Here is a 71941-nt window from a genome sequence, read left to right as displayed (position 1 = left end):
TCTTCTGTCTCTCCATATCAAACCAAAACACAACCACACACTTGATTGTCTCTGACACATCGTTTTATTTTTTTCCCTTCTCAACCCCCTTTTTCTGAGTAAGTCATATGCATATCGAAGCACACATACATGCACACATATACACACAAACACATACAGAGAGTGATTTGTTCAAGTCTTAGCCCCAGTTAGATCTATTCATGGAACTCTAATTGTCTATATCACATCTTTATTGCCCAGTCCACTTAAGAGTGTCCTCTGGGTATTTCCAAAGTCCCAATCCATTCCCATATCCCAGTTCTTATTCTTCCTCATCAACCAGAACCCCTTTCTTCAATAACTTTGCCTAGAGACGTTTAGAAGGGAATTAAAGCGATCTTTGAAAGCTGCCTCTCCATTTCTTTCTTCCTATCTGTTCCCGTTGGACAGAAGCTCACCTTGTCCAAAAGGGCATCGCAGAGGGTTAGGAGCACAGGAACTGTCAGTTTGGGGGTGGGGGAGAGAAAAGGAGGGGATCCGTCCAGGAGCTGCAGAGATTGCCGAGTCCCGCCCGAGACTCCGGCAGGCGAGTCACGAATCGGGGAAGGGAACTCCGGGCCCAAGCGTGACGCATCTGCCAGGCAGTCACGAAGCACCGCTGATTGGGGAGGGAAGCGGGCGGGGGGAGGCGCGCAAGGCGCAGACAGGCGGTAGAGAAAGAAGGGCGGGCTGGTGGTGCTAAGAGAAAGTGTCTTAGGTACGATCGCTACAATGGACAGCTCCACGGTAGAAGGCTACTTCAGCACTCAGGACAGCTACTTAGGTAACAAACGCTGGACCAACTCAAGGGATCAAACCAATTAGTCTCCTTTAACTGGAGGAAATTCCAGCGGGTGGGGGGGGGGGTTAGTGTGAATGCATCAAAAGCAATTTAAAAGAATAATTAAATGGTTCGCATGACAGAATAATGTATATATCAATTGACAACTAGTGGATATATGACCATCCCATCCCAGTTTTCTAAAATATTTCCTGTAAATCAGGTAGTATCATCGGAGGGAGGGAGGGAGGGAGGGAGGCTGCTTTTTGGATAAATAGATGATAGATAGATGATAGGTAGGTAGGTAGGCAGGCAGGCAGGAAGGAAGGCAGGCAGGCAGGCAGGCAGGCAGGCAGGCAGGGATAGACACTCTCTCCTGAATTTATTTTAAATCCTGTTTTCAATTGTCTGAATTAACACAACACAATACATTCTAAACAAAGAAAAACAAAACCCAGTCAGTGTGTCCAAAATGCCCAAGCAAGTAAACAACATAACCTGGTTAAGATTATGCAATGGGACCACCAGCTGCCCATCCCAATTTTAGCCTAAACTAGCTGGCTTTGAAAACCCAGCCTGTTGTCAGTGATTACAACTGAAAACATCTTTTTATTTCTAAAAACAAGACATATTCTTCAGGTTAGCAAGGGCACAATCCCATATATACTTTGATGTTGTTCAGTTGTTTCTTGGGAAATAAACTACACAGTACCCATGCTTACATATTGGATAATATGCTAACTTTAATTGAGCAAGTCTGTACATGCTTATTCAAAAATAAGTTGCAGAGTTCAACTGAAATTTGTCTCAAGTAATAAGAAATAAGGTTTAAGAAGGTAAAAGTAAGTTATTTAGATATTGTTTTTTTTTTAAAGAAAATATGACAGTTGTTTTGGCATATCTGCTTGGCATTTCCCACTTGATTGCAGAATTTATGAGAGGACACAAGGAATTCATTCATGGGCAATGGTATTTTTATCAATAACTAAGAGCAATCAAAACTCAGTGCTATTAATAAGAAATTTGAAAAACTGTATTCCAAAATAGAAGTACTTGACAGTGCTGCTTTTGTTCTTAAAACAATCATTGTAATAATAATAATGCATCAATGTTTCACAAACATTTCATATCTTGATTTTAATTCCATGTGTATTTTCAGTAAAAAGAAATATGAAGAAACATCCCCAATAAGTAATTGGAATGAGAAATTCTATCTAGACATATTAACACTATTCCAGAAGACAAGGCAAGAAACAAAAGGCTAAAACACAGGAAAGCAGGTTTTGGTTGATAACTGATCCTAAAGGTCAGAACTGCTCAAAAACAGGTTGCCTCTGGAGGTGATGGATTCTCCATTGCTGGGAAATGTTTAATGAATGGTTGCCAGGCTTCACCTTTATTCAGCACTAAGCCATTTAAGAAAGCTTGTAAAAAAAAATCCAAGGACTTCAGAATAATCATTTTCATTGAGGAAAGTGTTAAGCCACAACCAAGAAGTTTATCATATTTGGCTTTTGTTCTTTATTTGTCCTCTTATTTCCAGCAGGTGGGCTCCTCTCCATCTGTATGTTTGTTATCATCAAATTTGCTTTCATGTTGCTTCTCACTGATAGTGGGATAACTCATTCTCACACTGACCATATGCTGGGAAAGCTATAAAAGTGGAGGTTAGACTAAATAATCTCCAGGATCCCTTCCAATGCTTCCATTTTATAATTCTATGAATAAAAGAGGGAAAGGTCTCTGATTTTGTAGGTCTTCTATTGTTAAGAAAGCACATTTGTGACAATTAGATGGCACAAAGAGAGTCATAAAGCTGCCTTATATTGAGTGATGCTATTAATTCATCAAGTCCCAAGATGCTCAGACTGGTGCATGAAGATGCCAGTGTGCTATGGTGCTTGCCAGGCCTCCTGCTCCACTGTATTTCTTTTTTATATTTTTAAAATTCCGGTAGTTAAAAAAAAATGAATTTCACCACTGGTGCAAATGTGTCTATGTACGGTAAATTTTATTTTAAAAGTAATTGAGATTGACAATCGGTATTTGGAGGTAAAGTAGTCCCTCCAATCCCCGTCCAAATTAATTGCTGGGTGTTGTTGTTGTTTTACTATCAGATGCACTATTTTATGGCAATCCTGTAGCAGCCATTTACTTTGACTGCCCAAAGTATGCTCTTAAAATATCAAATGGGTCCATTGGTCCAGGAAGTGTGGAAATTCTTAAACTGGGCCAGGACTGCCTGATTCAGTGGTTCTCCAAGATTTTACATCCAAGTCTTTTTCTGACCTGTCAGGTGATGCCAGACAACTGGCATCTTTTAAAGGATGTGCTCTACCAGCAAAATAAAATTTCCACGGAACATACAGAGATGCTACCTTCACCAAATTATTAACTACATCTGGCATCTGGCATGCAATGTTTTAATTGGAAACAGCAAGATAAAAGTCTGTTTCCCCATTTCCCTCTCTTTGGAAGTAAACTATCATTCTAGCAACAGTTGGGACTTAAGTCATTGGTAAAAGGTAAAGATTTCCCTGTCCAGTTGTGTCTGATTTAGGTTGTGGTGTGTCAGGATTCCAAGTAACACCCCCAATGAAAGAAGACTCTGCGGCTTGAATTTCCTCAAAGTTCCACTTTATTAGAGGTGTCATATTGGCATGTCTGGAAAATCTGAAAGCTTCTGGGTTTTCCCCACTGAAAAGAATTTCAAAGTCCCTTCCCCTACACCCACATGTCCATCACATGGTCCAAACAATACACCATCCCAACTTCAGATGCCTCCCAGCCAAGTCACTCCAGGTGCAGGTTGAAATGTCCTTGACTCCCAGGGAAAAGAATGTTGTTATGGCTAGTTGTTATGGCCACTCCCAGTTTCCCACAGCTGCAAGTGTGGCAGCCCTGAAGATCCTAAGTAAAAGATGGCTGACACGGTGCTTATCTCCGTTTCTTGGCTGAGGGAGCCAGCATTGTTGAAGACATTTTCCAGGGCCACAGGGTCAGCATGGTTATATAACAAAGGCACACAACATGTGGTTACCTTCCCACCAAAGTGGTACCTATTAATCTACTTACATTTGCATGCTTTCAAACATCTAGATGAGCAGGAACTCAAGCATAGTGCAGTGCTCAGATCTTAAAGAGGCTGACAAACTCAGCCTCTTTATCTGCAGAGTTACCTCTAAGCAGTGGTAGATAGTTAAAGCCACATCCTCTTTTTGTCACTATCTTTTGCAACAGTACTTTTGTTATCCCCTTTTCCTACCTTTCTCCATGCCTAAAAATCTACCAGGGAAGGGGCAAATGCTCTTACAAGAGTACTAAACTGATTGTTTGCAAAAACAAAAAACCTTGTGAAATTAAATGTTGTATGCCGCCCTGAGCCCTTGGGAGAAGGGCAGCATATAAATCTAATAAACTAAACCAAACCAAACCAAATGAATGGCTGCATGAGCTTCTTTGGTTACCTATTCTTTTACAAATAGTTTTTAGTAAATTTGCATCCTGTTCTTTGTCGAAAGAAATCAGGATATCTATATGGGTCTTCTCATATTTTCTTCTCACAGCTCTGAAAAATAGGGTAAGTTAAAGAGCAAGAAATTCATTCAAAATCGCTTAATAAGCAAATAGGCTGAACATTTATTTCCATATTTTAACTGAACTTCTTGTCTACTACAGCATATGTAAATGTCATGGACTGCTTACTGAAAAGTTTCAGGCAATGTTTATGAGTATGCTAAAACTGTGTGACTACTTTCTATATTATTTCTTCATTTTCTATTTTCTAATCTTTCTTACCACCAGAGAATTCATGTGACCTTTTTCTACTAAATTTACATGTTTCTATGAAACAATTTAACTATTAATCCGACTAAAAAAATTGGATAGATTATTTTGTGTTATGTTTATTAAACAAGAGAGAACCAGTCTGGTGTAATGATTAAGGTAGCAAACTAGAAACTCAAGAGATTGTGGTTTCTAGTCCTGCCTGAAGCATGACAATCCTGGGCCAGTCACTCTCTCTTAGCCCTAAGAAGGAGGCAATGGCAAGTCTGAGCTCTTGCCAAGGAAACTTCAGGGACTTGTCCAGGTAGTCGACAGGAGTCAATCCTGACTTTAAGGATGCATGCACAGAAACATACATACAATTATTAAATGTAGCTTTTTATTAAGAGTAAAATACAGTAATTCCAAAATCATTCAATGAGGCATGATTCACATCCTGGCCAGTGTCTCTTTTCACTTTTACAACCAGGAAGAAGACATTGAAGTATAGCCTGTCAGACAACAGGTTTAAAAAGAGCTTCTATTCATGGACTGACTCAAGGTCACTCACTTGATTTCATGCCTAAGACAAAACCAAAACTCATGGTCTCATTTCTAATCTGGTGTTTTAATCATTCACCACACTATACATTGTTTAACTATGAGATATTAAATGTATCACAATTGGCTGGGTTCGCCAAAAACACTAAAATATTAATACAAACCATAATGTCTTAACCATGATGTTAAGACTAATCTACCCTTTTTTATTATGACCAAAGGCTACATTCTCTCAACTTTCTTAATTAGGGTTAACATTTGTTTATTGAATTCGGACAGTTAAATGACTCACTGAGCCAGAAAAAGAAAATAAATATTAAAATTAAACCAATTTACTAATCTGTGAAAACAGAAGTCTAGGTTTTCAGGAAGAATTATCCTGTATATACTTAGGTTAACTTGTGGATCACACACAAGAAACTATTTCAGGACTGAAATTTTCAGAAGCAGGCATAATGTCACCATGCGGATAAATCATACAATTCTGTTTCAGGTATCCTGCAGAAGTACACATCAACTGCATAAATCAGAAATAATGTTGTGGAAACAACCATTTCCCTAAGTTCTTCCCACAGGCCAAAAGTTTAATCAGAATAAGAGCCCATGACTGAGATCCTAATAAAATGTCTAGGATGATTGTCTAGAGAAAGGGGATCAAAACAAAATGCAATCATTTAAGATCCCAGTCTGAGATGGAAACTGCAAGAATATCTCCACCCTTTCCTCTTGGCTTGCTTGCACATGTTCTCTCCCCCCCCCTCCCTCTCATTCTCTCTCTCCCACCCCCTCTGCAGTGGGTTATTAGAATGTGAGTCGGGTGCTGCTGCTGAGAGCCGGTTGCTATAAATAGCTCAGCTGCTCCACACGATCCCTTTTGCACCAGGCTGCAGAGAACTATATATAGCACTTGGCAACTCAAGGAGCTTCCCATCACCCTCCCCAGCATGGCCAGAGATCACTGCTCCTCTTGCTTCACTAGGATGATGCATCTGCTCCCCTCCAACAGAAACCAAGAGTCTCCCAGGAATAACAAGAGAGACATTCATTGTGTGGTAGCTACCATGAAATGACCCTTTGCCAGCCGCTTTACCTGGACTGCACTTTATGTGCAGTGACTAATGAATGAAGAGTTCATTCAGTCCCACATTGCCTGATGCTTAATCCAATCATGAATTGCCCCTTCAGACTCAGGATTATCAACACAGATGGGCAGCAATTTTCCAGGAATTTTCCTAATCCTACTTTGCAGGCCAAATTATAGATCAGCTCCCTTCCCTTTGTTCATATGAGCTTGTCCTGGAGGATACAATTTCTGTTTCATTTTACTGCACATGCCTGTAATCTTTGGCAACAGCAGGATGTACAAGGAAGAACCTCAAGCAACAAAATGGGCATTAGGAAGGAACCAAAAGGGCTCAAGATGTGATCAAGTCATAGCTGTTTTATCAAGGCAGAATGATCAGAACTTATCAGGGGTGTGCTAGGAATGAATGCAGTAGTAAGAGCTGTATGTTGATATATAACAAATCATACACTTAATCTCTAGTTCTCACCACTTGAATAACTTTCTTTCATAAATACCTCCCTTAAATAACCACTTTGATCCTTGCTGAATTCACACAACATATTTCCCACATCAGGTTGAAGAATTTGCAGTTGCAGTTCATAGCATGCAAAGCTTGGGCAGTTTTAACGTTGCTACCTTAATCTATCTCCTTTGATTCATTTATGATTCCATGAATTGTGTAAAACCCAGAAAAATGCTTAATCCAATAACCAACTCAAATGTGTGGTATGAATCCAGATAGACAGAAATGATTAACATTAAACATTGGGCTTGTTTTAAGATTTTACTGAAGATTTTAAATAGGAGTTCAATAATTATTATCAAATTTCTGGTATAGGTGAGGAAGAACAGATTTTAAAACAATTTTAGCAATTAACTCTAAGGTCCATTTTAGGATAAGAAAAGAACATGGGGTGGGGCTAATCATCCATCTCAGCCTAGTCTAGACTAGTTCTTATTTTAGCCCAGAACAAATAATTAACAATGTCAGCATTCTCTATTATGAACTCATAAACCATTTCTTGAATTATTTCAAGCTTCACTTATATGACCTACTATAAATATCTCCTCCCATCTTAGATAGTCAGAAGAGAAGCACAATTTTGTTAAATGTGGGAGTCCTGGGAGTAATTAAGTGCTTGTTTAACCTTCTGCCATTTTATAAAATGAACTTTTATACTTTCTCTGACTTTTCTAATCTCCTGTTAAGAATATCCTCTAAACAAATCTTCAGCCTTACAATTCCCCAAACATGTTGGGGGCTTTCAGCTGGAAATACAGCTGCAACAAATCCAAGAGAGTTCGAGGTTTGGGGAAACTGTTTTAAAGTTATTCTCTCAGTAGAAAATGCTCAATGTTGTAGCACATTTTACAACAATAAAGAAAGCACAAAACAGCTGAAGTCCATTTCTTTGCAAATCCAAAGTCAGTGAGATTTTGCTTCTGGCATACGCAGGAAGGCTATCTGTAATGTAACCCTTTTTTCAACCTGGAAGATTCAATGACCAGGCTGCTGGAGAAAAAGTCTGGATTAAGCTTAATAGCACTTCACAATATGGACAAACTTTCACCTGCATACAATCACCGTTACTGAAGAGCTCTCCACCGATCTTGAATCAGTATAAAATTATGATTATGTGACAAGTTATTTTTTACTCCTAGTGACCACATAGATAGACAGATTGTCTCCATGGCAATCTATCCTTGATCTGGTCCTTCGAGTCTTCCAGTGGTGCACCCATCGTCTGTGTAACTGAGGCCATTCACCTGCTCCTAGTCATCTTCTTCTCTTTTCTTCCACCTTTCCCAGCAGTACAGCCTTTTCCAGAGTCATGAATCTTCGCATAATGTGTCCAAAATAGAATCATTTGAGCCTGATCATTTGTGCCTCAAGTGAGAAATCTGGGTTGAATTGTTCGATGGACAATTGATTTGCTTTTTGGCTGTCTACAGTATTCTCCAATACTCAAGTCCAAAGGTATCGAGGCTCTTTGTGTCCAATTTCTTCAAAGTTAAACTATCACTTATCAGGGAACACCTGTGGCTTGCACAATTGTGATTTTTGTATATGTAGACAGATCACATCATTTGAATATCTTTTTCAAGGGCTTCATGGCTGCTCTATACCCAGCTTGATATTTGCTATCCCCACTGCTGATTTGTACTTTACATTCATGCCTCCGCTAACTCACTGTTGAATAATGGTGCTTGATTATGCACTTAAAACACAGTTGGGCAATTTTTGAGAGTAAGGGCAGTTAGTACTTATTGGCCACTCTCAGCTGGTGCAGACACTTCCATTTCAGTCCCACGCACTCTTGCCACCACTGCTTTATATTTTTGATATAGGAAAATGGGCACAGTTGCTGGCACCACTGCCCCAGAAAACCCTCTGCACTGTACAACAGCCAATTCACAGCTGGGGAAGCAGTATAACATCGCTGGAGAATTAACTATTTTCAAACCATGGTTGGCTATGAATGTAGATCCCACAGAGATCTCAAAGAGGACATACCCTTTTCCAACCTTCCTCACAATATGAGAGATATTTTCATTCAGAGAAAGATTCCTCCAGATTCTTGGTGAGTTTCCATGAGTCTCCAAAAATCTACTCTTGGCTGTTAGAGAAACTTCCATAGCATCAGATCCACAACCATACAAGTTATGTCAGTCAATCCAGGAGGAAGCAGAAAAAGAAGCTGTAAAAACAAGTGGTTGGAAAGAATTAGAATGAAAAAAATTAAAGACTCTCTATGCACACATTGGGCCTTTCGCTTTTGAGAAAATGGTGGGGCAACCAAAGAAGAGTAGAAATGATGGAAATCTCCCCTTACAGGAATAAAGAAACTACTTAGGATGCAAATCATTAATGGGGTAGAAGAGGAAGAAAAAGAATTGTGGAGGGGGGGAGAAGGAAAAGGAATTAAAATAACAAAAAATAAATGTGTCTGTAGATACAAACTCTGTAAAAATTAAATGCATTTCTCTATGCAAACCATTGAAAAGTGCAATGTTTAATTAGAAATATTTATGTCACCTTCCTTCCTTCCTTCCTGTTTCCTAACTAAAATCTCAAAGCAATAGAGCTGAAGCCTTAAGTCTTCCATCCAGACATTGAATAAATGCATACTTGCTTAGTGCATGATGCTCCAGGTGATTTCAAAGCTTATCTAGAAATCTCTATTTTTTTAATTTTTGTGTCTTCAAAATCAATTTTTGACTCTTGTCAAATGCCTGGACTAGTCCCTGCAGTTTTCATGCCAAGGTTTTTCCTGAAGTGATTTGCAATTTAGGGCTGAGAAAAAATGATTGGCTCAAGATCAGCCAGCTAATTTCATGCTTAAAGTAGGACTGGAATTCATGGTCTCTCAATTTCTAGCCTGGTACCTTAAGCACTGGGTTTAAATGTCTATGACCACTTCGTGTAGGCTGCCAAAGCATCTGGTTGCAAAACTGATGCAATAAGTTGGGCCATATGAGATTGCATGTTCTCTTTTGCATGTTTTTCAGCTTCCAAAAACTTTCCACAATGAAAATTAAAATCAGCACATGGCATATCTGTTCAACCACCACCACATTTTTAATAATGTTAATAATTTGTATTTTCATTGGTGTGGCAACTGTGATTTGCAACATTTATGTGTAAATAATAAGCACATCTGTTGGATCCTGAGGCAATGATTGTAGTGCAATCCTATCAACTTATGGTAATAAATTCTTCAAGCCATTGATCTGACATATAATTCCTATGTGAAGATAACATTTGTTGGTTTGATAAGATTTCTATCCTACCATTTTTCCCATAGCTTAAGGCACTCCACATTGTTCTCCACTTTTATCTATTTGACAATAAGTCCATAAGGTAGACATGGCTAAAATAGAGTGACAAGCTCATGTTCCCCCACACCCAAGTGTGTTTCCTTGTCTGACAGGGGGTGAACTCAGTCCACGTCAAAATTACTGTGCCATACAAGCTCATTATAACTAGGGATGTGCAAAATTTGGTAATCTTGAGAACAGAATATTTGGGGAACCATGCTGAACCTCCTCTTGGAGGACACTGCTCCACCAAACCGCCCCCAGAATGGTATAATCCAGAAAAAGAATCAGCATGTTCTGGAGGAAAATAAAACATTCCAGAATTCTTCAGAACAGTTCACTCCCAGAACAACATGTACTGCACATTCTTAACTGTACATCTTTTACTGGGTGCTTGACCATCTCTTCATTAAAAGATTTCTGAAATGGAGACAACTGGCTCTAATATCATATTGATATGTTTCATTTTAGGATGAAAAGAAGAGCTCTGCAATCTCACACAAAAAGTATACCTAATCTAGTGTCTTGTTTCCAGAGAGGACGAGCTGAAGCTTCCAGAAAGATTAAAAGTGAAGATAACCACATCCTTGTTTTCCTCCATCAAATAATATTGCCTGAGAAATTGTCACACAACATAGAATCAGTCTTCTAAGATAGTATCTCTTGCACTTACCCAATCAACATTTGGAAATAAGTTCAACTATTAATTCCTTAGCTGATTGTCTTTAACAGACACAGATGTTATGAGCATCAGTTGGTTGGATTTGGTCACAATTCGCTAACTGGAAAATGGTTGAAAGTCACTTTTCATTCTAAGTAATCGGAATTCAGAACCTAAAAGCAACATGCTTTGCTTCAGTATTTTTTATTTGTCCTCTGAAGCTCAGTCAGCATGTGATAATGAATTTTTGCACATGGTCACTTTTCTTAAAAAGGGGGGGGAGGGATTAAAAAATGGAACAGTTTTGCCACTTGGTGGAAAAAAGGCAAACTGCATTCCCAACAATTGAGCACAATATTCACATTGAAGAGTGCTGTGAGTGTATATACATGTGCATGCATGTTTATACATTCCAATGGAAGAGAAGTATACATTCAAGATAGAGATAATGGAGTCCTTAGTCTTTTGAGTAAGTGGTGTTCTTACAAAATGACTTGGTGGACATCACCGATCCCAAGACACTTCGCAAGCCCATAAATTGTTAAGTATGTTCTTTAACACCTAATTGCATTTCCAGAATATTTCTATCCCCTTTATTTTTGAGACAGATGAACATACTACAATAAAAAGTCCAGACAAAGTAATCCAAAATACATTTATTCTTAAAGATTACACAAAACCTGTCACTACTTTGAAGTGTGTCATTTCCTATTTTTTTAATATAATTTAAAAAAATAAAAACTAGAGCCTTTGTTGGAGAGTTTTTATCTAAAAAGTAATATTGTAAGAGCAATACACTGGAGAAGCTGGGTAAAGACTAATAACTTCATTCTTTGAATGGTGGGCCTTCATTAGAACAACATCAGTTATGAACAGAAACGAGTGTTGATACTGAAAAGCTTTGGGAAACCAAGATCTATAGAGCTGTCAAAATATAAATATAAAAATTAGAAAAGGATACATTTTCACTGGTGTTTTTTTTCATTTTCTTTTCTTGCTAAGCAAAAATACCCTTCATATTAGTCTCCTGAAGTTACAAATATAGAAAAAATGTGTGAAATACCTTGAATGCTCTAAGAATACACAAATAAGCAAGGAAAAAACTATCTACTGAACTATTTAATGAATTTGTTTAAAAAAATGTATCCTTGAAAGTAAAAACAAAAAGGAGCAGATCAGGTTGAGCAGATCAGGTTCCAGCTTCTTCTTCGAATGGCATCGTTACGTGACAACCCCAATTCCTGTAGTCTTTGGACCCTGAAAAAAAAGTTTTTAAAAGTGCAGACAGCTTCTTATATTTTAAAATCTTACAAACTCTGAGCCCTGTAGACTTTAAAAACTGTTTTTCTTTTACAAATACAGTTATTTTCCATTTATGTTTACCAGTTTATCTAAAAATCTCCTAACATCTCCAGTGCATTTTATGGTATCCAATTGAGAATACCAGTTGTAAGAAGAAATCAATGATCGAACAGCGAGAATCAAACAGAGCAATCCCATCTCCCCCAATTGCAACCAGCAGGAATCGAAATGCTGCATTCAAAGACAATTTTGAAGCAATGTAAAGGGAAACCTAGTAGCAGATATGCACCTATTCCTTGCATGATGAAGCAAGGCAAAATGGAGTTTCAAGTAACAGTGAAGACAAGCAAGCAAAGGAGTTAGTGGGGGGGAGCACTGAATGTCTTGCTTTCCTTAACTCCATTTCCCCAAAGCTTGTTCCTCCAATTTCTTTTCTATGTTCTTAATTTCATTACTAGAAAACAACAGTCCTGAATAAATAAACAATAAAATATGGGCTAGGTGGCCCTGATGAAGTAGCCTTATAATTTTTTTCCCCTTTACATGCTTTTTGCATGTTAATCTCAATTACTCTAAAGGAGGTTGTCACAAAGTTTTTCTATTTTCCCCAGGTTGCTGCTTGGAAGATTCATTCAACTGTTTCAATCTGATCTTAGCCACATTATCCTTTCTTGATACAGCCTACAGTACCATTCAGTTCAGCATTTTCACTTTCTCCAAGCCAAAAATAAGTTTATAGATTTGTGCTGAGCCAATTAGCATTGCAAATCTAAAATCATTCATTTGGAATTTAACCACACAATCCTTTGAAACAAACAAGAAGGGGTTAGCATTGAATCATATTTTTCTAAATTAAACTATCAAACCAACCTTGTAGCCTCATCTAAAGGTGGAGACACCTTGCAGCAAAATGGGTGACAAATAAATAAATAAATAAATACTTCTCGGACATCATCCAATTGAATATTACTCTGAATGCTTTACATCTTTTCTCATGCGCTGTGTGATTATAGAGAGAAATACAGCGGCCATTACAACATTTTATTTGAAGCTAAGTGTGTACCTCATCCAGTTTTAAAAATGTATGTTGTATTTGCACAGTCAGTATGGTGCAGCAGTGTCCTCCGGCAGTATGTTGCAGCTACCGAAAAAGTCGATGCAGCCTTAGGCTGCATCAACAGAGGAACAGTATCAAGATCATGTGAAGTGTTAGTACTCCTTTATATTGCACTGGTAAGACCATACTTGGAATACTGTGTCCGGTTCTGGTCACCTTGATAAAAAAAGATGCTGAAACTCTAGAAAGAGTGCAGAGAAGAGCAATTAAGGGAGTAGAGCTGCTTACGTACCTGCCTCCCAACTGCGTTGCAGCAGCCCTCCCCTCGCTCCTCGAGTCAGTAGCCGAGCTAGCAGTTGAGTTCCCTAGACTTATAGTTCTGGGGGACTTTAACTTGCCTTCGCTCGGTGAACACTCTGATGGAGCGCAGGAGTTCATGGCTTCCATGACAGCCATGGGCTTGACTCAAGTAATTCGAGGCCCAACTCACTCAGCGGGTCACACGCTCGACCTCGTATTCCTCTCGGAGCAGTGGAGTTACGATCTTGGTCTGAGGGGTAATGAGATCATACCCCTGTCGTGGTCAGACCACTACCTACTGAGGCTAGACTTCCGGAGGCCAAACCCCCACCGTAGGGAGGAGGAACCGACCAGCTGGTTCCGCCCCAAGCGACTGATGGATCCTGTTAGGTTCCAGACGGAGCTTGGGATTATTCCTGATACCCTCGCCCACAGTTTGGCGGAGACTCTCGTCGCTGCCTGGCACTCGGCAGCTTCGGAGTCTCTAGACCGGATTGCACCGCTACGGCCCCTCCGGGTCAGCGGCCCCCGGAGGCCTCCTTGGTTCACTGAGGAGCTCCGGGAGGTAAAGCGCCGGAGGAGACGCCTAGAGCACTCGTGGAGGTCCAATAGGTCCGAGTCGAAACGGGCACTTTTAACAGCATGCACCAAGGAGTATATTCGGACCTTAAGAACAGCAAAAAAAACATACATTGCCTCCTTGGTAGCGTCCGCCGAGTCCCGCCCAGCCGCCCTGTTTAGGATAACCCGCTCCCTCCTAAATAGGAGGGAGACGGGGGACTCCCTACAGGGTAAGGCTGAGGAGTATGTCCAGTTCTTGGCGGACAAAGTTGCCCGGTTTCGAGCAGACCTGGACTCCACCCCAGTAGATCCAGCCGAGACACAAGGAGAAGACTTGGCAAACCATCTCTGGGTTGAGTTTCAGGAAGTTGCCTCTGGGGATGTGGACAAGGCTATGCGAGCTGTGAGTGCCTCCACCTGCATACTGGACCCGCGTCCCTCCTGGCTGGTTGCCAATAGCAGTGAGGTGACACGAGGCTGGATCCAGGTGGTTGTTACCGCTTCTCTTCGGGAGGGGTACTTTCCCACCGCGCTCAAGACAGCGGTGGTAAGACCCCTCCTGAAGAAACCGTCTCTGGATCCAGCTGTTCTTAATAACTATCGTCCAGTCTCCAACCTCCCCTTTGTAGGGAAGGTTGTTGAGAAGGTGGTGGCTCTCCAGCTTCAGCGTACCTTGGAGGAAGCTAACTATCTTGACCCCTTCCAGTCTGGCTTCAGACCCGGTTACAGCACAGAAATCGCTTTGGTCGCATTGACCGATGATCTCTGGAGAGCTAGGGATGGAGGCCATGCTTCCATCCTAGTTCTCCTGGACCTCTCAGCGGCTTTCGATACCATCGACCATGGTATCCTTCTGCGACGACTGTGGGAGATAGGGGTGGGCGGCACTGTTTTGCAGTGGTTCTCCTCCTATCTCTCGGACAGGTCGCAGTCGGTGTTGGTGGGGGGGCAGAGATCGTCCCTGAGGCCCCTAACTTATGGGGTGCCGCAGGGGTCGGTCCTATCTCCCCTACTATTTAACATTTACATGAAACCGCTGGGCGAGATCATCCGAAGGCACGGGATAAAATACCACCAATATGCGGACGATACACAGTTGTATCTGTCCGCCCCGTGCCAACTCAATGAAGCGGTGGACGTGATGAACCGGGGTCTAGAAGCCGTTAAAGACTGGATGAGAGCAAACAAGCTGATACTCAACCCAGACAAGACCGAGTGGCTGTTGTGTTTCCCTCCCAAAAATTTGACCAACATACCATCACTCAGGCTGGGGGGACAAAACTTACATCCCTCAGAAAGGGCCCGCAACTTGGGAGTCCTCCTGGACCCACAGCTAACTTTTGACCACCATCTCTCAGCTGTGACCAGGGGGGCATTTGCCCAGGTTCGCCTGGTGCGCTAGTTGGGGCCCTACCTGAATCGGGAGGCCCTCACAACAGTCACTCGAGCCCTTGTGATCTCCAGGCTGGAATACTGTAATGTGCTCTACATGGGGCTGCCCTTGAAGAGCATCCGGAGACTTCAGCTAGTCCAGAATGCGGCCGCGCGAGTGATCGTGGGCGCACCACGGTTCGCCCACATAACACCGATCCTCCGTGAGCTGCACTGGCTACCTGTCGATCTCCGGGTGCACTTCAAGGTCCTACTTACCACCTATAAAGCGCTCCATGGTAGTGGATCTGGCTATTTGAGAGACCGCCTTCTGCCAATTACCTCCCTGCGTCCCATCAGATCGCATAGAGTTGGCCTCCTCCGTATTCCATCCGCCAGTCAGTGCCGACTGGCGACTACTCGGAGGAGAGCCTTCTCTGTTGCGGCTCCGACACTATGGAACAATCTCCCCGTGGAGATTCGTACCCTCACCACCATCCAGGCCTTCCGCACAGCCCTCAAGAACTGGCTAGCCCGTCAGGCCTGGGGATAAGTTTATTTTTGCCCCTCCCGAATGCTGAGTGAATGTTGAGTTTTACTGTTTAAATTACTTTTGTGCACATTTCTTTTTGTATTGTCCTACACTCCCTTTCCTTTTTGATTGTAAGCCGCCCTGAGTCCCCTCAGGGAAAAGGGCGGCCTATAAATGTCTAATAAATCAAAAAAAAAATCAAATCAAGAGACTAAACTGATAAACGGTTGCAGGAACTAGGAATGTCTAGTACAATTGTGGGCAATTAACTTTTCCAAGGGGGCACATGAAAAACTGAAACTGTTGTGGAGGTCTGCCAATGCCCTGCTATCTGCCAATGCCACCTGCCCTCCTGCTGACACCGCCCCAATACCCCATCCTCACACCAATCTGGTCTATGGGGCATAAAAATGCCCAAGTCTAATCTAGTCCAATGAAGAGAAGGATTAGGGGTGATATGATAGCAGTTTCCAGTACATGAAAAGTTGTCACAGAAAAGAGAGGGTCTACCTATTCTCCAAAGCACCTGAGGGCAGGACAAAAAATAATGGGTGGAAGATTATCGAAGAGAGATCCAGCTAGAGTTAAGGAGAAATTTCCTGTCATTGCAAACAATTAATCAGTAGAACAACCTGCCTCCAGTAGTAGTGAGTGCTCCTTCACTGGAGGTTTTAAGAAAGAGATTGGATAGCCATTTGTCCAGAATGGTATAACATCTTGAGAAGGGGGGTGGACGAGAAGACCTCAATTCTGTATCTGTTCTGTATTCAGTCCTATCTTCTCAAATGAAGAGATTGTCATTGCCTTTTCAGTAGGAAACCACAATATGTCCATTTGTCCACTAGATGTCAGAGTTATCCCATTTTTTCAGCTTTAATGTACAGGTAGTCCTTGAGTTACGACCACAATTGGGCCCAAAATTTATGTTGCTAAGTGAAATATTTGTTAAGTGAGTTTTGCTCCATTTCCTTGCCACAGTTGTTAATAACACAGTTGTGAAGAAAATCTGGCTTCCACATTCACTTTGCTTCTCAGAAAGTAGTAAAAGAGGATCACATGATCCCAGGACACTGCAACCCTCATAAATATGAGTCAGCCCCCAAAGCATCTGAATTTTGATCATGTGACCATGGGGATGTGTGAAAAACGGTCATAAATCTCTTTTTTCAGTGCTGTTGTAAATTCAGTCACTAAATGAACTGTTGTAAGTTCAGGACTTCCTGCAATGTATAATTTTGAGTCCTTGTGATCTCACAATTCTTGTGAACAAGAATTACATTGTTAATTTAAAAAAGACACCCACACAATTTCTAATTAAACTTCTTTGTTTTCTCCTTTCTTCAGATTTCCAGAGATGCTGCTGAGAAGACATAGGTAAAAGAGTCATTGCTGGGTTGAGCAGCACTGATATAGTGATTCCATCCGGCTTATAACAATCTGAAAGTTGGGACAAGGAAAAATATCAAATGATTTTTTTTAGACATTTTCCAGTCACTAATCCTCGCTGCAGCGGTTTTTAGGATATGATAGGAAAAGGGTAGGGAGACTAAGTCAGAAACCACATTTTTATACCAGCTACTATGGGAGCCTTTCAGAGGTGGTATTCAGCAGGTTCTGACCAGTTCTGGAGAACCACTGGTGGAAATTTTGAGTACTTCGGAGAACCGGTAAATACCACCTCTGACTGCCCCCTGCCCCCATCTATTCTCTGCCTCCCAAGCCCCAGCTGATCTGGAGGAAATGGGGATTTTGCAGTAACCTTCCCCTGGAATGGGGAGGGAATGGAGATTTTACAGTATCCTTCCCCTGCCATGCCCACCAAGTCATATCCACAGAACCAGTAGTAAAAAAAAATCGAATCCCACCACTGGAGCCCTTCTACTTAAAAATAACAATTTGATTCCCCGAGAAATTTCATATTGCTACTAGATAAAGAAAACCCTTTTTACAACTTTCTATTTATACAATCCTAAAAATGAAAAGGAAAAAAAAATTGTTTAATCCAGAGTACCTTCACACAAGCTCTTGGCTCTGGTTTGAGCCAAGAGGCCAATGTAGTACTTTGGTTCCAATTTTGAGAGATGAATCATTTCCACCTCCCTATTTCAGTTTATTTGAAACCAGGAGGGTTTGAATCTGGTCCATATTTCCATTTGTGGAAAATCTCAAATCCTCTTGCCTTCTGGCTCCTAGACTCCCATCTCCTGTGCCATTTCCCCATCACCACCAATATGGTGTTACTACAATTTCTGAAGCTTTTATTTCCAAAGGTAACCCTTGCTTAAGGACAGCCCGGTTAGTGATTAAACAATCACGATGACAGCACTGATGAATGAGACTTACAACTGGACCTTGCACTATGACTATTGCCGCGAGTTATCCAGATTCAGATACTTCGCAACTGATGGGCATTTACATCTGTTGAAGTGTCACATGGTCATTTCTGCCATCGGTATGCTTCACAACAGACTTCTGACAAGCAGTCAATAGCGAAGCCAGCAGTAAAATTGCAAGTCACAGTCACGTAATGTCTTGCTTATAGCCTGTGGATCAGAGGCGGTATTCAGCCGGTTCTTCAAGCAAACTGGTAGTGGCTGCTGCGGGAGGCTCCACCCACCCATCCCAACATAATGCGCAAGCAGTGGACATGCACACAAGGCGGTGCACATGTGCAGACGAGCGCGCTCACATTTGCAAACCAGTAGGGAAGGTAAATGAATCCCACCTCTGCTGTGGATGATTGGCTTAGTGACCACAGAAGAAATGGTTGTAAGTTCAATGCAGTCGCATGATGTTTCATTTAACAACCACATTGCTTAATGATGGATTTTCTAGTCCTCAAAACAATTAAGTGAAGACAGCAGTAGAATGGTATAGCAAGGTAGTTTGCCTTTCCATCTCATAGCAGCATCTGAGCTAATCAGGGGTTTTGTTTCAATGTGCAGTGCAGACAAATGGACTTTTGTTAGCCTGAGGGCCATGTCACCAATTGCACATTTTTTGCAATACTTCTATTGATCCGCTTGAGTTGATTAGTATATTGTGCAAACGTAGCAAAACCTTTGCCTAATCTGTTCCTTCTAGCCAAGCCCCTCAGATGTAATTATTTTGAAACTGTCTTCTACAACAGCAATCCAGCTCTGCTGACACATCTTTAAAAATGCAGAAGTGCTTTGCTGTTGCTTCCTTTAACATTCCTGTGATTTCAGGACTGTCCTTCCAAATATAACCGGCTTTGATCTGATTAGCTTTGAACACAAACACTGTCAGTCGAGTAGCAACACCTTCTTCTTCTTCTACTTGTGCCGTATCCGTCACTGGACATTGGCAATCATGTCGGCAACCCTATTTTTGTCAACAGCCACCACAAAAAAGTGTTGCCAAGCTTTGTCCAAACCAGTCCCTTAGGTTTTGAAGTCATGGTGTTCTTCTTCTGCCTGGACCTCGTTTGCCTTGAATTTTTCCCTGGAGGATTAAGTGAAGGATGTATTTTCCTGATGTTATATCATATGTCCAAAATACTCTAACTTTCTCTTTTTAATAATGGCTTTGATGATTTCCCTTTGCTTTCTCAGGCGGCTTATCACCTCCTCATTTGTGATTTTGTCAACCCATTTTATACTAAATCCACATTTCAACCTACTGTTTAAAAATCCTATTACTGTACTAGGCACAAGGCCCCGCCCTTTAACGACTCTTGTCTCCCGTTGGTCCCAACGTTTCTATGTACTCCTTCTAGAGAAACAAGCGCTCCACTGTCCCCCCTTATTCCAATTCAGTGAATCCATTGGATGCAACTCAAACACCCGCCTTGCCAGGGCCGATCTTGTTTTCAAGAAAGTACCTTATTGGCCGAGCAAAGGGAAAAAAAAAAAGGCTCCTTGGATACACCCGCCCCCAAGCGAGTTTTGATTGGCGAGGCTGAGCTGTCACAGAAGGAAAGTGCTGGCCCCCTTGCTAGCAACGATGGGCTGTTGACGCTGATCCGGCGTCGCGCGGCGGGCAGGTTCGTTGCCCCGAATGGGGAGGGAGGAGAGCGGCGCGTGAGGGTCGCCTGGCTTCCCTCCCTCTCTCCCTCCCTCGGAGTGCGCGTGCGCGTCCCCTATCCACCGGTACGCCGCGATCCTTTTCACGAGGGCGCCCGCCGGGAGGAGCTGCCGCAGCTGCATCGACCCAACTCCGCCCAGATTGGGCAAGCAGAGCCCTACGTCGCAATTCGTTGGGGTTTCCTTTCCATTCGGTTACGGGGAAGAAGCAGGGCGGCGAGGAGGAGGAGGAGAAGGACTATTGCGGGTGGGAGAGGATTAGCAACAGCTGCCCGCCTTGGGTTAGGGAGAGCCTTATTGCTTGCTTGACTTGTGTTGCAGGTACTGCAGGTAGAGTAGAGAGAGCGACTGTCTCCAATTCTGTGCATGTGGAGGACAAACCCAGTTCATCCCCTGCTAGCATGGGCAGGAGTGACGAGATATCCGAGAACAGCAGTTTGGGAATAAGACTCTAGGATGTTGCATGTTGTGGGGGGGGGGCGCAGAGGAAGAGGAAGGGTAGCATTTGAGAAGAAGTCAGCATTAGATGGCAGAGGAGATATGGGACTGTGCCTATTGGTCTCAGCAGGTAACTGGCAATTGCCAATCTAAGTATTCTTAGATAAAAAGAAAAACCAGAAAGTCCAGTTGCCTCATGAGAGAGAGTGAGAGGGGAGGGGCACCTTTGGGATATTCTTTAATAAGTAACTAAGCTTTCTATGGGGAAATGAGTTACTGATATGGCTAATTTGGGGAGTTGGTTTTCTCTTTGTAAAAAATGGAGATGGAGTGAGGTGTTGCTATTTGAGTGTATGATCCAATATGATGGGTTTGTAGCTGGTTGGGGGATGCAGGATACTTTGAAAAGTTAGAGGTTAGAATATGATGTTGGGGTTGTGGGTGGCTTAACTGGCATTGTCATCATGCTGTCTGAGGGTGATGGGAACTATAATCCAATACATCTGGGGAAATTCAGGTTTGGATAGAATAGGTTAGGAGGGAAGGATTAACAATGACAGTAGCTGTGCCAAAGAAATGGAGCAGGAAAGAGGAAAGGTAGGGTAAACATATCATTTTAGAGGGAGGGGAGGATTGCAGTTCCATGAAAAAGGAAAGCTTGCATCAGTTGACAGAGAGATTGGATTGGGTCATATTACTTTTAAGGAGGCAAACAAACTGTGTTTGTGTCAGGAAAAATGGCTTTCCAGATATCTCTGCATGAAGTAGGAATGCAGTAAGGATATCTCAGTGTTTTGTTCAAGACATTGCACAGTAAGGAAAGAAACGGGGAAAATATATTTCATTATTTTACAGATTCCCCAATCCTTCACACCATGCAAGTGGCTGAGGATGCCTGCACCCATTTGGAGGATGAACTGCTCTGTGAGTTACATGTAAAATTATTTTCAACACTTTCAGAGTATCCACAGCCCATTTTTTAGCAGAAAAATCCACAGTATTTACTAGAATAGTCATTTATTCACCAGTGTCTCACTGATTGAATAATAAGCTGTTTCCCACAAATCACCAAATTACCCATTTCTAGCCTATTGTATGGAGGGAGGGAATGAAAACAAGAACAATTAAGTTTTGAAAACATTCTCTATATTATGATACTCTGAGTTTAGGTGAGTGGTTGGTTTGCACACTTGCTAATTCTGCTTTTGCTTCATCTCTAGGTAATGATGGGGAGGGGGAATACTTGGGCTGTGTAGACTTTGAAAATGATGTGGGGAAAAAACTACAAAATCCCTGTGAGCATAGCACTACTCTGCTGTTATTAAAGCAGCATTACATTTTAGAAAGTTTGAAAACAAAATGCAGCTTTATTAACAGCATATTAACAAATAAACTGACTCTTTAAAGCAGTTATTTTTTTCAGACTTGTTAGAATCCTGAAAAAAGATGAGTTTTAATGACTAGAAGAGAAATACTATGCTTGCCCTTGTCTGAGATCTGAGTCATTTCTTTTGGATCATTTTAAAAGCAGGCACATTATGAACAAAAAGTTCACAATCTTATTGATATACATATCCTGACACAAAAATACAGATGGTTGTTTGTCCTATATAAGAGAAAGAGGGTAACAAGTCACAATGCTCCCCCAGCTCAGTACATAGGATGTACAAAAGATATAGGAGCTGTAATCCGTCTTTTTCTATCCTTTAAATATGCCAGGAATTCTGAGAATTATAGTTTTAACAAATAAAGAAGTCTTACAGGTGAAGAATGCCAGCAGAGAATGAGGGAATGGACATAATAAGTTTAGAACATACTTCAAGCACCATCTTATATGGTTATAGACAGGAAGCTATCCCTAAACAGGCTCAAGCTGGTACTCTTCTTTCCAAGATTTTCTAAGTTTAGCTTAGGCCATTTCATTTTCCAAGGAAAAATCTCTCAAATCAAGTGATCTGACAGGCATCATGACAGGATCTTCTCGAAATCATGTGAAGATTGCATTTGTTTATTTGTTGTTTCCTAAATCAGGCATAGTCTTTCCTGCCTGTTCAGCATGGCTCTGTTGCTTAGATGAAAAGTTTAAAGTTGGTGAGGGACCTATCAGCAGTTGAGGGGTACTCATTTCAAAATTTTTAAAGGGTGAGCCAAAAGTTGTGATGAACAAAACAGCGATGAAGTTAAGTCTCTCCCATGCTAAATCTAGAAGAAGACTGAAACATTTTGTTGCTTATTTATTTTGTATAAGAAAATGAGAAATCATAACTCAGCATTCAATAGGCCACAGATTACTGACCCATGATTTAAAGGAGACACGCCTAGAAAAGAGGGTGTAAAGTAAGTATTGTAAGTATATACTGTAATAGTCTTATGGCATATTCATTTATCACCGATTTCCCCAGATTATGCTGTACGTTGTATGTTCTTTGCTATTTTTGAGCATGCCCCAGCATACAGAACTCCCTCAAGACCCAATTTTTTAAACTTATCTTTCTTCCCTTACAGTCTGTGAAGACTGTCGTCTTTATTTCCGCGACTCCTGCCCACAACATGGACCCCCCACCTTTGTGGCTGACACACCTGTTCCAGAAAGAGCTCCATCACGGGCACTGCTGTCCCTGCCTGAGGGACTTCTGGTCAAGGAGCGTTCCCAAGGAAGCTTTGGAGTGTGGAATGCACTCCCAGCCCTACCTCGTGGCTGCATCTTTGGGCCCTATGAGGGGGAAGTGGTCCGAGAACATCGTGACTGCACCCGTTATTCTTGGGCGGTAAGGAACACCCAGATACACAACACTCCAACCAGGCCATCACAATACACAACCCTTGGTGTCTATGTTAGCTAATAACAGACTTCAGCTGATTTTTTTTTCTTGATTTTGGAATTGTTGACTATGAGAAGATTTGCCCATTTTTTCTTGTGTGTGTTTGTTTCAGTACAGTTAATCCTCAACTTATGACCACGTGCTGAGATATTACAAAAGACACATACACACCCCACAAAGTGTACTTACTACCTAGTTCCAGTGGCTGCCCCTGTGATCACATGAACACATTTTAGGCACATTTATGACTATTTGCAGCCTCCTGTAATCACACGACCATCATTTATAATGTTTTTTCCAAAACCTAGCATTTACTTCTGGTTTTCAGCAAAAGCACAATAGGTTTGCTTAGTGACTGTGGCATTTATTAACAATTGTAGATTCACCTAATGACCAGAGAGTGTGACTTAACAACTGCCAGAAAAAATATTGAGTTAGTCACATGATGACATGCTTTAAGCTGTCATGACTTAGGACTGTAATGGGCAGGCTCTAACATGGTTATAAATCAAGGACTCCCTGTGTAAAAAATTGGGAGATGAGTGGACTGACACTTCTTGACAAGGACTATAGTATTGTGCAACTTCTATTCCTTGTTCATAGAATAGTTCCAGATATCACTGATGTCAATTTAATCTATGCTTACATCACCGCTTTTTGCTTTTAGATTTACCTCAGGAAAACCTTGTGATAATATTTCACCACCATAGTCATCTGGTAGAACTTTGTAAATCCTTTTATTTGAAAAAAAGTGTTCTTGGATAAAATGTAATTTCTATAAATGCCTGGGAGCAAAAAATAGTAGTATTGGAAGTGGAAAATAATATTGCCATTCTGGCTATATGTGCGTGGTATCTGTCGCCAATTTGAATCCACCTCCTTTTCCCAATTTAACCCCTAGCCTTATTTCCTTCAGCAGGTGGCTTCAGTCATCCTCTAACTTCAGTTTCCCACAACCTTAATTGAGATATTGGGATGAAAAACAAGAGGTTTGAATCTATCTAACTTGCTGCCACCAAAAGTTAGCTACTGGTTTATAACAGGAAATAGGAATTAAGGGGTTAGCATATATTTCCAGAGCCCCCTCTCAAACCCAGATTTGGCCATGGAAGTAAAATGAATGGGATAATGTACAAGCTGAAGATAATGTGTGTGTTCTTAACGGCATGCATTAAAGTTGAGATGTCTTCAAGGAGATCACTTTACAAACTGCCCTAAATCATAGTTGATTAGTTCTTAATTGCAATCTAGTACATTATCCACCACAAAAGAGATCCAGTGTGGCATCAAAGCTATTTCATTAGTCTTAAATCAGAGAAATCCAGATTCAAATTTCTGTACATAGGAAAGTTTGATCCTGAGCCAGGCCTTATCACTTTAATAAGTTTTCATAGATTTTAAGTGGTGGATGAAGTTGAATCTGCCATAATGAACCCTTTGGTCAAAGTATGGGATAAAAATATAAGAGTTTATCTTTTCGCCAGGGGTGGGTTCCTGCCAGTTCTAACCTCTTCTATAGAAGAGGTTCCACAAGTCTACAGTGCTGTTTAGAACCGGTTCCAGCTCCCTCCCCCCGCCTGCCCACACATCATCAAGATGAAGAGCGAGAGGAAGAATTTTGGGAGTTGAAGTCCACAAGTCTTAAAGCTGTCAGGTTTGAACACCCCTGGAGTTTTTTTTATAAAGATTTAAGGGTGCAAGGGTCTTGTAACTTGACAGCTTTAAGACTTGCACACTTCAATGCCAGAGTTCCTGAGCCAACATGACTGGAGGAGGAATTCTGGGAGCTGAAGTCCACAAGTCTTAAAGCTGCCAAGTTTGAACACCCCTGGTTTTTTTTCTAAAGGATTAGGGGTGCAAGGGTCTTGTAACTTGACAGCTTTAAGACTTGCGTGCTTCAAATGCCAGAGTTTCTGAGCCGACATTTTGGTTGTTAAGCAAGAGCGTTGCTAAGTGAGTTTCACCCCATTTTACAAGTTGCCATGCCCACCCAGTCACATGACTGCCAAGCCACACCCACCCGGTCACATGGCCAGCAAGCTACTCCCACCTGGGCACATGGCCGGCAAGCCACTCCCACAAAGAAGGCCACACCTACAGAAGAGGTTCTGAAAAATTTTGAAACCTACCACCCCTTTTCACCAAAGTAATGTTAGATCCAGAGATGCTGCATTTTAATTACCATCCACAAGCAGACAGCCAATTTCCTTGGAGATAACCAAGTTGAGGAAAGATCTCCCACTGGCATTTCATATTGGTTCTGTTATTCTGAACTGAGATTCCTTCTCCACTCCCAAGATTCAGTTCCCACAACCCTCCCAAGTATCTTTGGTTCTTAAGTCTAATTTTCAAACTGTCTGCAAGGGATTGTTTCAGACTTTCAGCAAAAATTAATTATTTGTCTCTCAGCAGAAAAGGGTAAAGAGTAGAAATGGGTGTTCCGAAGACAGATATACAAAAAGATGTCAGGGAGAAAAATGCTATGTTTTAGCTCAGGGTGTTTCAATTGCTGCCTTTGGTCATGTCCCTTGCTTGCCCAGAAACTCTATCAAATAATTCCTGCAGACAGAGGGGAAAAATCCATTGCTGTGTTACATGAAAAATGTTGCTGCATTTTTCAGCTTGCTTTCTTTTCAGCAGTGATCAATCAGTCTGTGCAAGGAATAGGCAGACCTAATCGTTTCTTCTTTTGTGGAAGGGAGGGAGGGAGGAGGAAGAATTTTCTTCAAGTTATTTGGTGAAGAATGGAAACAAAAGATTCTTTCTCTTTCCAGGTTAGATTTTGTGTGAAACCCATTGTGTTTACTGAGTAGGTCTGCATCATCACCAATAAAATCCCGTGATTCTGAAACATTTTGGGGTAAAAAGGGTGAACTATCCATCCTCCCTGGGCATCAAAACTATGCAACTTTCTTTAGGTCAAGAACCTCATCACTGTTGATGGTGTGGTTAGAATCAAAATTGCAAAAGAGACAGGCCACATAGAACTATTTTAGATGAGATGAGAGATTTTAAAAAATGAACTTTTATTTTTTTTATTTTTTTTTCCATTTATATTCCACCTCTTTTATTTTTACTAATAATTAAAGATGGTGAACATATCTGACACATCTTCCCGATATTTCCCCCATAATATCAACCCTGTGAAGCAAGTTGGACTGAGAGAGAGGGGGGAGAATGGGGGGAGGGGAGACTGACCCAAGGTTACCTGCTGGCTTTCATAGCTAAAGTGGGATTTGAACTCACAGACTCTTGCTTTCTAGTGCCTTAACCATAATTGGTTAAAACTACAATAGTTATATGTTACTAGTTTTAAGTTAGTTCATGCATTTTAAAATATACCCACATCCTTTTATAATGATCCCTCTCCCTTCACATAGCCCAAGTGCCTGATTTAAAATAATATGTGAATAAAGCCTCTGCTATGGTATTATTCTCATACAGTATTTATATCAACACATAGTCATAGACACAGGTTATGACAGGATGGACCTAAGACAGCTTGGAGGCTTAGTGGCGATGAGCAGCAGTTTCTAAGAGAGGATAAAGGCCACATTTGACTTCTTGATGAGATGTACGAAGTCCTTATGCTGTACACCCACCAGAACTATGCAGCCCACATGCCATTCCAGCTCCTTTTTGGTCTGCTCATAGCGCATCCTGAACAGAATAAAACATTTGGGCCTCAAGAGATAAAATGGATCTCTTAAGCCCCAAAGCCCTCTGAAAATGGCTCTGTACCTTGATGTGGGCAGCTCAAAGTATCCATTTTTCCTGAACACGTCAATGGCATCCACTCCAATGACATCACCAGGCTACCATCTTGTAGAGGCCACCAAAAAAAAGGTGCTCAGCCTGGCCTCCCAAGGTTTTCCGATCCTTTCCTTAGCTTAAATTCCCAACAACCACAGAAAAATAGGATGCTTCTGGGGAAGAGCAGGAATTTAATAGAGGAATCCTGCCAGTCAAAGCACTTTGTACATATATTTCTTATATCTTTTTCTTTTGCTATTTCTTTTTTTTCCCCCTCACCCTTTATGTAGTGAAAGAGACAAGTAGTTGTTCGGTGTCTTCTGCTTGGTCGCGCTGAGGATCCCATGAGAATACACACAACTTAGGCTGGAAAAGCGTAAAAGAAGTTTGGGGATTTGAATCTGGGATTGCCAGTCCAAAGCTCACAGCTTTTCCCCTACACCACATTGCCACATTTAAGTTTTGTGTTTTCAGGCAAGACCCTCCTTTTCTCTCCCCACACCCCACTTTTAACTTAAAAAGTGTAGAATTCAAGAGAAAGAGGAGAGTTCCCAGAATGTTTTTATAAGACGAAGAAGGAAACAAAATGCAGGAAAACAAATGATTTACCATTTAAACCAAATACTAGGAAACCTTGTCATGCTGTCTTGCAGTTGCCTTTTGAAGAGGAAGCTTGAAAATGTATATCTGCAGGATCTTAAGAGCTGCATTGCCATTAGCAAGTCCACACCCTTTCCCCGAAAATACTGCAAGCCTTCATGACAGTTCAGAAGTGGGGTAGGTGGAGTGGATGCTGACAAGTGCCAGCGAGCTCATATATCCCAGATAGAAAACAATGGACTCTGATCACTCATGGTTTACGGCATTCCTTTCAAAGAATACAGCTGTGAAGAAGGATTCGGGGATTGTGAGTAACAAATACAAAATCAATTTCCCCAATAAACTGAGTGAGTAGACAAAAGCTCATAATGAAGTGAAGGGAGGGCTGAAACTCTGCTGGGTTTCAGCAATTGGTAGAGGATAATTTACAAAGGGTTTGGTGTTGCAATTGATTATCAATCACAAGAACAAAATGGTTCCTTCCTCCCTTTCTCCAGTTCACTGCTGAGACATTCTCATCTGTGCTGGATGTTCATTTGTATCTGAATATGCTGTGAGGACTTGAAGTGGTACAGTTTTCTGAACAATACTTGCAAGCTGCCATTTCACATCTACCTTTGCCTCCCTTGGCCACTACTCTGTGCATAGCTTGCTGATGAACCTTGGTGTTACAGTAAATAACATTAATATATACCGATAATTCTCCTAGCAGTCTGATTTCCCTATTTCTGCCTTAAGATAGATGGAGTTTTTCAGATCCACTCCAGATGGCACTCTTTGCCTCATTAGCCAATGTTTTTACTTTGGCTATAGGTTATCTACAACCAGCTTAAAATCTCAATCAAATTCTAAAATAAAGGTAGAACTTGTGGGGTTGATTGGATCTTTCTATTCCTTCCATTCTCTCTGCAGGTTCGGAACAATGGGTCCTATTTTTTCATTGATGCTTCTGATGATTCCAAATCCAACTGGATGAGGTGAGCATCTTATGAGAGAATCCCAGTAGAAACCTGAAGGGGAAATCACCACTATCTCAAATGTTATGACATTTGCAGAAACCGAGATCCATGAAACCTCTGGAACCACTAGATAGCAGCCCAGGGAGAAAACAAATAATTGCCAAATTGTCTTAAGATATTGCATATGATCTCACTTGAATCTTGTGAGATGTTGGTGATTTATGAGAGGACATAGAGGGAAGAATAGGGATAAATGGGATTTTAGTTTTTTAAGAAAGAGAGAGAAATGTGAATGCTTAACTCTCATTTTGTTATACCAAATTTTATGGCATAGTTATGGCATAAAAGCACATATTTGCCTCACCCTTGTGGCTTCAATCCAAACACTTATCACATTTGTTCCTTGGAGACTCCAAATGAGCCTAACACTTTTTTTTTAAGAAGAAAAAGCTGCTTCCTTAGTCATAGGAGAGTCCTTAAATCCACTAGGCCTGTAGTTCCCTTGAGACATACTCTGCAATTACTGCTAGTATAAAAACTAAGAATATGTTTCCTCCCCCAACTCTGGTGACTCATCATCCCTGTTCTCCATGCAGATATGTGGCATGTGCCTCCACTGAGGATGAGCAGAACCTAACTGTATTCCAATACCGAGGTTACATCTACTATCGAGTCTGCCAAATTATACCTGCTGACACAGAGCTTCTGATCTGGATTGGAGAGGAATATGCTCGCACTCTAGGACTGCGTTTGGGTAAGTGAAAGAGTAGAGGGGAAGAGGGCTAATGGCAACTCCCTCCCTGCTTCCCTCAGTCTTAGCAGCCATATAAGTTTTTCTAAAAGAATCCACCACCTGGGTTAAACCACTGTGGCTAAGGCACCAGACTAGAAATCGTGAGGGAAGCCATGACAGGCCCAAAGACACCCAGCTGGCTTTCATGCCTAAGATAGGAAGTAACTCATCTCTTGGTGACTCTGAGTGTTAGTCCTACCTTAGGCATGAAAACCAGCAGGGTGTCTTTGGGCCTGTCACGGTTTCCCTCAGCTCATGACAGCAGGCTTGGGCGACAGACCTGTTGGTCAATTCCTGTCACAACCAATGAATTAACACAGTAGGAAAAAAAGCAGACCTTGCACTAATGAGAAAAGGAAGAAAGTGTATAATGGCCAAAGTGACCCCAGTGGTGGTAGTTAGCACTTGGGACTGTGATTCCTAAGGGGGCAGAGTGGTTCCAGCAGATCTCAGGAACAACATCAGAGCTCTCTGTCCAGAAAAATCCAGTGCTAGCAGCAACTAAGATATTACACAGAACCCTCAAACTCCCAGGCCTCTAGAAGGGGATCTGAAATTAAGAAAGACACATACCACACATAAAGTTGAGAAGGGAGATTTCTGTCTGCCTATGTATTTATATCTAGCTATCATCTAGCTATCATACTAACCAGATCGTTGGACTCATACACTACTACTACATGTCAAGTAGTACCATATGGTGTATGTCAGTTCACCATTATTAGTGATATCTTCTATCAGAGATTGGTAACCATCAGAGCTATTTGTTCTTAGGTTTCTTTTACACCCTTGGACCGTGATAAGCCTCCCAGGGATGAGAGACCCTAGGCTATATTGTTTTCAACCATTTTCCTAGGAAAATAATATTGCAATGGTTTTCTATTGCTTTCTGCAGTAAATTGTCTCAGCTATAGGAGGAAAAAAGAAACTTCTCACAGTGTATTGTGTTTTTCAGAGTATAAGGCACACCTTTTTCCCCTCAAAAAGAGGGTGAAAATCTGGGTGCGTTTTATACTCCGAATGTAGCCCCACCCATTCGCTCTGTGCATCACATTTTTGGACGGTTCCAGGCGGCGGGGATCCTCACTCCCATTCGGTTTTTGATAACAAGCAGCACAGATCTTTTTATCCATTTAAAACAAACCCTATCACCCTACGCGCATTTAACTGGAGTCGGTGGGATGGGGTTGAGGATGATTTTCATGGGGGCAGAAGAGGGACTTGGCACTGAAGGCTCCACTTCCAAGACACCCCCATCCTTCTACCTATAGCCTTAGGTGTTGAAAGCCTGGCTTTCTCACAGCAAGGCCCAATAGAGGTGCAGCACTTGCTGGGAAGCCCGGCAACGTGTTTACGAGATGACAGAGTAAACTATCATCCACGCCGTCTGGAACCACCCGAAAACATGAGGCACAGAGGTTGCCATGGTCTGTGGTAATCCCTGCAGCCTGGAACAGATGATTGGGGGTATTCCACCCCAATCAACTCCTCCTGCTGAATCAGGCGGCAGTAACGTGCTGAAACTGACCAGGCCATTTCTGTTTGCTGCAAGGACACTAGCCAGATGAATACTGATGGATGCTGGTAGGCAGAGGCAGATTTTTTTTTTCCTGTTTTCCTCCCCCAAAATTAAGGTGCGTCTTACACTCCGAAAAATACGGTAATATTTCTTCCCCTCTATTTCTCTATTAGTAATTGTGTTCAAATATATCCATTGCCCTCACAATTCAGCCAAGGGTAAATTTAATATAGAAACGGACAAACTCCGGTTAACTTGCAAGGTTTTGAAAGAGATCAGGTGGGTCTCTGAAGAAGGTTTTGCCCCTTCCTTGCTGTTTATTATGGAAGAGAGAGAAAATAAGAAGTAATGACCTTGCTCACATAACATGAATGATCCGATTATTTATTCTCCAAGTTTGTTTTTTTGTTTGTTTATTGGATTTATATGCCTCCCTTCTCCCAAAGGACTTAGAGTGGCGTACAACATAAAACGCATATTACAAAAGTTAAAAAGGAAAATTAAATAAAGTATCCAAAAACAAACCCAATTAATATTAATAAAATTTTAAAAATTAGATAAAAATTAACAATTAAATTAATCATTTATTTTATTCTGTTCAGGCCAGGCTGGCTTGCTGGAAAAGCGAACTTTTTAGGGCGCGTCGGAAGGACCGGAGGTTGGGGATTATGCAAAGTTCTGGGGGCAGCTCATTCCAGAGGGAAGGTGCTCCCTCAGAGAAGGCTCTCCCACTGGGAGTCACTAGCCGACACTGTCTGGCCGACGGCACCCTGAGGAGGCCAACTCTGTGGGATCGCACTGGATGGTGGGAGGCTACTGGTAGCAATAGGTGGTTTCACAGGTACCCTGGGCCTAAGACATGGGGCGCTTTAAAAGTCATAATTAGTACCTTGAATCGCACCCGGAAAATAATAAGCAACCAGTGTAGGCTGCCTAAAAGGGGTGTAACATGGGAGCACCTAGGTACCTCCATGATAACCCGCGTGGCCGCATTCTGGACCAGATGAAGCCTCCAGGTGCTCTTCAAGGGCAATCTCATGTAGAGAGCGTTGCAGTAGTCCAGGTGAGAAAGGACGAGGGCATGAGTGACTGCACAGAGCATCCCGATCCAGGAAGGGGCGCAACTGACGTACCAGGCAAACCTGGTAAAAGCCCCCCTGGTCACGGCCGTCAGGTGTTCTTCTAAACTAAGCCTCAAATCCAGGAGGATGCCCAGATTGCTGGTCCTCTCTGAGGGGGCTAAAATTTCTCCCCCTATCATCAAAGATGGAACAAGATGCACAAATCAGGATGACAGAAACCACAGCACTCAGTCTTGGAGGGATTGAGCTTGCGCCTGTTCCTCCCCATCCAGATCCGCATAACCTCCAGGCATCGGGACATCATGTCGAGGGCATCGTTTGGGTGGTTTGGGGTAGAGATGAAAAGTTGGGTATAATCAGCATTATGATGATACCATACCCCAAAACCATGGATGATCTCGCACAGCAGTTTCATATATATGTTGAACAGGAGGGGTGAGAGAACCGACCCCTGGGGCACCCCACAAGTGACATGCCTCGGGGTCGATACCTGTCCTCCAGTCAACACAAACTGCAACCGATCCGACAGGTAGGAGGAGAACCACCGTAAAACGGTGCCCCCCACTCCCATCCACCCCCGAGTCGTCGCAGTAGGATACCATGGTCAATGGTATCGAAAGCCGCCAAGAGGTCTAATAGGACCAGGACAGAGGAGCAGCCCCTGTCCCGGGCCCGCCAGAGATCATCAACCAATGCGACCAATGCCATCTCCATGCTGTACCCAGGCCTGAAACCCAACTGAAACGGATCCAGGTAGGCAGCTTCATCCAGGTACTGGGGAAGCTGACATGCTACCATACTCTTGACAACCTTCGCTACAAAGCGAAGGTTGGAGACTGGACGATAGTTGGCTAAAGAAGGTGGGTCCAGGGAAGGCTTCTTAAGGAGGCCTCACTACCGCCTCCTTCAAGGCAGTGGGAAAGAGCCCCTCTCTCAATGAAGCATTGGTAATCACCTGGAGCCAGTCTCGTGTCACCTCCTGGGAAGTCGAAACTAACCAAGAGGGACACGGGTCCAGCACACAAATGGCAGCACTGAGTCTCCACATAATCCTGTCCATGCCCTCCGTGGTCACAGGGTCAAACTCATCCCAGATAGTCTCCACAAGATTCATCCCCATCAACTCGCTCGAATCTACCCAATCAGAGTCCAAGCCTGTCCAGATCTGAGCGATTTTATCCTGCAGATACTGAACATATTCTTCAGCCCTACCCAGGAGGGGTCATTTCCAGTTCCTTGGTTAAGTAAGGAGCGGGTTACCCTAAACAGGGCGGCTGTGCAGTTATCTGCGGACGCGATAAGAGCAGAAAAATGTTGCCGCTTTGCCGCTTTTATCGCCACTAAGTAGGATTTAATATGAATTCTTACTAGTGTTCAATCGGATATGGACCGGCTGGCCCTCCAACCACTCTCTAGGCATCTTTTCCGGCGTTTCATCTCCCGGAGCGCCTCAGTAAACCAGGGAGCTACCCGGGATCGACACCGAGTCAGAGGCCACAAAGGCACAATGCAATCCAAGGCCCCAGTGGCTACCCTATCCCAGGCTTCCACCAGGGCTTCGGTCGAGCTGTGAGCAAGGGATTCAGGAAAAGTCCCAAGCTCCATCAGAAACGTTTTAAGGTCCATCACGCACCTGGGGCGGAACCATCTATTCGGTTCCGCCTCCCTGCAGCGAGGGTTAACAGTATGGAAGTCAAGCCTGATGAGGAAATGATCAGACCATGACAAGGGTTGGATAGAAATATCCCCTAAATCTAGATCATTCATCCACTGCCCAGAGATAAAAATTACGTCAAGGATGTATCCCCCGTTATGGGTGGGGTCTTAAATTAACTGAGTTAGGTCCATAGCTGTCATGGAAGCCATGAACTCCCGAGCTGACTCGGATGTCTCACCAATGGAAAGCAGATTGAAATCTCCCAGGATTATAAGCTTGGGGAAATCAACCGCCAATCCGGCTAACACATCCAGCAGCTCCGATGAAATGTAGCAGGGAGACAGGTACGTAACAAAAAGGCCCACCTGAACTCCAAGGCCCCATTTCACAAAAAGGGACTCACACCCACCTATCTGAGGCACAGTGACCTCCTGAGGTCCAAGACTTTTCCTAATAACCACCACCACCCGTCCTTACCCTAGGCTCTGGGCTGGTGAAACGCCCAGAAACCTGGTGGGTATAATTCACTACGGGGAACACCCCCCTCATGGCCCAACCAGGTCTCTGTAATGCACGCCTGGTCCGCTCTACCCTCTTGAATGAGGTCGTAAATGAGGGGAGCCTTATGTACCACGGACCTGGCGTTAAGCAACACCAGCTGGAGACCAGGGTCCTGTAATTCTGAGCACTCGGGGGTGCGAGAAGGACGATGAGGTTCGGAATGCATGCAAACCCGTGTCTCCTGAACATAATTTGGCCCTTGGCCCCCACCATATCTGCCTCTCCTACAAACAGTAGAGATGGTGAACCCCGCAAAGGAATGGCTTAATGTCTCCCCCAGAATCCCAACCCTTCCCAGCACTCCCGATCTCCACCCATTAGTTAGCTGTGGCCTGTGCCCTGGCAGACTCCCCCCCTCCCTCTGTCTGAGCCATCCGAATCAAACCCCCCCTTAAAATTTGATTTTAAAACCCTGTAAGAAACCCCTAAGAAGTCTCGTCTTCGCATGCTAAGTTAAGTGATTCACTTTTGTGTGCTCAGTACTCACAATCCTTAATTATTCAAATAGTGATTTAGCAGCCTCTTTTTAGTCTTCTCAGCTGCCAAAAAGGAGCTAAGCGTTGTCACTTTTCTCTCCCTGTAAATTTTTTTTCTCTATCTGGGGGTAAAAAAAAAAAAAACAGTATAGTTAGATTGGGCCATTGCAATAAAGTTAAAGGTTCGATGATCGCCAACTTTTTTTCACTTTTTGAAGCATTTTTTCCTGCCTATTCGCCCAACCAGCAGGAACAAATGCTTTAAAAAGTGGGGAAAAGATGTTCCAACAGTTGCTTGGCTCACAGCTGATCTGCGCGATCATCAGAACCTTTTTTTTGGTCTACTTTTTAAAGAATTTTTTTTCCTGCCAGTTTGGGAGAATAGGTAGGAAAAAATGCTTCAAAAAGTGGAAAAAAAGTTGGCCACGCCTACCCAGTCACTACCCAAGCCACGCCCACAGAACCGGTGGCAAAAAGTTAGATTTCATGACTGCTCCCAACCATTTCTGTCCCTTTTTCATTCGTAGTATTCTGGTCATGGATAAATGGCAGGGTAAATGGCAAAAAGATATTGACCTGTCTAGCTTCATCTCAATCATGGACATCAGAATTTTAAGGGGAAGGGTGCTCTCCTATATTTCAGATGTTAGGAGAGTTACTTCCCATAACACACATGAAATTAGTTGACCAGGAAGGTTGGGCTAGGTCCAAACAATGCCAACTCTCTATCAATTAATACAGGTTTTTTTTAAAAAAAATATGCACCCTGTAATCCAAATAGTGCTATTGAGTCTGTGACCCCCAATATCTTGAAAAAATGCAACCCTCCCTTAGAAGAAGCTTGCACACCCCAGGTTTAACAAGCCTACTAGATGACGTACTTATCCATGGTTTGTTTCTCAATCTTAGTATCATTAATATACATGGACTTCATCTTCCAGAATTCCCCCAGCCAGCATGCTGAGGTTAAGAAACATTGTTTTGCTCAATTAATTAAAGTGTCTACATTTCAGGATACATTGGGGATGAGTAGATTGATTTTGGCTAATAGCACCCCCAAACAAAAATGTAATCAATTTCAAAACAAAATCCAGGCTAATGGAAGCTTTGCTGCTTCACATCTTCCCTTTTAAATTGATAGACTTAGTATCCTAATTCTAATATAGCAGCAGTCCCCAACCTTTTTGTCCCCAGGGAGAGGTTTCATGGAAGTCAACTTTCCCACGAACCGGAATGGGGGCGATGGTTTCTGTATTGCTTTCTTGCCTGCTGCTCATCTCCACCTGGGCAGTCCCCTGCCTAACCGCACTGCTCCATTGCCTGGGAGTTTGCGACCCTCGCTATAAAGCAATATGAAGAACTTTTTTTCTTATGGGGGTCACATTCTATTGGGCTAAGAATCTGCTGTGTTTATAGACACTGGACATTACACAATATAACACAGTGTTGCTAGACATACACACCCCAAAACCCCTCCTTTTTCATTTTCTTTAGTTGATGTTACAGAATCCCATAAGAAAGCAGAGCTCTGCATGATTTGGCGATCATGAGTTATCAGCCATTTTTACATTGGTATTTATTTACTTTAACTTGGTCAGTCTATCTGGGCTTTCTAATGGTGTTGTAGGCCTAGGGTAGTTGTAGTCGCCTTCCCTGCGGTACTTCACCTAGTTGTGGCTAAGGTCAGACCCAATCACTGGTGATGTCATTCATTCTACTCCCCTCCCCCTCTCTTTTTCCCTCTCTTCACAACTAGATTCATATCCGGCCTAAAACCAAGAACAAGAAGTGGTCATTCTTTCAAGTAGAGTTCTTTATTATTTCACACCTGTAGGCAAAATCTTGCCAGACTGAGTTCTCTGTATGTATCATATTCTCCAGGGGTGTCAAACTCAAGGTTCATGGGCCAGATTCAGTCCTTGGGGCCTTAGATCTGGCCCATGGAGCTGCCCTGGAAACAGTGAAGGACTGACCTGCAGTGCCTCTGCCAGCGAAACATGCCTCCCCTGAACTCTGTTTTCACTGGCAGAGGGCAGCAGGAGACGGTTGCAGATGAAAACGGGGCCGCGTGGGGGGGGGGCGTGCACAACCCTTCCATTCGCCATTTTCACCGGCAGAGGACTACAGAAGCCGTGGTGGCCAAAAACGGAACTCGGAAGCCTGTTTTTGTTGGCAGAGTGCTCAGACCATCACAGGCATGCCCAACATGAGTAAAACCAAGCTGGCCATGCCCACTCTGGCCACACCCAGCCCAGCCCCCAAGATCAAACTGCCCTCAATGAAATCAAGTTTGACATCCCTGATATACTCAGTGAACTATTAGGAAGGGGTTGCCTTCACCCTCTTTCTCTCACACACAATCTTCATACTGAGTTGCCTCTTATCCCTCTGAAATGCACTCCCTGCTTCTGGTATCCACCTTCCTTACTATGTTCCATCACACCTCTAGCCAGGTATCTGCCTTGCTTGCTCACCGAAGAGTTTTGCAATTGAAAAACTGCACATGTCTCCAGGTGTACAAAAGCAAAGAGGGAAATTTAGCCTTTGAAAGTTGTTGTGGGAGGAAGGACATATATGTTTATCAAAATTGGTACTACTTTTTAATGCTAAGGAAAAGAAACCGCCCTTCAACTATAAAGGGCAAGTGTCTTGTCCCTGTGACGCAACTTCTCCCATTCCCCCACAGGTGAGCATTTCAAATATGAATTTGGCGAGAAAGAATTATTGATGAAACTCTTCCAAGAGCTGCATGTCAAGACTCAGTCACCAACTCCAGGTCCCCATGCTCCTTCTTCTCGAACCCAGTATCTGTGTGGAGATGCCACTGCCTCATCTTTCCTGCCCCTCCACAAGCCAGGCCTTCCCGTAGGAGGAAGCACATTTCCCCTGCTGGAAGGGACACAAAATCTGGTGGGTTTGGGCCGGGCTCAAAGCCGCTACTGGACTTTTTTTGGCTTCCAGGGGGATGCCCTTGGGCGCATCCTCGACAAGAGCAAGATCATCTGCAAGCTTTGTGGAGTCCGGCTGAGCTACAGCGGAAACACCACCAACTTACGCCAACATCTCATCTACAAGCATCGTTGTGAGTACAACCAGCTCGTTGGGACGCAGGTGGCCACCCTCGACAAAGGAATGGCTGGTGCAGGCGAGTTTGGAACTCCTCGACCTCCAGTCCCTGGCCGGACGACACGGGCAGTGGCTGACTTTATTGTGTTGGACCTGATGCCAGTGGAGGTGGTAGAAGGTGAGGGGTTTGGGCAGATGCTAGCAGTTCTGGATCCCAACTACAAACCTCCTGAAGCTGCTGCCCTGGCCCATTCAGTGCTGAAGGACATGTATACCCAGGTGAAAGGGAAAATCTGGGAACTGGTCCGTGCCCTGCCTCAGTGTTCCCTTAGTCTGGATGTATGGCACCACAGCAGCACTCTGACCTACCTCACACTCACTGTGCATTATGTGGATGACTGCTTTGAACCCCGGGCCAGGGTCCTCTCGAGCCGCCCTATTCCTGAGAATCCCAGCACTGAATGCCTGGTGGAGACTCTGACTGAGGCCACCAAAGAATGGGGAGTACACGAGAGCACTTTGTACACTGTGGGAGGCCTGGGCTCTGCCGTCCAGCAAGCAGCTGCAGCCCTGGGGTGGACAGCCCTGCCTTGCATTGGGCAGGCCTTGCGGGCAGCGATGGAAGCAGTGCTGGGCCAGCCGGTGGCCCAGAGTGCCCTGGAGCGCCTCCGTCGCTTGGCTTCCTGGGCACTGACCGGAGCAGGCCGTAATGAAAAACTATGGTTCCGGGAGCCCCTCCTGCAAGCCCACCTCAGTCGTTTCCTGAGAGATGGGAGCAGATGGCACAGTGTCTACACAATTCTACAGGACTTGCTAGAGTATAGCAAGCCTCTGTCAGGGATTGGTCCCGATGGGGAGGCAGTTCTACACCCACAGGACTGGACTGCCCTTCAGGACATAGTCCAAGTTCTCAAGTCCATGGCAATTGCTACCTCAACATTTACCAAAGATCCCTTTTCCAGTCTCGCTCTAGTCAAACCCGTGTTAACTAGCCTCCTCTACAAGCACTTGGTAGCCAGTGAGTGGGACTCTGTTCTGGCTCTCGAAGCCAAAGCAGCAGCTCGGAAGGAATTGAACCACCATTTCTCCAGCCCTGAAGTTAACCAGGCCCTCAATCTAGCCTGCGCTCTGGATCCCCGCTTTCATGGCCTGGACTTCTTGAGCCATTCTGATCGGGTGGAAACTTTGCACTTGCTCAAGGCTGAAGTGTCCCACTTGGCCGAGGCCCCTGCCTTCTTAACCTCCAGCCTTCCTGATGTGGCTTCCTCATCTCCCCCTTCCAAGCTGCCAAAGCAAGATGCAGGCATTGAATTCCTGCTGGGAGATCTTTGCAGCATGCGTGGGGGCCCAGGCATCAGCTCTGCCCATCAGCAAGCCGAGCAGGAGACAGCTAGTTTCCAAACCAGCAAAGCCTCTGCCCTCGCTCAGGAACCCCTGCAGTGGTGGAAGATCCACCACACCCAGTACCCATTACTGGCCCGGGCAGCCCGCAAGTTCCTAGGAGTGCCTGCCACCTCAGTGCCTACTGGCTGGCTCTTCAGCAGCACTGGGGATGCCATCCACACTAAGCGCCAAGCCCTGACACCAGAGCATGTTGATATGCTTGTATTCCTCCATGGCAACCGTGCGATGCTCTATTAGAGTACACAAAGAAAGCAGGCTTGGGTGAGCATCTGTCTGCAGGATCTTTGAGCATTCCATCACAAAAGACTGAAATGGGAGAAAAGTTCCCATGTGTCCTGTATCTACTTCCCTCTGCTTGGCTGGCCAAAAGGTCCAGAGGGCACCTACAGTCTGTGTGTTTTGGAGAAAGGGAAATAGAACAAACCATTTGGGTGTTTTGTGGGGGAGGGGGAGGGAAAGTCCATGAGCCAAACTAGGGCAGACCTCCTCGAATTGCATCATCTGGGGATCAAAATACAGTTTTCCCTCTACTCCCACCAGCTGTTTGGGAGCTATGAAAATATTAGTTCAATGAAGTTGTAGAGCACCAGCTAAGAAGGCTGATCTGGAATAAAAGAAACAGCTGTGGCTTTTAGTAGGCTTTGTTTGGAAGGGGGAGGGGGAAGGCCGAATTAGATCATGTTGAATCTTCCAGAGAAGTAGGAGGGCTGATGTGCTGGAATATTCCATAAATGTGAGGGAAACGAATGTTTCTGAGAGTGTATAGCTGTGTATTCTACACAGTAGGCCTTGCCTCTCAGAGAAGAGATACCACAGGGGGCGGGAACAAGCCACGTATGGGTCAGAAGGAGAGATCATTTGAGGACAGAAATAATGTATTAAGAGTAAGTAGGGACATAAAAAGGGGAATAGGAGTGGACTAGTCCGTGCCTACCATAGAGAGACAGATTCATAACAGGGAAAAAGATAAGGGTTGGGGAGAAATAAATTGGTGTAGGGAGCTGAAAATAATGACAGCAGTGGTTCAGGGAAACAGGAGGGGGGATGGAATATTTCAAGAAGTTTGGGTTGTAATTCAGACACACACAAGCAGGCATGTGATTGGTGTCAAGGGGTTTTTGCTTTTCAAGGAGCCCTGGAGTACCTAAACAAAAGGTACATTAACCAAGCCTTTTCTCATACTAACTTATGGAATGATGATGGACAACATAATTGATGGATGACTTCCCGGTACTGAGATATATTGCTTGCACTATGGATTCTGTGAATGTATGTAGCATTCCTTTCTCTCCTCACCCATCCCCCAAAATGAAGATACAGAGCCAAAAGAAGAAAGGATGCTAGAAAAGTACTATGATTCCTCTGGCCTTCCTTCCATTTGAGGGACAATCGCCATTTAAACCAAAGAAAGTATTAACCATTTCTCTATTTTATTTATTTATACCCCTCCTTTATTATTTTTACAAATAATTCAAAGTGGCAAATAGATCCAATTTTCTGTTTTCCCCAGCACAATAAGAACCCTGTTAGATAAGTTGGGCTGTGAAAGTGACTGTCCCATTCTCCCAAGATCACCTAGCTGGCTTTCATGGTTAAGACAGAACTAGAACTCACAGTCTCCCATTTTCTAGCTTTGTGCCTTAACCACTAGACTTTTCATTGCCTCTTGATCATGCCCTTCCCCATGTAATGCCTTCCTTATTCTTCCTATGTCATACCCTCTCCTGTTAGCACACATTAAAAAGTTCAGGGTTATCACCAGGGGTGAAATTTAGCAGGTTCTGACAGATTCTGGAGAACTGGTAGCGGAAATTTTGAATAATACAGAGAACCGGCAAATGCCACCTCTGGATGGCCCCAGAGTGGGTTGGGAATGAAGATTTTGCAATATCCTTCCCCTGCCCCGCCCACCAAGCCACATCCACAGAACCGGTGGAAAAGAAATTTGAATTTCCCCACTGGTTATCACATGAAAGAGGAACAGCTGAAGACAGATTTATACAGGCAGAATCCTCCTCTTCACTTTAAAACAAGTTTTATTTGGGGGGGGATTTATAATTCAAAGAACAACAATAAAAGACATTTTATCTTAAAAAAGATTGTGCATCTTGTACTAAGATGGGTGAGGGGGAAGACTGAAGAATTTTTTCTCCAGATTGTAATAGGGGTGGTGATTCTTTAGGTCATCAACACCCAAGCATGCAGTAGAGCTAAAAACTCGAGAAAACTTCCCCCTCTAGCCTTGTTTGAATAAGACATTACCCTCTGACTTTATAATCCAGTTCTGTTGTCTTTGGTTGCTAGTCTCATCCAGCATTTCTTCAAATTGGCTAGGAATAATAGAAGTTATGGAGCTGCCCCGTAGCAGTTCCAAAAATAGCCTGTCTGCAGATCACATCTGGTAAATTGTTCATGGCTGTCCCTTTATGAATCAAGAGTGTTTAGTAGCCATTGTTTTAGTGCCAAAAAGGAAGTCAGGCTGCCCTATAGAGGCCATTGCCACAAGAGAGTTAATGCTTAAGCCAGGACAAATACTATTACTAAAACTGCAGGGGTTGGCACCCAGGGCTTTTTACAAGTTGCTGAATAGCATCTCTTAGCGTGTCCCATTATTGCCATGCTCCTGGAGGTTGTAGTTTGGTAGCATCTGGTGGGTGATATGAGGCCCACCAACTGTTGGACATCATCCTTCTTCATATGATCCTGATTTGATACAGCTAATAGAATATGGTTCTCAGCTGGTGACAGTACCTAACCAACCTTGGCTGATTTACAAAGCTAAGCTGTGTTGACTGTACTCAATACTCAGAGGGATGTCACCTAGAAAGTCAAGGGCTGTTGAATGACAGGGAATTTGAAAAAAAATATCCCAGTAGAAGACAGCAGCAAACAATGGAGGGGGATAGAAATGGGAAACATCAGTCACATTAATGCATCCGAGTAAGTCATCAAGAGTTCAACTCCCAACATAATTTTGCTTTTACTCTTGGAGTATTGCATTAAATAGAAACAAGTTATCTGTTACTCATCCTGCTTTCAGAAAGTTGTGAATCCTTACATCACTTCCAGTCTTTATGAGAAATGTAGAATCGTTTGTAACCTCTTTTAGTATGTAGAACTTTTAAAAAGGAAATTGATTTAGTCATCACATTAATATGACCATGGCATATGGTTGGGTTGGCAGTGTTAACATTCAAGGGTAGGGTAATGGTACGAAGTAGGTCAGACTGAATCAAACGAATGGATGTTCCCTGCTCCTTCCCACCTCCTCCTTAGTTTAAGGGAGAGTTTATGGCAATTTATTTGTTGATGTTGCATGGTGTTTTGTACCCCACATTTCATTTTGTGCCTCAAAAGGTCAGAACTCCAGGGCTGATGTTCCGATGTTGTAGTTGGAAGCAGCTTTTTCAAAAGGGCTTAGAAGAGTGGTGGCTAACCTTTTTCTAAAAGTGTGCCAAAATCGTGTGCACACTATCTCGCACGTGTGCCCACCTACCTGAACATGCGTGCACCAATGCAATGCATGCATGCGCACCCCCCATGGGAGGAGGGAGTTTTCACCCTTCCCAGGCTCTAGAAGCTTTCCTGAAGCCTTAGAAGGGCGAAAATGGCCTCCCCCAGCCCTCTGGAAGGCAAAAAAAATCATGCATGTGTGCCAGAGCTGAGGGCTGCCATGCTGGCTAATATGGCTCTGTATGCCACCTGTGGCATGCGTGCCATAGGTTCGCCATCACAGGTTTAGGAGCTGCATGCAGTCCTGCAGGGTCAAATCCTATAGGATGGAAACCTTTTTCATCCGAACTGCAATTGCTAGTGCAGGGCTGTAGGGAAAAAGCTCCAAGAAGGATATTTTCGTCCGTTGCTAATACTAAGTGCCTGGATCAATTAACTGGGGTAAGGACAAAGGGCTAAAACTTCAGAAGACAATGATCCCAACTAAGTTTGAGTTCCTGAAGAGATCCAATGAGGAATGGATTCTGTTATCTCCATGTTGTCAGTGAACAGGGTATTGTAGACAGAGGATTTTCAATACAGATTTAGATTCTAGGCTTTTTTCCCTGGCTTTGGCATGTAATGAATACTCAACTGTTACTGCAGATTTACTACGCACTAAAAAGAAGCAAGAGGCACTTTATGTATCTTTTCTGTTTGCTTAGGGCTAAATAAGTGATTCCCTACCACCACCACCAGGAGCCTGGTATTTTTTTTAAAAATTGTCTTTTGTGGCCTGCAGGGGGCGTGCCAGTGATTCAGGAATGTCACCAAAGAAGGATGGGCTCTAGTGTCCTTTTTAGTTTTTTTCAAGGCTTCCAAAGCAAAACATGGGTTAACCCTTTTAGACACTGAACATGTTACGTACTTTAATAAAAGAATTTTTAAAAATCCCTTTTTCTCTGCGGACTGTAGGATACAGCTGCTTTCTAAATGAAATACTGTCTGTTTGGGACTAAAACCTGCCCAGTACAGAAAAATTCATCTTGACAAAAATACCAGGAAGCTGCCATTCCTTACATTTGAAGAGTATTAGCTGGGAGGGTATGGCAGGTGAAGAAGGGGAACAAATAGATCCATGTATAAAATTGAGGAGACATGGAATATCCAGAACTTTTAGCTGTCACTGGACCCATAGACTAGTAGTGAAAGGGCACCAATGCAACCAACCAAGGACTGAGCATTGAAAAGGGATACAACACTAGAGGCGATATTCACAGATGTAATACATGCGCCTTTCACAGTCATTGTCCCACCATTTCCCATCATCTGAGCTGAGGGAGACACAATTCTCACGGATGCCACCATTGGGTTGAGTCACCAGATGGTCTCGGTACCAGTCAAAGACAGAGACACGTTGACCATTCTCAAAAAGCCACAGCCCTTCAGAACGCCGGTCATTGATGCCCACCCAGGATGGCCAATTGTAAGGCTGAAAAGCATCATAGAGATAGCGGCGCAGGACAGTCAACTCGGTATCATCCACTGGCATGGCTAAATGCCCTCCTCTGGCTTCACAAAGTTTTTGGGCTGCATCGTAGGCCTCAAAGTGCTTGAAGATCAGGAAGCATTTAGTTTGAGTGCGCCGGCCACGCAAGCAACCTGGGTTGGGCAAAGATAGTGATTAGTAGTAATAGCAATAGCACTTAGACTTATACATTTTTCATAGTGCTTTGGCTTATAGAATCCGCACATTGGCCCTAACAATCTGGGTCCTCATTACAGACATCAGAAGGATGAAAGGCTGAGTCGACCCAGTCAGGATCAAACTCCTGATAGTGGGCAGAGTTTGTTTGTTTGTTTGTTTGTTTGTTTGTTTATTAGACTTAAATACCGCTTCATAGGGCTTTCAGCCCTCTCTAAGCGGTTTACAGATTTTTTAGCAAATTGAGTCAGCAACTTGCCCCCACAGTCTGGGTCCTCATTTCACCCACCTCAGAGTTAGCCTGCAATACTACATTCTAACCACTGTACCACTACGGCTCTTAGTGGTGTTATACTAGCTAAGAACGCCTAGAGATATATAGAATGCAAAGGGCCAGATCCCTGCCCTATGAATTTTATAAAAGTTTGTGGGAAATGCATAAGCAATGATTAATTTATTTACTAGGTTTTATAAGGCTTTCCTTTTATCCACACAGCAGCAAGCCTGTGAAATAGGTTGGGCAAAACGGATGATCAGACCCAAGTCATCCAGTGACTTTATGTGGCTGAATCTAAACCTGTTTTTCCACAATCAATTCTAGTCCAATATTTCACAACTGCATCCGTGGACATAACAGCAGAGGAATGACCTTGAAAACCGGATTCTTCCTTTTAGTTCTCTCAACTCATGCGCCATTTCAGACAACCCTTTGAATAACCTTTCCTTTGATCTTTTTGTCTCAGCAGATAGCGGAGATCAGCAAGCCCAGCAAGCAGTATTTATAACTGATTCTTTCAAGTAGGATGTCTGCTTTATGTAAAATAAAGTGGCGAGCTTTCCCTTTTGGAGGGATTTGGCAACTGAAACAGGAACTCAGGGTGATCTCCAAATTTCCAAAGATTCTGGACAATGTCCTCCATTCCTTGGAGATTGAAGATCAAAGACACTTATGCTCCTGGAGATCTAAGCTCAGCTTGACCATCTTCGTTGTTGCTGGGATTAATTTCATGCAAACTGCTAGTGCAATTTTCCTCCATTCTGGGCTTTTAGATGTTGGGATTGTAACGCAAATCCTATAGAACAGCATTTCTCAGTCTCAGCAATGAGTGGACCAAGGTGGCGCAGTGGTTAAATGCAGCACTGCAGGCTACTTCAGCTGACTGCTAGATCAGCAGTTCAGCGGTTCAAATCTCACCGGCTCAGGGTTGACTCAGCCTTCCATCCTTCCGAGGTGGGTAAAATGAGGACCCAGATTGTTGGGGGCAATATGCTGACTCTCTGTAAACCGCTTAGAGAGGCCTGAAGGCCTATGAAGCGGTATATAAGTCTACTGCTATTGCTATTGCTAACTCCCAGAATTCCCCAACCAAGATACCGGCTGGAAATCTGGGAACGGAAATTCAGAAACATTGCTATAGATTGGGGGGCGGGGAATGATTCCACTCTCCTTTTTCATCCTCACCATCAATGCGTCCAAGTTCTTTCTGATTGCGTATGGCAACTTCATTCAGAGAGACAAGTGACTCACTAGCCTCAGCCAGGCCCCCTTTCAATTCAGCCAGACCTTGGGAGAACTGTGACACTCGCACATCCATGTGATAGAATTGCACGTTGAGACGGTGGACCGCTGCCTCGAGACTGTTCAGTCGTGATACTGCTTGTGCATCAGGAGGAAGAATGAAAAAGAGAAGAAAGCAATTACCATTTTTAAGGATTTGAAAACCAAGAGATATTAGAGTCATCTTACCTTGGGAAGAGAATACATCAGGAGTGAATCAGAATACAGAAATAAGGGAAAGGGACACTAAGGAGAAATGGAAAGTGGGAAGAGGGATTGGATCTTTTTAAAGAATGTTAGGATCAGATGAGAAACGTTTATGCACTGGATTAAGTCCTAGGCCATATCCATCTTTCCAGTTCTTTAAAAACCAAATAGTTATTTATTAACGGGAGGGGGAAATCACTCTGAAACCAACCAACTAATTTTGCTATCCTGCTGATAATCTATTTCTCCAGGTAACATTGGACAAAGAGTAGACAAAATGTCCACAATCACCAGCACTAATAAGGCTAAGTGGTCTGTAGTGAAGCCTTGGACACCATGATTGAAATTTCTGCAAAAATCATATACGTAATCAGAAAACAGGGAAACCCAATTGCAATGCAACATATACTACTAAAACTCTTGTTCCTGTAACCTTTAACTGGGTGAAATGGTGCATCATAGGTCAAAACCTTTTGAACCAAAGTAGTTCAAATGGACTAACTTACAGAATGCATCTAAAATATAAGTTGCAGGACTCGTATAAAATTGAAATTTGGCAAATGTTATAAAACATGACAACATTATCATAAAAACATAGGAAAAAATATGAAATATTTCCCGTAGTCAACTGATGCTTGACTATGCTGCACAGTTCAACATCAGCTACTTTCAAAGCAGGTACATCTTCAAAGGTCTCTCTGAATTTTTAAAGAATTTTTCTAGTACATTACAAGCTGCGATTGTTGAAGGCATTGAGGAATCTGGTAAGAAAGGATCTCTGAAGCAGTGAGTCAAGGGGTCACAGGTTGTCTAATACAGCAGAAACGGAGGGGGAAGACATAACAACAAGAGAAAGTGGCATAAGGACAGCTAGTTACAGGGAGTACTTTAGCAACTCTTGAATAATTTCTGGCATGTGCATTTACATTTTAGCCTGCCTTCATGTAACAATTTCCGCCTCCATTGTAAAATCATCACATGATAAGATTATTAAGTTACAGATACCACACATACACCCATCTAGTTCTTTTGGCAGTGATGCCAAAGCAGTTGCCTTTTTCAAGGATACAGATAGGCCTTGACTTACAACTGTGTTTCAGCCTAGAATGATAGTGGTAAGTCATTGAAGTCAGAAGTTGAGGTATCCATTGATCAGAAGTGATTCTCTGGCCTTTTATAACTCTAGTGTTATTAGAGAATACTACCATTTTAAGTGAACTCCATGGATGTTAATTGAATGCCATGGTCATTGAGTGACTCCATTTGAAAATCAGAAACTGGCAAAACCTATTGCAAATTGGAGTCATGTAACCATGGAATGCTGCCAACCAGTCATAAAGCTGATCTGCCAGACATGATCATATGACCATGGAGGGGCAGCACAACCAGTTATGTTGACTGGAGTCCTTTACAGATTATAAAACACCCATTTTGTGTTCATTTTAACTTTGAATGGTCATAAACAAATTATCATTAAGCAAGGACCACCCGTATCTTTTGACTTCTTATCTATTTCTGGTGATCTCTCATCCAAACACTAATTGTATCTTGGTTTAACGTTTTAGAGAGTCAGCTAGGGGGTGCCATGTAGCTGGACCAACTCCTTACTATTAAAAAAAAATGCCACTTCACTTGTCCCATGATGTATTTGTGGTCCAATGTGGGTGGGCACCTACCCAGAAGCTTCTGTAGTACATTTGTGCAATCTAATGACAAAGTGTGACTCTTAGTTCAAAAATTATGGCATATTCTGATACATAAATTATATGTGAAAACTGGGTACTAATTTGAGTCAAATTCCTTTAACAGAAATTGGTCTACTGCTACGAAGGTGAGGTCCATTTCTCACATAACTAGTGAAATATCCCTTAACTGAGCTATAGATCATGTTATGGTCAAATTGTCATTACAGACAACCCAATTCCAGTTGAGCAGGCAAGCCGGGAAGATGCATTGGCTAACAGAGGATACTATCTGATCCCTGTATCTATATGTACCTCATTGTGCAATAGGTGGGAAAGAGAAGGCAGCTATAGGACATCCAGGATATGTGATGAGTTCTAGATGCCATGGGGATTTTATCTTGAATGTATTGAATAGTTAATAGAAATATAAAAAGAAAGGGGTAGTTGAATAAAGTCAGTAAAAAAAAAAGGATTTTCATACAAATCAGATCCTTCCATATAGAAAGGGGAGGAGAGGATTAAATTATTCCTCTCCAGGATCAATGCATTTTATGTTTTTATAAATTAGATGCAGGAGGCCTTTAGTGTCAGAAAATGATTAACCTTTAACTTAAGGAAGGAATAAAGAGCCACAGAGTGTTATCCTTGAATTTTTCCATCTCCTCAACATATGTAAATCTAAAACGTGAATGGTTCAATTCTCAGACAATTTCGTTAAAATGCTTCACTAACTATGGTAATTGGCTTGAAATCAAATTAGGATTAGGACAGATGTGGCACCCTAACTAGCTCAATTTACCAGTTGCTTTTGCAGGAGCCCACCGCATGCAGATGAACTCTCTTGCTATGGGCAGCTCTCAGATTACACTACCTCCTTACCTTTTGCGACTATACATTTTAAACAAGACTTAAGAGGGGTAAAATATAGCTGGGAAGTGGGCTTGCTTGCCAATTTCATTAAGAATCACCTTTTTCTCCCAGTAACTTGAGCACTAGTGCAAAATGCAGGGCAACCCAATTCCATGATTAGGCTGCTATAAGGAACAATGTCTGTGTGCATTTTCCAGTGGTGCATAAACATAATAAATGAGCCATTGGTTAAAAAAATAATATGAGACAGTTGAGAGAGTAGCAATAGCAGTTAGACTTATATACCACTTCATAGGGCTTTCAGCCCTCTCTAAGCAGTTTACAGAGTCAGCATATTGCCCCCAACAACAATCCGGGTCCTCATTTTACCCACCTCGGAAGAATGGAAGGCTGAGTCAACCCTGAGCCGGTGAGATTTGAACCGCTGAACTGCTGAACTAGCAGTCAGCTGAAGTGGCCTGCAGTACTGCACCCTAACCACTGTGCCACCTCAGGAAGACAGAGAGTCGCAGACTTAGACCATTTGTTTAAGGACCGTTCAAAGTTACAACAGCAGTAAAAAAAACAACCCACTCACTGGTCCTCACGTTTATGACCATCACTGCATCCCTAGGGTGATGTGATCAAAATTCAAGTACTTGGCAACTGGTTTGTATTTGCAAAGATTGCCGCTTCCCAAGATCGTGTGATTTTGCCCTTGACCTTCCCAACCAACTTCCAACAACAAAGTCATTGGGATGAGCCAGATTCACCTAATAACTGCAGGAATTACTTTATCAACCATGGCAAAAAAAAAAAAAGTGTTTTCAAAATTGGGCATGATTCACTTAACTGCCTTGCTTAGCACTGAAAATTCTGGTCCCAATTGTGGTTTTAAGTCAACCACTACTTACGGTACATACCCCAAGTCGTGCCCCATGAACAGTTTATTCTATTAATTGTGGGGTCCTAAGTGTTCTCTGAGCTTCTTTGTTTTCTTGCAGGTAAACTAGGTAACATCATCAGTGCTAGTATGGAGTGAGTTTACTCTCATTGTATATACTACTGGCTTGTCCTGTCAATATTTGTGGAAGTGATCTTGGTGGTTCCTTGATTAGGTTGTTGTTTACTGTTAGCTTGTTTGTCTGAGTATTTATTCTATAAACTACTATACATTAAATGTTCAAATTGGTTGCATTTTTTTAAAAAAAACCTTCCTTAAATATTTGATGCACAGCCTTTGAACATTTCAAAGGATGATAATCTTTACCCTATTTTTTTAAATCATAAAACATATTTTGATTGGGCCATGCCTTGACTTCTGCTGCACCCTGTATATTTAGATTAGGGTTCGACTATTATTGTATTATGTCTCATCTTTCACTGTGAAAAGTTTCAGCAATATAATAGCAAATTAGCAGATTAGTTTCATTAACTAATCAGATGAACTATTCCTGCACTTATTCACATATATTTATATAGAAATATACAATACGCACATTTGGGGATAAGGGTCACACTTGGTCCAGGATCCACTGGTAATGATTAGACAGCATTAAGTTGATAAACTAAATAAGAGCAAGCTAAAACCTAAATGTCATCAATTAAGTAAAATTAAAATCTTACTCCATTTATCCATTTGATTTTAAATGAAAATAATGGTTTGCAGAACATTTCTGAAAAGAAATGATCGCATTCAAATATTTCCATGGTCTCATTCTTATACTAAGTCATAATTTGGTTTGCTTAGTTTATGCTTAGTAAGTTCATGTCAGCCAGTTGTGGTTTCTTCAGTAAACCAAATAAACTCTGTCTGGTGGTGAAATATGAAGTTAGTCATAAGTTTTGTTAATGTTAAGTCACAGTTACAGTTTTACTAGAATACTTCTCAGGGTTCTGCACTCGGTATTTCTCTCCTCTGAAGTGAGGTCCAAATCCCCCCTCATCCACAAAAGCCAATACAACAATTTGGGATATTCACTCTCTTGCTGCCTAAAGCTATTTCAATGGATTTCTGTAAGAATAATATGGACCGGATAATGGGAGCCAGGACAATAGGAATCATACACATTATCTTGAGATCTAAATGAAATACAGCAATAATACTAGTCTGCCGTAAAATGTGGTTAGAATTATTGAGCTAATATTGGTGAAATGCTTGCAAGACTCCAATGTCCTAATTATGTACTGGGTTCACAATCAATTGTTTGTATTTTTAAAAATACAATTGACAGTTGAACACAAAGATGTGTTTATGGGGTTTCTACCCACTATGAATGAAAGCTGAATAAAAACTCAGATATATTGTTTTATAAGAAGGCAGCCTCAGGCCCTGGAAGGGAGTCTGGGCAGAAATAAAACAGGAGACAATGCCTTTTCTTTGATCATTATATTCCTATAATAATTTTCATTTCAGCCATTAAGTAAAGCATTCAGAGTTAAATTTTGCTTCATATACAGCTAAGCACATTGTGTGTGTGTGTGTGTGTGTGTTTTCCCCTTATGTACATATTATGCTGAAAAATGTTCCTTGGATAAGAAATTTATAGAAGCCAGTAAAAAAATGAATCTCCAACAAGTAATAATCTCCCCTTTCTTTTTAAAAAAAAGAAAATAATTTTTTTAAAAAAAAAACTTAAGTAGCTGTATCCACACCCTTTTCATATATACTGCATGCTCCTTCTTTTAAAAACTAGAGGCTGAATTAAATCTGAATGTTGTTTTTTCTTCTGGAAGTGCACATGTGGGGCACGTTGTTAGGGTTACCAAACCTGCCCATCAATCTCAAGGTGGCAGAAATGAGGTATAGAAAATGAACTTCCTTGTTTCCATTTAGTGGAATTTTGGGTGGCTCAGATTTGATAGCTCATGTTTTGTGTGTTTGTGTGCATTGTACAGAGGAAAGGTATAGCATGAGCTGAAAGAGCTTCTTGAAAAAGAAGAGCTTAACCCCCTTAAGTCCTCTTTATACCTCAATTCATCTCTGTGTTGCTTTCCACACACACACACACACACAGATAGATATGAAGAAAGTAGCTCCTGATGACAACTTTAAACACAAATGATTTTAAAAAAAACCTTTCTCTCTCTTTGTCCCTGGTGAACAGCTATGAGCACAAAGAGAAAGAAAGAAGTTCCTTTGCTCAACACTCACGCCTCTGATACCTTTCATCTACTGAGACAAAGCGACACATAACTCATTCTTAAGAGCAGGCAGTTCCTAAAATACAATTTAAGAAACTATAGCCATGCAGCTCTTGAACTGGTACTTTCAGCCTGCAGATACCATATCCAGCTGTATCACATGACTTCAATTTTCTTACAATTCTGAGGCAGCAAACCCACAAAACTGGTTATATAACCTTAAAATGGGCTTAGCAGCATTTTTTTTTTAAAGAAAAATCAATTCCACTCAAAAACCATGAGAATTGTCTACCTCTGCTGTGCTTGATGGTCCATTATGTGGTGCAGCTCTACTTGTTGCCCTTACCCAGCAGTTAAACTCACACTTAATACAAAAACAGCAAATGTCTCGTTTCTGGGATAAGGAAAGCTGCAACCGATCTGAATATTAAAATCAAGCTTGTTTATGAAGAGCAAGGAAACATTCGTTACATTCCAGGAAGGAAGGACAGACCTCAATGTTTATTTCTTCTGGTGAAAGTTTCAGCTGGAAAATGGGAGTTAGATGAGTAAAAATCATTCCTCCTTTTGGCATCAAATGCTTTTATCTATAGCTTTTTCTCATGGCTTTTATAAACCTTATGGAGGCTATACTGTAAACATATGTTTCAAGAGTTTGGAACCAATGATGGGAAAAGGGGTTTGGGGAGAAGATGGAAGCTTGGCTTGGGGAAAAAGTTAAGCACCTGCTCCCTTCCTATCTTCTCCAGTGACATTCTATGCTGACAGAAACAGCCTTCTGGGTTTTGCCTTCCAATATGTTCTCCTAATGTGGAGAGTTCTGTCTTTTGAACATGTATCTTGTCAAATCATTTGCACTTGTAGCCTATGATGTCTGAGATCAGGGTGTATTAGTAGCCACAGGCCAGTCTAGGGTTGTGGGCCTTGTAGAATTCCTTGGGGTGCAAGTAGCATTCAAACACAATAAAACATCTGAATTACAAAACAGAAACGTAGGAAATGCCTGTGATTTTAGGCATTTATTCAGCAAGTTCTAACCACTTCTGGAGAACCGGAGGTGAAAATTTTGAGTAGTTTGGAGAACCAGTAAATTCCACCTCTGGCTGGCCCAGCCCCTATTTATTATCTGCCTCCCAAGTCCAAGCTTATCGGGAGGCAATGGGGATTTTGCAGTAACCTTCCCCTGGAGTGGGGAGGGAATGGAGGTTATACAGTATCCTTCCTCTGCCACATGCACCAAGCCATGCCACAGAACTGGTAGTAAAAAAAAATTGAATCTCACCAGTGATTTAGATAAAGTATATCATTTTATGTTGCAGGCTGAATTCACACAGCAGGCAGATGTTAAAGACATCTAGAACTGCTATGGATCAGAGAGTGGATGGCAAATGTGTGAGCTGTTCATCCACAGAGCAAGAGAGCTTCATTCCTCCTTTTGCTGAAGTGAGCAGACACACATATCTCTTCTGCACACTCATTTACAAGCACAGGAACTTGCATTTTTATTCTGTCACTCTGGGATTATTTCACAGATGTTAGGATTCAAAAGGAGTCTCTGAGGATATCCAGTGCAGAGGTCATATTCAGCCAATTCACACTGGTTCGGGCTAAATGGTTGGGGAAATTTGACCTGGTCCGCTGAACCAGAAGCCTCTGGCTGGCCCTACCCCCTGCCAGGTCGCAACTAGGTCACCCTGCCCAGTCACTGTTCACTTCTCACCCCACCTGCCTGCCTGCCCGCCGCCTGGACACTCGCCCCACCCATCCCAGCCCTATATATGTTGCCTTCACTACGTGATCCAATTAATCGCCTCGCCAGTCACCTCCACACCTCTCCCACTCTGCTCATCAAAGGTAGCATGCCGCCCACTCGCCCTTTGCCTTGGGTCGGGCTGGGGCCCCAGGGACATGCCATTCCCCGAGGCCCCAGAGCCGCCACCCACTTTGGCCAGGTTTGGGAAATGCGCCATTCCCCCACTACAGCCTTGCCCCAGAGCAGGTGTGCTGGAGGGATTTGCCCAGGCAAGTCCAAGCAAAGTGAAGCAGCAGGCAATAGGATGCACGGCCAGCGCGAAGAACAAGGCAGTGACACCAGTGACTTTTTCAGTGTGTTTAAGACCTCTGGTAGTTTTCAGCAGCCTCCAGTCAGCTGCAGCTGGGGGGCTTCTCGCAGTCGCATCAAAAAAGAGAGCTTGCCTTCCGGAGTCTGGACAGCCGCCACGGGAGAAAGGTAAGCCCAAAGAAAGAGGCTGTTGTGGGGGAGGAAGTGGGGCTAAGTCCGGGGCCTCTGAAGGAGTGGAAATGAGACTGGTGAAAGGAGAGTGGGGCAGTATGCAGGAGGCCTTTGACAAATTAGGCCAGGCCTGGGCAGAAAACAGGTAGATAGGTAGAAATTCATTTTTTCCCTACTAGGTTCTGTGAGTGTGGTTTGGTGGCAGGAGTAGTGGTGGTTATGTGACTGAGTGGGCATAGGCTTGAATGACATCCCCCCCCCTCACCTAGCCACACTCACAGAACTGATAGTAAAAAAAAAAATGAATTCCACCACTTATCCAGTCCAATCTTTGTTCAAGACCATGACCTTGCATCTGCAGTGTTAGAAAAAGATGGTTGCTCTGCCTCAACCAATTTAACTCAGTTCAGCTCATTTCAGCTCAACCTCTTTCCTTAGCTAAGCCATGGAGACTCCTTACCTGCCAATGAATTGTTTCAAACAGCACTTATTATTAAGAAAGGTTTTCTGGAGCTTAATTGAAAGTTGCTGTTTTAAATTTACCATTTCTACCATTCATTTTTGTCCTACCTTCTAGAGCAGTATCTCAAGCTTTGCAGCTTTAAGCCATGTTGCTTAAAACTCAATTCTCAGAATACCCCAGTGCTATTTCACTGTTGGCTGGGGTAATTCTGGAAGTTGAAGCCCAAACAGTTTAAAGTTGCTAAACTTGAGAAATGCTGCTGTGGATATAGTACATCTCTTTCATCTTCCACAGAACAATTATTAGGACAGTTGAAGACTGCTATCAGGTTGCCTCTTAATTTTAACTCTTAATCGTCTCTTGTCCAGGGTAAACATCCCTGTTTTCATGATCCTTTATATAGACATGCTTCATGGCAACTGTTCCGTCCAAATGACAAAAATAATTCATGATACAATACTGTTTTAAGTACTGAATACTGTTTTAAGAAAACATTTCCCCCTTGGTACTTGTTTTGTGTATCAATGTAGTACTTGCAAGTACTTCCTTTGTGTAGCAATGTAGCCACACAGCTGTGCATAATTGCCCTTAAAATAAAGTCAAATCTCCCTCAACTTATATTTAATGCCATGGATAGATCTGGTTTTCTTAACCATATGAAAGTGGGGAGTCCTTATCTTGATAAGATTGTATTTTATCAATCCAATTTCTAACCCTGTCTAGTACCCTCTGTTGATTTTCACCCAATTTATTGAGGTTCAGTAAAAATTCTGAAATGGCAACATAAGCACATACTTTCTTTGCAGGTGTGATTTGTGGCATGTAAGCCAAACATTTTATTTTGAAACAAATGCTTGTGTGTAACTGCAACATTATTTTCCAGTGTGTTTAAAAGAAAGTAAAATGATATGGCAATAATATCCTGAAACTACAATGTTGTCCTGTGGTCCACTGGTTGGTAACAACCCAGCAGACCGGGACAGATAGATAGACATCCAGTTACTCGAATTTTTTTAGAGGAATCTGAAACAGCAATATGGTCTTCTGTTTCTCCTGCCTCCTAGCATGTGTGTCCTAACAAGAATGAAGTACACTCAACCTTCAAGTGTCTCTCATGAGTTACTGCCATTGCCATACTATATATTGATGTGTGCTGCTTGATTGCATTAAAAATACAGAAGATGCTGTGTTGTACTTCTTCTACACGCTGCCAACCAAGTTGCAATTGCATTTCTAAAAAAAGAAACACCAGCATGGCAGTATATCTGAAACAAAAGGGGTTCAGTGCACACTCTGTTCAAATGGTGAGGAAAAAAGACAATCTAATACTATCACACTCCTGCCTTTCTCATTAATCCTCACAAGCATTTTAGCTGCTTCTTTGAAACAAGCAAATCTTATTCCTAGAGAGATACCAAAACCCTTGACTACTGTTGTGATTTTGAACCTCAGAGAGGTGCAGGCTCATTTGGCAGTAAACAGCTCAAAGCTCAGGTTTTTTTTTTTTTAATAAAGTGGTAGGAGGAATGACAGTAAGTCTACTATAGCTTCCAAGGCAAAACCAAGAATTCTGGATCTACGCAATCCCTGATTTGAGCAAAATGTCATTGGCACATATGCCTGAGGATAAGGAATAAACCAGAAAGTGATGGCTTTGAAAAATATCAATTCATCATTTGGAGACATAAGACAAATGAAAGGAGATGCTTGAAAAAGTGGATGTGTTTAGTTACTCATAATAGCTGCTAAGGGAAGGCACAGTAGCAGTTCTCACATCAGTTCATGGTTCAGCTGTGATGCAAAGCCGGCTCTCTTTGGAATAAATCCAGTGATTCTGCAGAGGATGCTTAAATAAATAATGCTGTACAATCCCCTATTTAATAAAAAGAAGACGCTCATGTTGAAGTTACGCAATTGTAGAACTGCATTTCCCAACATGGTGCTATCCACATGTTTCAGGCAGGAGGACAACTGTTATACTTCTGCAATCTGTAGTCTTGACAAGGATGAGAGGAGCCATTACAGTCAATGTTTGTACCAATTAGGAATGGGATTGTTCTGAAGACCCATTAGAGTCTGCCCTTGCACCAACCTGGCAGCTCTGGTATGTTTCCACGTCTCTTGGGCAGCCAGGTAGATTTTCTTGTAATCCAGCTAGGGTGCATTTCAAACCTCAAAATAATCTTTTTAGGATTGGCAATGCTGGAGCTCTGCAGGGCTTGGGAGCGAGCCATCTTCTGATTTACAGCAAGTGTAGCGTCATCTGCCATTTCCAATCTTGAGCCTCTCCAATACAGAAGCCTACAACATCTTGTTACCCCAAGGCAGTGGTGGGTTTCAAAAATTGTTCGAACCTAGTCTGTGGGTGTGGCCTCCTTTGTGGGAGTGGCTTGCCGCCCATGTGACCAGATATGAAGATGCCGACGACACTTGTCAGAACCACCTTAAATTACCTCACACACAGCACTGGCATGCATAAGAATATGATGTAAACTTGTTTTTTTAAAGGCGTCTTTGGTTTGTGTTAAAACAACTTCAACACACGGAATGTTCTGATTGCACCACAAACGCAGTAGTCATCCTTACCTTTCACAGAGGCACTGAGTTTTATAAATATGAGCATGATAGTGTAGAATAATCATATCCAAGGACCAGTGGTGGGTTTCAAAAAATTTTGGAATCTCTTCTGTGGGTGTGGCCTGCTTTCCGGGTCCACTGGTGGAACCTCTTCTAACCGGTTCGGCAGATTTGACGAACCAGTACTACCAAATAGGTGCGAACTGGTAGGAACCCACCTCTGCCCCAAGGGATGTGCCAGTCTTTGCATGGCACTCCAAGGACCAAACTCCAAGAGTAGATGTGGCCAGGTCCTCTTCTGGGAAAGGATTTCAAAACTTTTAAAAGGTGAGATGGGTATCTTAACAATCACAACATTTGAAGAATAAATTTGCCCCAGACACAAGAAGCTGCAACAAATAAGATGCAGACTTACCTGTTCTGAAAGAGTTTTTGGGTGCCAGAGAAGGGATGGTGATGGCGCAGGAGTATTCATAAGAGGAAGGGACAAAAAGGTCAAAGGTGAAGTTAAAGAAGGGGCAGGACTTTAATCATATGGTTACAGCTGCTGTCTTGACTTTTTTGCCTTCCTGCTGCAGACTCCCCTGCTAGTGAGCCATCTGCAGTCTCTCAGCCATACTTTTTCATTTTGCTCCAATAAATATCAAACAGGAACTTTTACAGTATTAACAAATTCAGTCTTCAATCTTCGAGCCAGTTTTACAAGCCCTACACAACATGGTCAGGTATATAAGCAATGGTTATTAAACTATTGACTCATCCTATTTCCCATCTCTGGGATCCAATGAAACATTCTGCAGCCCACCATCCAAAAAATTATATATTATAGGCTTTATAGTAAATTCCATAGCCATGACTATAACCACCGAGAAAGGCATTTGGTTGCAAAATATGCAACCTGCAATAGTCACAGTTTCCAGCGATAATTTATAGACAAGAAGAATGACTTCTTGATACTCAGGCAGCTTTCCTCTTATACCAACAATTAAAGTGTTCTTTTCTTTTAAAAAGAATATAGAAGACCCCTCCCCAATCCCTTGGTTTCTCTGTGTTGCAGGACTAAGGTTAAATTATTGCACCAGCAGCTGTATTAACTCAGGAAGCACAGCACTGTTTGCATCACAATTTTTGTATTCTCTGATTGGCTGATTAGCAAGAACGCTGATTGGCTCATGGTGATCCTCACTTTTCTCAATGTTCCATGTTGATTCTGAAGGTGAAACTTTGCTGGATTACACAGTTAGTCCTCAATTTACAATCATTGGTAATTACAATGGCTGTGAAAAAGTGTCATATGACTGTCCTCACATTTACATTCCTTGTAGCATCCCCTGGTCATGCCATTACATGACAAAAATATGTGTGTTTGAAAACGAGCATGTATTTATTATGTTTGCAGCTTCCTGGACTCATGCGTTCACCATTTCAGACCTTTCCAACTGGCTTTTGATAAGCAAACTCAAGAGGGGAAGCCAGATTTTGCTTACTAACTATGTGGCAAACTTAATAACGGCAGTGATTCACTTAATAACCTTGTAAAAAAAGGTCATAAAATGGGTTTGACTTACTTAACTGCTATCTCGCTTAGCAACAGAAATTCTGGATCTAATTGTGGTCATAAGTCTAGGACAGTCTTAACATAAAGCTCACAAGCTATAGTGAATGATTATTTGTGACTCTGCACTACGATGGTACAGCAGATAGGCCTCATTATTCCCATTATCTTCATTTCCCTCCTCATTTTCCATTTCTTTCCTTGATAGTCAAGTTTCTATAAGCCTGAGCATGGTTCTACCAAACCACCTCGAGACCTGTGTTTTTGGAGAATTTTCCACCTCAAAGTTTCCTGTAATTCTTCAAGTCTCAGAATACCCCAAATGTACTAATAATTCTCTCTGATTTGTGAATGGGCACTATTTTGGTTGCCTGGCAACAGCCCTCTCTGCATCATGTGTAAAATAAAGGGAATCGTTCTGCTCTTAAATATGGAAGTTCCATTTCAGTGCCACAGTGTACAGGACTTACGATATTCTATTAACATAAGCCATCGTCTTTTAAAAGCAGGAGAGACACCTGTTCCATCCTCTGGGACAAAGTACATTAAAGCAGGGGTCACCAACCTTTCGGGCCTCAGGGAGCACTAAATTCATAATTTTAAATCCCGCTAATATGATGTGCCTAATGACCGGCTGGGTGGGCGTGGCAAGCTGGTCATGTGACTGAGTGGACATGGCCAACTCTCTGTCACTCGCACCAAGGGGCACCTTGGCAGCCTCTGCTCGTCATTCCTAGCCTGCCCATATGGGCTCCTTGGGGCCCCAACAGGAAGCAGTTTCTGGAGCTAAGCAGCCACCATGAGAAAGAGTTGGCAAAATAGCTGGCTCAGTTCAGATTGGAATTGACCAAGAAGGAGGCTCAGCAGAAGCGCCTCACTGAGGACTATGAGCATAGACTTTTCAAGCAGAGGGAAGACCTGCAGGAGTGCAAGTCCAGGTGCCAGTGCCCTGGACAGCTCAGCGGGCTGAGATGGTTAGCCAGTTCCAGACCATGATGCAGTCCCACTAGAACGAGGCCCTCCAGCTCTTCGCCACCAGTGGTGCTTCCCTCCAGCCTTTGCCAAAAGCCTTGCACCAGGAGGCTGAAGCACACCCCAAATCGGGATTTTTGCCCCCCTCCAACCCGCACAAAAAGACCCTGAAGGGGGAGACTCTCTGCAGCAACACAAATGTTCATTGCACATATCCAGCCCAGGGGCTGCAGTTTGAGGACACCTGATTTAGTGCAATATAAAAAATACAAACAATTTTTCTGTGGACCACCAAAATTTTCTTGCAGACCACCAGTGGTCCACAGACAAGTTGGTGAGTGCTGCACTAAAGATTCCTCTGAAAGAAAGGATGTCTTAGACAAAAGAGGTGGCCTCGCTTCTGAGCATTACTCACACACATAAGTGAAGCTATCCTCTTCCTCGGATGGGGCTGCTGTAGATGCCACCCATGGCTGGGTGGGGTGTAGAACCTCTTCTTCAAGTTCTTCCTTCTTGGTCTCTTCATCCAGCTTCTTGCCATCTGGTTCCTTCACTTCAGTCAATTCCACCTCATGGGCATCCTCTTGGTCAGTCATTTCGGACAACTCCAAGACTTCTTGCAAATGCTTCAGAAAAAAGATCCACAAAAAAATGTTACAGAAGTAATTTTCACATGGCATTCCCCTCTCAGAAATCCAGGAAGGGCACAAGGTAAAGATGGTTGCTGAGAGGGGCACAAGCAGTGTTGGGCTTCAGGCAATTTGCACCACTTTGGGAGAACCGGTTGTTAACTTTCTGAGCAGTTTGGTGAATTGGTTGTTGGAATAAATCATTAGGGCAGAGAACCGGTTCTTAAATTATTTGAATCCCACCACTGGGCACAAGGTAAAGATGTCTGTCTCTCAACTTGTATATTCTGTTTTATTCCAAACACACACACACATAAACACACACACTCCTTCCTTCCCTCTCCTCTCCCTCCTCCCCCCAGCCTTTTTGCTCTCTCTCCCAAATACAGTCATGGGAGGTGGGCGGAACAGAACAGAAGGAAAAAAAACTCCAGGAAAAAATCCAGAGTTTCTTCTTCCTTTTTTAAAAACAATAATTTTTATTTCTCTTGGGTCACTGTTCAGGCTTAGTGGGAGGGAAAGAGGGAGGGGAGGGGAGGGGAGAGGAAAGGAATGGAGAGGAAAGAAAGAAAGGAAAGAAGGAAAAGGAAGAGAAGAGAAGGAAAGGAAGGAAAGGAAAGAAAGGAAAGGGGAGGAAGGGAAAGGAAAAGAAAGAAGGAGAAATCTCCTCCAGTTTGGGGAGGGAGCCTTCATATCGCTAGGATTTACAAGCTCTAACATGAAACACGTACTTCCATAGCTTAATACAAAATTTTTATTTATAATATTTGCAGTTGATAAACATACAGCCATTCTTCTATTGATTGATTCAGTTTTTTAGCCCTAAAGTTCTATTTTAAAAAAAAAGGCAGGCTGGCACCAGGGTGCATATGTGAATTCACATTCAGTATTCGTTGCTATTTTGCAATTACGATTCTTCTGTTACCATAGCTCTGGTTGTACTGTTTGCTTTGCATAACTTGGTCTTTTTAAATTAAAAAAAACCTCTTTGCTTTAGGTTATTTTTTTTTCATAACTAACTAAATCATATTTCTGCACAATGAAAGACCCATTGATATTAAGAAAAAATAGGACGTACCTACACCCAGGGGAAACTAGACTTATTAACTGCTGTCAGGCCATATGCTTATATATTGAAGTCTGAGATGGGCTTGGCATCCTCAGTTAGCTTCCATCTCCTCTCCTAGATAACAGCCTGCCTAAAACCACTTACCTTTTCCAGTTAGGACAATATCCAGGACAGTTTTTCTCAACCTGGACAACTTTAAGATGTGTAGATTTCAGCACATGCTGTTTGAGGAATTTTGAGAGATGAAGCCCACACATCTTAAAGTTCCAAGGTTGAGAAATTTTTTGGCCTGGTGCATCAAGAATTTGAAAAATGCTTAACATGACTCTGCTGCAGAGATGAAATTGTTTTTTTTACTACCGGTTCTGTGGGCGTGGCTTGATGGGTGTGGCAGGGGAAGGATATTGTAAAATCTCCATTCCCTCCCCACTCTGGGGCCAGCCAGAGGTGGTATTTGCCGGTTCTCTGAACTACTCACAATTTCACTATTGGTTCTCCATAACCTGCTGAATTTTACCTCTTTTCTGCTGGAATAAACACAAACAGATACACCTCCCCCCCAAAAAAGAAAAACAATTCTTTAGATATTTATTTATAATTCAACACACTTCTTGTTCATCAAACACAAAATATGGTTTCACTTCATCATTGATTGTGCACTCATTTTGGAGCTTGAAGTTGCTGATATCCTCTACCCTTGTGTCTTGAAAATGAGCTTTTGCTGTGTAAACAGCTGTCTCATGAAGCAGTGGGAAGATGGCTGAACTGTGCAGATGCCATGTTCCTATCACATTTTGCAAGTTGCTCTCCCTTTCAATCATAGTTCTGAAATCGATAGATCATGTGCTGATATGGAATCCATTTTAAGGTTTTGAGGGGGGGGTGCAGGTTCACATATTCTTTGTATTTGCTTCTTTCAGTTTCTTTGGTAACTCAAACAAGGAAAATAGTTCTTGTGAGGTGTTGGTGAATGCTGGCATGTAACCCATAACATTGTGGTATGCCACTTTTGGCATGCATTTCATACGATTGCCATCACTGATCTTGAAGATCAGAGGGAAAATGAAGCTTCTGCTTTTCTTCTTTGTATTCTTTCCACTGCTTCAGGGCCTTTTCCCATCTTACTCTTTCCAATCCACCCCTTGCGGAACTACATTTACAGACTGATTTTGTGAGATTCAAAAAAACACTTCTTTTTGTGGTCTTTTACAAAGTTGGAAGGACCATTCTTTTTAGCTGCTGTTTGTTATTGTTAGAATAACAACACAGCAACTGAAAAGAATGGTCTTCCATTGTGAAGTCGTGTCCGACCCATCACGACTCCATGGACAAAGTTCTTCCAGGCCTTCCTGTCCTCTACCATCCTCTGAAGTCCATTTAAGCTCACACCTATTGCTTCGGTGACTCCATCCAGCCACCTCATTCTCTCTCATCCCCTTCTTCTTTTGCCCTCGATCTTTCCCAGCATTAGGTTCTTCTCCAGGGAGTCAGTTGCTATAGGCAATACCAATTCAAATTATGGTATGTGGGATTATGAGGGGCACATGACATGGATTTTGTAACTTGTTAACTAACATAGTTACATTGTATTTTAACTTATTTCTCTCTTTTATGAGATTTATCAAACCACTATAGATTAGAATGTAGAAAAACTTTCTATCCTATCGCTATATGGATTGATTGATTGATTGATTGATTGAGTTTAACATTCCCAAACTGAGAAGATAAACTACAGAAGAGTGGATGGATATTATTTCCTGATAAGAAAAAGTTTAATGCATTTTGTTTAATCTGTTTGTGAATTTTCAAACCACCTTTGTAGCTGACTTACTGTGCAAAGGAGAGGCTACATTTATCCTGTCCAATTAACTTTCCTCTTTCATTTTCTTTGATGTGTTAACTATATAAAAGGAATGTGAGAAGGGTCTTGGTTCTCCCTTTTTATAGGGAGATCCCACTTTATCAGGGCACCCTAATAAACTGCTTTTAAATGATCTTCCAACTTGGTTGCTTATTTGGAAAATAAACCTAGGCAGAACCTAAGACCAGATTTGGCTATGAATTAGGTACACATTTTTAATCAATTGTTTGACATGTGCATGTATGCACTTTTTTTACCGGGGGCTGGGGGGGGGGACAAAAAAGCTAACGTGACCTATTCTTTTTTTTTCTTTTTTTTTTGCATGCTTTATAAGGGGCATCTGCAATTTTGACTTATTTTATCAATAAATGTCAGCATGACAAAATAACTCTGATTGAAGCTTGGCCCATTGTACAGGCCTGTTTCAAAGGCTTGGCTTTGATTGGACACTCAGAAACTGCCATTGTGAGTTTTTTTGAGTTGCTGCCTCTGTTTGACCCTGATCATCAACCTCCCAACTGAGTTCTGGATGTAACTGCTTCCTGAAGTTCTATGTGGGTTAGGTTGTTAAATTTGTACTATCTGTTCTTGAGTGTGGATGTAGCCCTCCTTCCCTTTTACCTGAAATTTGGGTAAGGCAGAACAAGAAATGCCCCTCATTTTGTGGTTGTTATTTATAAGTAGTTTTGGAGTATGTGGTGCTACTATAAACCCAATGCTAGCATAACAATTAATAAAAGCATTTTATTTTAGTAAATGTGACAAAATAGACAGTTGGGAAATTAGATAGCTGAACCAAATTATACCAGACCACGTACAAGTGCCAGAAATGAATCAAGCAAAGAGACAAACTAGAAACAGGAATAATCATGATAATGAAGATAATAATGCCTGGTGCTTTTGCTTATATTTTTCCTGCCACGTTTAACTCTAGTACTTTCAGAACTTGAGTATCAGGTAGAATCTGCTCCTTCAGCCCTTCCTACTACTCTCAGGAATCTACTGCCAATTTTCACTAGAAAAAAAAAACTTCTACCTGCCTCCTTCAGCCTGGAAAGGGATAGTAACTTTTGCAGAAATATTTGTTTTCTAGACAGAAAAATATTATTTACTTAGTCTTGCATATAACATAAAGTCCACTATCAGTATCAGTGATGTGTGGTGAGGTTTATGGCTGGTGAGGCAGCAATTTTTTTAGACTTGTGGACTTCAACTCCCAGAATTCCACAACCATTTAAAGTGACAGCATTTGTTTTTCTCCTTTGCTAAATAAGTTTCCTTCTTTCTTTTTCTTTTTCTTCTCCCTTACCCCCTTCCTCCCTCTCTCCCTCCCTCCCCCCTCTCTCAAACATACACACAGACACACACACACACACACAAAGTTGCACCAGGATTCAGAAAATTTAGGTTTTCCTCCTCAGCCCATGTTAGCAATACCACTAGCAGTATTTTGGCTGGCAGGTATAAGTAGAAGTGGAAATTCATTCTACTGAAAACATTGTTTTTGCTTATGATTGGATAATTAAAATTTCAGAAGACCCAAAGGCATAATATTAGAGTGTTACATAGTGCATAAACTAAAGAACTGTCTCAATATGCTCCCTTCCCCCTCTCTCAAACACACACACACACACACACACACACAAAGTTGCACCAGGAGGATGAAGTTTGAATTCCTCCCCCTCCTTTCGACCCACACGTACCTTTTCCAGCTGTTTCAGAGAGGATTTCAACTCTGCTCTTGCCTGCCACATGAAAAGAAAAAAAAATGTAAAAGAAAAAAGCCAAGAGCTGAGGTCAGGCTGAGCTAGCTGCTGCCAGAGTCACCATGGATGACTCTGCTTAGTGATTAACTGTTTTAAAAGGCCTCTAAAAAGCACCCTCTACAGGAGGAGGCAAGAGAACAACGTGCCTCATCTACGTCAGGAATTTTTAGGCATTTAACCCTTGCTTAACTCTGCTCGAGTGATCATAAAACGCCAGACTAGATGAGGCATGTTGTTCTCTCCCCTCCTCCTATAGAGGGCACTTTTTTAGAGGCTTTTTTAAACAGTTAAGCACTAAGCAGAGTCATCCATGGTGACTCTGGCAGCAACTAACTCAGTCTGACCTCAGCTCTTGCCTTTTTCCTTTTACATTTTTTTTTCTTTTCATGATGACAGCGGGGAGGCTGTCTCACCTGCCTCCCCTGACTGCACGTCCCTGATCAGTATTATCACCTCCATCCACTATCAGTGTTTCTCAAACTTGACAACTTTAAGATGTGTAAACTTTTTTTATATTTAAAATTTTTATTTTTGAATAAACACAAACAGACAAAACACAAAAAAACCCCACAAAACCATCTTCCATTACAAATTGCAGAAAGTGTGTCGATTGTTTACAAAAGCTTCCGTGCATCCCTTCCACTGTCGTCACCTACAATTCATGTCAAATCATATATTTTACATCAAATATATTTTTATATATTACTGTCATCATACCTCAACCTTCATTTGACTGTAATTTTTTTTATGTCCTTTTATCTAAAATATTCCAAATTTAAAGCAAAACCACATAATGGCACTGCATTAGCTCTTCCCAATATCATCCAGTAATATTATATCTTTATAACATGTTCTAAATAAAAATTGGTTATATTTAATAATAGAGTTTCTAAACCTCCTTTTGTAGTTACCATTTGCAATTTATATCAAATTTCCTCTTATCAAACATATGTATGTATGTTCCAGGCTTAAAGAAAACAAAAGCAAAAAGAAAAGGGACCATCCAATCCAGCATTATAAAAATAAAGTAAAAGATTTTGATCCATAGGTAAAAGAAAGAATATAAAAAGTAGAAGAAAAACTAATCCATTCAATTTAAGGAATAGCAAACATTTGCAGAAGTTCCATCCGTAAAAGTGAAAAAAAAGGATAACAAACTGTCTAATGTAGCTTAATTTCACTGCTTATTCTCTTCTGTTTTCAAATTTAATTTAGCTTTCATTTTTTTGGGTAGACTCTTTTATAACAAAAGGATTTCCTCGCCAGATGGACTCACTTTCTCTTTCCGTTTCCCTCCCATTCTGGAACTGTCCCAACTTCAGCAGCTACAATGGCTGTGCTTCTGTCGCTGACAAAAAGAGATTCTCCTGGATCAATCAGGGACTTTGCGGTGTCCCTGAGATCAGCAGGACGTATTCTTCCCTATCACCATCTTTTCGGGACGGTTTAAGTCCAAAAGGACCGTCCAGCGGCAAAAGTATTGACTGCAATCTTGGAGCTCCAAGATCGCACGTTGTGTCGTCGCAACATCAGCATCCTCTCCCCAAGATGCGTAAACTTTAATTCCCATGCTGGCTGCGAATTCTGGAAGCTGAAGTCCAGTGTTTCTTAAAATTGCTAATTTTAGGAAACATTGCATTATATTATTTATTTTTTCTATGCATTTCTGCTATTGATTCATATAGCAACATAGACGTGTATTATTTATGAATTTAAAATGTAGCTAGAAACCACATCTTCCAATGTATCAAGTACTGTCCAGTTTTTGCTTTGCTAGGCAGGGACCAAAAACCGAAAGCTGATGCGCAATGCTAATGACTATGGTCCTTTTACATTTTATGTTCTTGGTTGTGGGAACATGGAGTACTATTGAAGAGCCGAGGTGGTGCAGTGGTTAGGGTGCAGTACTGCAGGTCACTTCAGCTGACTGTTATCTGCAGTTCAGCGGTTCTAATCTCACCGGCTCAAGGTTGACTCAGCCTTCCATCCTTCCGAGGTGGGTGAAATGAGGACCCAGACTGTGGGGGCGATATGCTGACTCTGTAAACCGCTTAGAGAGGGCTGAAAGCCCTATGAAGCGATATATAAGTCTAACTGCTATTGCTATTGCTATTACTATGATTTAGAAACTTAATAGGAACATATATTGCAAGTTTTAAAAGTTAAAAATGCTAGGTATTTAAATAATTGTATTTGTTCTGTAATAAAACTATCAGCATAGCATCTAGAAAATAAATGCAAAAGAAAAATTAAGATTATTTAAAGGATTCAATGATTCAGAATTTATTCTCATTTTGAGCCAGTGAATGGAAAGAACATGGTAGCATCTATTCAGATGCTTGTTCATGTTAAAACACCTTTCTAAAAAGAAAAGAGATTAAAATGCCCTTGCTTTAGACATTGCAGCCTAGTCAGCAAGCAAACTGGTTCCTCTCATTGGGGGGAAATGGGGGGTTTCTGCCAGTTCTAACCTCTTCTATAGAAGAGGTTCCACAAATCTACCATGCTTTTTAGAACCAGTTCCAGCTCCCTCCATCCGCCCGTACGCACCACGCTTGCCCTGCCCGCCGCTCACTGATTGGCTGGCTCACCAATCGCCCCGTCCGCCTCTAAGACTCCTATCCAAACCTTAAAATCTTAAAGCTATCAAGTTTGAACATCCCTGGGATTTTTTTTCTAAAGGGTTAGGGGTGCAAGAGTCTTGTAACTTGACAGCTTTAAGACCTGCACACTTCAATGACAGAGTTCCTTAGCCAACATTACTGGAGGAGGAATTCTGGGAGCTGAAGTCCATAAGTCTTAAAGCTATCAAGTTTGAACACCCCTGGGGGTTTTTTTCTAAAGGGTTAGAAGTGCAAGGGTCTTGTAACTTGACAGCTTTAAGACTTGCGTGCTTCAATGCTAGAGTTTCTGAGCCAACATTTTGGTTGCTAAGCAAGAGCGTTTTTGTGAGTTTCACCACATTTTACAAGTTGGCCAAGCCCACCCAGTCACATGACTGCCAAGCCACTCCCACCAAGTCATATGGCTGGCAAGCCCCTCCCACCCGGTCACATGGCTGGCAAGCAACTCCCACAAAGCAGGCCATAGAAGAGATTCTAAAATTATTTGATACCCACCACTGGGGGGGGGCGGGGTGGAAGGAGAGAGAGAGAAAAAAATTGTATACTCACACACCCACATATATTTATATATTCATACTTCCCTGCATACATGCACTTATCTGTACTAGATAACCTGTGACTTGTTGATCATACATTGAGCAAAAGATCATGCAGTCTGATGCAGCCAGAATGAGTGTTAAATTTATATGATCTATATTGCTATTAGTTGGATATGAAAATTAACAGTGATTCCAAAATTGTCATGGCATAATGCTAAAGTAGGAGCAACTTCTGACTTCTGCCTGGCTTCCCCATTGACTTTGCTTGTGAGAAGCCGATGGGGAGTGTTGGAAATTACAGTTTCATGACTGTGAGCATGCTGCAATGTCCAGAGTTTTGCAAATAAAAGTGGCATTGATATTGTGCAAATTTCAGTTCCTTGGAAATAATAGGCCCTAGATTTGTTATGCACTCTTTAAGTTAGCAGAGTTGACACAACTCAATATGGACGGAAGGTGCACCCATGCACCCCCACGCACCTGCACACACATACACATAAAGCACTCGGATAGAAAGAATTGTAATAGAAAAATACTAACAAAGAAGAACTAAGATAAAAGAATTGTAATGAAAAGTATTGCGTGATTTTCTGATGCAATGTGTAGATATATTACCTGACACACATATTGGCACCACATTGCCACAAATGCACACATACCTACTAGAAAACAAGCAAATCCTTTTGGTCTGTTACGAATGATAAAAATCATTCTTACAGAGTTACAATGGATAACAAGGGGGGAAAAAGCCTAACCATATTGCATATTTCAGAGGAGAACCTACACTACTATTGTTACAAAATTGCATAGTCTCTTCAATCCCAATCCACTGCTGATCCCGCAAAGTTTCTTCTTCCTCTTCCTTGTTGCCGTAGTTACTATACATCCACCCTCACCAAAAATATAGTCAGTGGTACTAGTGGCAATATTTTTACTTGTATGTGCTTATATGCAGTGTAGAAATAACAATGAAGTTACTGTTGTGATCTAGGGAAGAGATAAATGAAGTTGTGTTTGTGAGTCTATCTACTATAGATAGCAAAAAGAATAGAATTGTATCCACTGACTACATAAATGTTAGGCGCCATCATAATGAACACTGGTTTTAAATTTAGCTTTTGTTTATTTAGATTTCATATAAAAATCTTTGGGCTGCAGCTTTGCAGTTGAGCACATTGTTAGCATGCAACAAATACAGATTAAAAATTCTCAAAAAAGGGTGAATTTTTAATCTGTATTTGTTGCATGCTAACAGAGAATGAACTTTTAATCTGTATTTGTTGCATGCTAACAAAGGATGAATTTTTAATCTGTATTTTTATATGAAATAAAAGATTTTTATATGAAATCTGAATAAATGTTCTGTTAACACACATGGAAGAATCAAAATCATAGTTTTGCTTCTGGTTTTGGTTGATGGGACCCCAAAAGTAGTTCACATGGAGCCCCTCACACCCAATCAGATTTCAAAGAGCTTTGATAATTTGGCTAATATCCTTGGCCAGCATATCCGGTTTTGACAAAGGCAGCAATAATGCCACATTTTTCCAGGCACCAGCCACCATTTTAATTCTTTGCATTGTTCTTGATAAACCTGACATTTTCCTGTGATTTACCTATGGTTAACTGAGCTGTCTAAATCTAAGTACCATCATTTCTGGTTTAGAGTGACCAAAATTTAAGGCCAATATCTACTCATGATCTTATTCACATTTGCCAAAAATGATGGCACCTCTGGCTTGAGATAAGGTGCTTAATTACAGGAGAGCTGTAATATGTGGATAAGCAGCTACAAAAAGGTTACATTGCTATGCATTTTTAGGGGAAATGCTTTAGAAATATATGACATTGAAAAGCAGGTGCCCTCTCTTTTCATGGGCTCTAGTTATAATTTCCTTTCAAAATCAGATTCTTTGTATGAGAGGGAGGAAAGGAAGGAGGGAGGGAAGGTTGGCTAGATTCCTCTGTTCGCAGCCCAAGCACCTACGCTCCTTGTCTGCCAATATTCTCAACCTGCTACCCTCTAAATGTACAGAGATTATTACTCAAAGAAAGGCTAGAAATGGTGCGAGGACCCCGTTTTAGGAGAATCTGCTCCAGGCTATTCTCTTGTTTCCTTGGCTCCCTGCTACATCAGTGTGATTTCCAATATTGTAAATAGTCTTCTTTTTTAGCTTTTCCTTGCCAAAGAATAGCATGTCACCAGGACTGGTTTCAGGTTTAAGGAGGTGCTTGTCAAATTGCTTAGCCAGAACTTAAGTCTGAAAGAGGGAATTCACTAGCAACCATTCCACAAATGTGAGAAAGGAAACAAGACAGTTGCAAATTCAATTTTTTTCCTGATAAGGAAAAGAGTCGGAGAAAGTGTTGTAACTGCAGGAGCTAGAGAGCCAGGATGCCTGTTCCTGTTGCCAGATTTTGTAGTAAAGTGTAACTTGCTAGGAGGGAAATTCTGTTACATAAAGTGGCCGCGTGAATTTTGTAAGACCATTGCCAAGCAAAGATGAAGAAGATCTTTATGCCAGAGCCATCCAAGTTTATTTTAGGATTGTTCGGTTCTTCTTTTCTTGCCACTCTAATTTCAGGGCAGAATCTCCTGGGGTGGTTCAATGACTTCTAAATCATTCCTTTTCTATTTCTGTGACACCTATTTAAGCTACTTAAGAATCAGTTCAAGATTCACTGTTTCTAGCAAGCAAAGAAGCATCTTTGATTGGTATTGGCCCAAGAAGCTGCCTAGTTATTAGATCAACAGCCCCGCTGAGGCTGTTGATCCCAGGGGAAAAAACAATGTTTTTCTCACCTTGAGCATCAGAGCTTTTCGTTCTTCCTCTGAGTTGAGTTCATCTGCTTGTCCATGAGCTGCCCCCAAGAGTGTCCCCAGGAGGAGGAGCTGCATCAGAGCCCAAAGCTCCATGATGTCTCCTTCTTTGCACAGTTCTGTCCAAATGGTGGAAGAGGACACCAATTCTCTTGAACTTGCACAGATATGAGGAAAGAATGAGTCTTCTTTTTTATCCGGGAATTCACTGCTGTCTGCCCACTCAGGGGCTGGGGCAGAAATGAGGAGGGCGGAACAAAGCTTCAGCCATCCAAAAGCTGGAATGTCTAATCTGATCCAGATGTGAGAATATGAAGCCAAAACCTCACCCACACTGAACCTCAGCTCAGAACTGCCTGTGGGCTGTCACCTGGCCAGTTTAAATTTGAGGTTTTTTTTTTTCCTTTTCACGGAATATAACTTTATGATGGCTACTATGGCGATGATGATGATGATGATGATGATGATGATGACGACACCTAAAATTCAAGGAGAACTAATCTTCATGATGTAAAAGCATGTACATTTGTACATATTTACACATGAAATCAGGGATGCGGTAGCTTAGTAGCTAAGACGCTGAGCTTGTCTATCAGAAAGGTTGGCTTTTCAGCGGTTCGAATCCCTAGCGCTGCGTAACAGAGTGAGCTCCCATTACTTGTCCCAGCTTCTGCCAATCTAGCAGTTTGAAAGCATGTAGAAATGCAAGTAGAAAAAATAGGAACCACCTTTGGTGGGAAGGTAACAGTGCTCCTGGTGCCTTCGGCATTTAATCATGCCTGCCACATGACCAGAGAGACATTTTTGGACAGCGCTGGCTCTTCAGCTTTGAAACAGAGATGAGCACTGCCCCCTAGAGTAGGGAATGACTAACACATATGTGCGAGGGGAACTTTTACCTTTTACACATGAAATAATGTACCATAAAATATTTAATGTAATGTAAACAATGCAATTCAGTTGGAAGATGCTGCATCTAATTCACGAAAGACAGTTTTTACCTTAACTTGTAAAGGAGCAGTGCAAGTGGAAGCATAGAAAAAAAAATGATATCATAGCAAGCCAGCCCAAAAGGCATTTGTAGGTTCCTGCTGCAAAGGACAATACAAATACAAAATGGGCAGCTTTGACCTTCCAATAAGAAATGGTCATGCTGTGTGTGGTTCTATCAAAATATATTGCAAATGTAAGACCTTTTGTATATCTATTATTAGTTGTTTCTTTGCAACTAGTTGTTGGCAAATGACACTGGGCAAGGTAGACTGAAGGGGCCAACGTACAT

The 71941-nt window shown here is 42.1% G+C and overlaps 2 protein-coding genes across 4 annotated transcripts; one reads left to right on the top strand and one right to left on the bottom strand.

The window, feature by feature from the left end:
* The first annotated feature begins 19723 nt into the window (after nucleotides 1-19723).
* Nucleotides 19724-39597, top strand: LOC106542524 (E3 SUMO-protein ligase ZBED1). Of its 3 annotated transcripts, none has more exons than XM_087713688.1 (6): nucleotides 19724-19800; nucleotides 21134-21202; nucleotides 22784-23046; nucleotides 28366-28430; nucleotides 29009-29166; nucleotides 37187-39597. In XM_087713688.1, exons 2-6 carry the CDS (start codon nucleotides 21154-21156, stop codon nucleotides 39205-39207), a joined length of 2556 nt encoding a protein of 851 aa, XP_087569814.1. In that variant the 5' UTR covers nucleotides 19724-19800; nucleotides 21134-21153; the 3' UTR covers nucleotides 39208-39597. The 3 variants fall into 3 exon arrangements, with proteins under 3 accessions (XP_087569814.1, XP_087569815.1, XP_013913780.2); XM_087713689.1 differs by lacking the exon at nucleotides 19724-19800 and adding an exon at nucleotides 19818-20087; XM_014058305.2 differs by lacking the exon at nucleotides 19724-19800 and adding an exon at nucleotides 20103-20408.
* A 3347-nt stretch (nucleotides 39598-42944) lies between these two features.
* CLEC11A (C-type lectin domain containing 11A) lies at nucleotides 42945-70848 on the bottom strand. The gene is made up of 4 exons (XM_087713690.1): nucleotides 70642-70848; nucleotides 59766-59976; nucleotides 45570-45761; nucleotides 42945-44064 (listed from the first exon to the last, which is right to left on the bottom strand). Exons 1-4 carry the CDS (start codon nucleotides 70753-70755, stop codon nucleotides 43664-43666), a joined length of 918 nt encoding a protein of 305 aa, XP_087569816.1. The 5' UTR covers nucleotides 70756-70848; the 3' UTR covers nucleotides 42945-43663.
* Between the last annotated feature and the right edge of the window lie 1093 nt (nucleotides 70849-71941).

This window comes from Thamnophis sirtalis, unplaced genomic scaffold, assembly GCF_051295495.1.
Source record: "Thamnophis sirtalis isolate CommonGarterSnake01/CBP01778 unplaced genomic scaffold, rThaSir2_p1.2 scaffold_4, whole genome shotgun sequence".
NCBI lineage: Eukaryota > Metazoa > Chordata > Lepidosauria > Squamata > Natricidae > Thamnophis > Thamnophis sirtalis.
The sequence above is the reverse complement of the archived record's forward strand: the minus strand, read 5'-3'. Positions and strand labels throughout refer to the sequence as shown.

What these genes read in the sequence shown, in the direction of transcription:
- LOC106542524 (XM_014058305.2), top strand. Translation starts at nt 20,297, where the DNA reads ATGTTGCATGTTGTGGGGGGGGGGCGCAGAGGAAGAGGAAGGGTAGCA. An exon ending in GCACCCGTTATTCTTGGGCG is followed by an intron (nt 23,047 to 28,365) that starts GTAAGGAACACC and finishes TTCTCTCTGCAG; the next exon opens with GTTCGGAACAATGGGTCCTA. An exon ending in TCCAAATCCAACTGGATGAG is followed by an intron (nt 28,431 to 29,008) that starts GTGAGCATCTTA and finishes TTCTCCATGCAG; the next exon opens with ATATGTGGCATGTGCCTCCA.
- CLEC11A (XM_087713690.1), bottom strand. Translation starts at nt 70,755, where the DNA reads ATGGAGCTTTGGGCTCTGATGCAGCTCCTCCTCCTGGGGACACTCTTG. An exon ending in GAAAAGCTCTGATGCTCAAG is followed by an intron (nt 59,977 to 70,641) that starts GTGAGAAAAACA and finishes TTTTTTCTGAAG; the next exon opens with CATTTGCAAGAAGTCTTGGA. An exon ending in GGATAGCTTCACTTATGTGT is followed by an intron (nt 45,762 to 59,765) that starts GTGAGTAATGCT and finishes ATGCACAAGCAG; the next exon opens with TATCACGACTGAACAGTCTC.